Source organism: Mauremys reevesii, linkage group 6 (assembly GCF_016161935.1).
Source record: "Mauremys reevesii isolate NIE-2019 linkage group 6, ASM1616193v1, whole genome shotgun sequence".
In the NCBI taxonomy this organism is placed as follows: Eukaryota; Metazoa; Chordata; order Testudines; family Geoemydidae; genus Mauremys; species Mauremys reevesii.
The window spans coordinates 2,467,630-2,538,330 of NC_052628.1; the positions used below are offsets into that span (position 1 = coordinate 2,467,630).

Below are 70,701 nucleotides of genomic sequence, written 5' to 3' on the forward strand. Positions count from 1 at the left end.
GGGTGGTGGGACAGGTGCATGAAGAAAAGGGGGGGCGGGGGGGAGACTGTTTTAGCTTGGGGCAGTTTCCTGTGTCCAGGGGCAGTGGATGAGTGTCTGGGTCTGTCACATGACCACGGCAAGACCCGAGGATTGCCCAAATACCAGCACCCCCGATCCACCCTGCAAACCCGCTGGGCTAGCAGAAGTCTCTACGGTAGGTTAGTTTGTTACAAGACCTCCGACCCTACTCGGCTCAGCAGGGACAGGGGATGGTGCCTGTGAAATCTGGCTGCCCTGCTGGGTTTGGGATGGGGACAATCCTAGGGGAAGCCCCTGCTTTCACCCTTTGGACATCTGCACACACCAATCCGCCCCAAGTCTTTCCCCTCCCCCACAGGGCCAGTGGCGGATTTCCATGCTCCTGGACTCTGGCCTTTTCCAGAGACGAGACATCCGTGCAGGCAGAGTGATGTCACGGATTCCCAGGCCAGAGGGGACCATTGTGACTATCTAGTCCGACCATTTGACGGGGGCTCCGGAGGAACGGGGCGCCAGCGACAGCAGCGCTGCAGAGGCTGAAGAACTGGGCCTGTGTTTTGGCTCCAGTCAAGGCTGATATTCAGGGCGAAGGTTGAAAGTGGCGGGTTTTGGAACACTGGGTTGCAGGTCAGCGTGTTTTACAGGGCTGCACCCCTTCCTCTCCAATGCCTGGTGCACACACAGCCCTCGTGGGAAAGCCCCGCATCGCTAGCGGGTGAGGGGGATGGGGCAAACTTACTCCTGTGAAAAGGGCTGAGAGATCCCCACTGTCCACGCAGGAAACCAGCTTTTAGAGGTCTCTGAAAACTCCACTTCCCACTGCACTTGGAGCCAGGTGCTGTAGACGGGAGTCTAGCAAGCTGCCGAAAGCACCGGCAGAGCTTCAGAGAGAAGGGACCAGGACAAGGAGCAACGGCCTGAAGCGACGGAAGGACCAGACGAGAGACTGAGCCCGTGTCAGTCAGAGGAGAAAATCCCCCGTCGTAAGCAGAGCTCCAGGGGCTGGTTTACTGCCCTGGGAGGGGCAGTGCCGCAGGGAGCTGTCTCTGGCAGAACCCAGGGCTCAGCGGGGATGTGAGGCCGCAGAGAGCTTGTGTGTGTGTCGAGAGCGCCAGGCCGAGGGAACCCCTGCCCTGCCCCAGCACTGACAAGGCCAGCACACAACAAGCAGGTTTATTTTTAAAATACTTTATTTTTCTCAATACTGACATTACAAAAAAAAAAAAAAATTTACAAAAAAACAACCCCCACTATAAAACATTCAGGATCTCATTGAAACTGAGAAAAACAAAGCAGCTCCCAGCCTGGAGTGCTGCTCCAGGCTCCTCTCCCCCCGGCAGGGCTATCTGAACAGCGTTTCTGTTTTTATAACCGAACACGTAACACCGGAGGGACAAGGCATCATCGGAACCATTCGAACGGGTTTATAAATTAAGCGCTGCGTGACAGTTTCCCCCTCTCCAGAACGCCGTCTTTGCCCTGGATTCCCTTCCCCCTACACGTTACATACTGTACAGCTGTACATAGCGGACTGGGGTGTACATCCCACAGCAGAGTATCAATGGACACTCCAGAATACCTCAGTTAAAACCAAGTTAGCTTCAAGCCAGCTCCAACTTACCGATGCAAGATTCCAAAGGTGCTCTGACAAGGCCTGGCTCGTCAGAGGCCTAGACACAGGGAAGGAGCCCAGAGAAAACCTCTCATTTCAAGTCCAGAGGACTCCCAGGGCAATGGCCATCTGCTTGCACTGTGTCTGTTTGACTAGAAACCCTGTGCTTCTTTGGAGGATCAGCTTCTGAACCGTCCCAAAGGCAGGTTAAATATGCCTCATTGTACGAAGAACCCAGCCCCAGAGAGATTGGCAAGATAGGCTGACGTAAGAAATATAAAAATTCTCCCACTGGAAATCCAAGTTTAAAAAAATACAGCATTTAAAAACAAAGCCACCCAAGCAGATTCCCTCCTGCTCCTCCCCGAAACGCATCCTGAATTCCATCTGCTCTGCAGGAAAATATCTACATGCGCATTCTTCCTGCTGCTAAATCCCTACAGCGTAACTCAAACGCCAGCAAAACAAACCTCAGCTCCACTCACACTTGGCTCTGCTTTTACACCTAGACTCCTGCTACGCACGGATTACATTCTCACAGACACGATGTTCATATGGCTGAATTGATCCCCAAAAGAGCTGGGATGAACCACTCCAGAAAAAACCCTTATGGGGTTATAGATAAAAGCAGCAATGCAAACTCAACACACCTGAACAAGAAAGCTCGCATCCTGGGCCTCCTGCCCTTCCCTTCTACCACCGTACATTTTTGGCATGCCAGCATGCACAGCAACACCCCGATAGGACACTGGCCCAACTCCATCCCCACCTGTCTTACATGCTCTGAACCGATAAAGCCGGGACGCTTAAGTTTTAAGAAGGGTGCAGGAGGGGTGAAGGGTCTGAGACCAGGAGCCTTGCAGCTCAGTGTTTGCAATCAGCACGGAGGATAATCCGTTGTAATCCTGGCACAGCAGAATGGACCCCAGGTACCGTGGTTCCGCCTAAGAAACAGTTCCGCTACGGTGGCCCTGGTGTATACGAGCCGTGCCTTTGCCGTGCAGGCTCATGGAATTTGTTTAGATTCCTGGTACTAATGGAACCCAATAGCAGCGAGCTTCAGAAAGGTGAAGCTAACGCTAACCCTTCCAAGTCCTATGTACACGGAAATCTCTACGCTTTCCGGGAGACAAATTCATCCTCTAGCCAGGAAGTTGACTTCAAAGCGTGCGATGTGAAAACCATCAACTGATAAAACTCCCTGGGCCACAGCCCAGGCCCACCTGCTTGTGCCAGGCAGAAAAGCTAGACCTTTGGAAAGGCCCCAGCCCAGAGAGCCAGCAGAAGTTAGCCAGGAGTTTGAGTTGCTGAATCCCACACTGCTAGTGTATAGCAGAGGCCGACAAAGGGCAGGCTAGCAATAGGGCTGGGGCTAACAGGACCGTGTGGAAAGGAGCGTGGGGTTTTTTGCATTTGAGTGTGATCGGGCACCTCCGCTTTGTGCGGCTCAGATGCTGTGGCACGTGTGTTAGGAGTATTGCTGCTTGCAGAACGTCCCAGGGGCTCTAGGAGCACGGCAGGTGCTGTTTGAGGATCTGTCTCGTCTGCGGAGCTATTTTGTCTGGGAAGCGGACTTTGAACTCGACAATCAAGTCTCCCCGTTGGGTGGGGACCTTTGGGAAGGGCAGCCCTTCCCCTCGCAGTCTCTTCACGGTGCCAGGCTTGATGATGTCGTTGCAGGGCAGAGGGATCACCCTCCCGTCGAGAGTGGGAATGTTCACGGTACAGCCGCACAAGGCCTGCAAGGAAGAAGAGCAAACAGTGAGACCGGCTGCAACTTGGGGTCTCTAGAAAAAGCCCATGTGCGTAGAGCAGCCAAGGCGGGAACCCACTACTGGCCTCAGCACTTCTGCTCCCTCACCCAGCAGACATGACACCAGCCTCTGGTCTGTCACTGTTACCCAGGTCACGTCTATTAGCAATGCAGCAGCGACGCCATTATCATCTGGGGGACATACAGGAGTCTCCCCCATGTACACATCCTGGGTGCTCTACTGAGAACAACCCAGAAAAGCACATGGCATGTGGGCTCAACCCCGGTGGTGGTTTCATGGTGGCACCACTCTTCACTCCACTCGCCTTCAGAAGTGGGCAGGTTTCTCTAGAACTCTACCCAGTGTGCAGGGCACTCAGGACAGGCTGCATTTCTCCTCTTACCCCACATTTGTCTGAACCAAGAGAAGCAGAGACCCCGAAGAGGAGGAAGTCAGAGTCACTGTCTCCCCAGCAGGACAACAGACTGGTGAGGTGCCCTGCTGCTGCAGAGCGTGGCAGGGACTCTGGCTACACAGCCCTGACCACATTTTGTGCAGTACAAATCATAAGTTTGGAAGCGGCTCATTAATATATATAATCCCCCCCCCCCCCCCGACTCTTCCTAGTAATGGCGAATCAGTGCATGTTCGCAGTTCCCCATTTGTACAGCAACACAAGCTAGAATGCTGCCACCAGACCCGATCCCGACAGGACCAGACTACAAGTGTCGGGTTCAAGTCTGGTTGGAAAACGTCCCGACTGTCTCAGGCTTGGGTCGACTCTCCTCCTGCCCAGGGGGCTGACATGGCAGTGGCTGCATGCCACACTCCTGCCACTTGCTGCACCGTGAGCGTGCCGAGGAGCCGCAGCACACACGCAGCGCAGCAGGGGGCAGCGGCTGGCAGGACTGAGGCACTGCCTGGTTCCCAGGGGCACGAAGCATCAGTGCTGACGCGGGTTCGGGGGGAGGGGAACGTCTGGTCAGAAAACAACTCTTGGGCTCAGGTCCAGTTCAGGCATAAAAATCAGGCCCAAGCAGACCTGTAGGAAGAGCTCTGAGCAAGTGAGCTGTGGGGAGGTCTCCTCGACGCCTGCTACCCCAGCCCACGGCAGACAATGCCTGAGGCGCTGGCCATTCCCAAGGGGTGCTTTACAAAGCACTTCGCAGCTCACCGGGATCCAGTGAATTCCAGGCTTGGCCTCGCCGCCAGCCTGTGCATTGCCCACACCGTGATTCTCAAACCCGACAACTGAATCACCAACCGGGAGCTTTTAATTACTGCACAGGGGTAATTTAGTAAGCAGGACCCGGTACTGTTAGCCAGTATGTGGCTTGGTTTCAGCTAGTCCTGACTAAATCAGCCAAAACCTAGAGTGTTTCTAACAGCAGCCATCTGGCTTGGAGAATGGAAGAACATTGCAGATGGAAAAGCTCACAGAAAGTACATTCAGATCTATGCCTCACGTAACATAACCAAGGAGTCTGCATGCACCCAGCTCTCGCAGACAGGAAACTGGGCAGGGGATGTGCACGGTAACTGCAAACGCACAGAAACAGCCAGTCACTCATAAGCTGGGTTTTGATGAAATCAAGACCCCGTGTCTTTTTTTAGGAACCTCATTACATGCAGCCTGACATCCAACAAACTATAAAAGGCAACAGCCTTGGTGTGCAGGCACAGGTCCCACTGGGCAGACGCAGCCCTGACACTTGGCGCTGGAATGGCAGGGGTGCTGCAGGCCAGGATAAAGGCACATTGACAGAGCTGTGCATGCAAGGAGCTTGCCCTGAACCTGCCTACAATATTGCTGCCTACAGCCAGGTAGTGTCGGTCAGTCAGCCCAAGGAATGCTAAACTGCATCAATAAACCCCTACATGCTGGGCCTGGCAATCTCAAATCCATGATTCCATGTGGGTCCCAAGCAGACACCTCCAGCAGCAGAGTGCACCCCCGTGCAGGGCACGCCAGACTCCCAGCACAGATCACTCGCACCACAGGCGAGAAGAGCGCTGAGGAGCGTGTGGGGATCTGGACTGGAGTGGCCACCTCTGTACTTCCCTAGCTTTTAAGGCCAGGAGGGACCATTATCATTCACCTGGTCTGACCTCTTGCACAGCACCAGCCAGTAATCTCTAAATCAAGCTCTCCCCTGCTGGCTGAGATACAGCCTGTCTCATCCCGCCTCCAGCTAGCGATTCCGCCTGACGGAGAATCCACGAGGCGAGTTGTTCCAATGGGTATTTCCCCTCACTGTTAACAAACGGGGCCTTATTTCTCCTCTGAACTTGTCTAGCTGTAGGTCCTGTTCTGCTTTTGGCTGCGAGATTCAAGAGCCGTCTGCCACCAGAAATCTCATCCCACCTAAGTGCCTATAGACTGTGGTCAAGTCGCCTCTTAGCCTCCTCCCAGCTGAACTAAACAGATCCAGCTTCTTTAGTCTCTCACTAGGAGGCATGTTTTCCCGAATATCATTCTCTGGACAGGGCTCCAGTCCGACACCCCCCCACCCCACGCAGTCGGACGAGCGGCTGCTAAAGCGCTCTAGTGGGGTTGAACTGCAGCACCTCTTCCTTCTGAGAGTTCCCAACGGGACACCCTCTACCCTTCGCTGACTGCCCAGGAGCCTGGGGGAGGTAGGCCGCAAGCTAAATTTAGACTGTGGCCTTGTTGTTCAATCCCTGATGAAGTAACTGAACGTTTCTGCTGCTCGCCAGCTGTCGCCCTTCCCAGAGCTCAGCATCTCTGCCCAGCGCGCTGGATTTATCTATAGCACATGGGCCCTGGCACCTCTGCCAACAGCCTCCAAAAGGCCAAGAAAGCAAGAGCCAGGCATTCCTCAGCTGCCCACGTGGTGCTCGCAGCACAGACGCTTCCTGGAAGTTAAAGCTCTCGAAAGTTCTCCCTGCAGCAGGGAGATCCACTGACGGACGTGGGCAGGGAGCTTACTTAGAACTGCATCAACGCACCTCTGCCCTGGCTACTTGTACCCACTGCTTCCAACAGCCTGCGGCTGGAGCTCTACACACAGCTCCCCTGCTGGGCTTTGCGGGATGAGTCTCTAAAGGTTCCTCTCTGCTCCCCATAGAGCCCGCTCTCCTGTAGGCTACACGGGGCTGGCTCCCAGCATGGCTCAAGCGCCACAGAGGGGCTAAGGACAGACGTTGTGGTCAGAGAACCTAGAGGAAGTGCCCTGTCTGGAGCATTACAAGTTCCCCTGCCTGGCTTCTCCTTGTAGCAGGGTGGTAGTGGCTTTGCCACTTTCTATTTGGGTGCGAATCTTAACAAGTTTTGCCTCTTTAGTAAAGGGGACGCATGTAGCTGGACCTGGGCTTCATCTCCCCCAAGCTGGGGCCTCACCGACTCAAGAGGGCCTGTGCAAAGCTGACAGGCGCAGGGGCTGGGCTCTTCCGGGTTCAATTTCAGGGCTTTGCTCTCAGTGACTGTGGCACTGGGCTGCAGGCACCAGTGAGGAAACCGGCAGCCAGCCCCTGGGGAAGGGGGGTGCAGTGTGACAGGTTGTAGGAAACCCTTTGGCTGATGGTGCTTATTTTGGGGGTGTGGGGAGAGGATCCCCAGGATGCCACTCAAGTCTTGCATTCACTGGAAGAGGCTGGGATCCACACTGCTCCTGGCTGCTGGGATAGGCACTCGAGAGTCACACAGGACATTTTCTCTCTGCCCCACAAGCCCTTGAGCATCCGTCTCTGCAGCACTTGCAGCCAGGGCTGCTCAGAGGCCAAACTGTAGAGCCAGCCCAGCAATGACTAACCCCACCCCAGCTGTGCCCAGAGGAAGGAGCGCCCGCTTCCCTGCAGCTGAGCTGGCTAAGCTCCTCCCCCGGTCCCCTCCAGCCCAGCAATGACTAACCCCACCCCGGCTGTGCCCAGAGGAAGAGCGCCCGCCTCCCTGCAGCTGAGCTGGCTAAGCTCCTCCCCCAGTCCGCCCCAGCCCAGCAATGACTAACCCCACCCCAGCTGTGCCCAGAGGAAGAGCGCCCGCCTCCCTGCAGCTGAGCTGGCTAAGCTCCTCCCCAGTCCCCCAGCCCAGCAATGACTAAGCAGCTGAGCTGGCTAAGCTCCTCCCGGTCCCCAGCCCAGCAATGACTAACCCCACCCCGGCTGTGCCCAGAGGAAGAGCGCCCGCCTCCCTGCAGCTGAGCTGGCTAAGCTCCTCCCCCAGTCCCCCCCAGCCCAGCAATGACTAACCCCACCCCGGCTGTGCCCAGAGGAAGAGCGCCCGCCTCCCTGCAGCTGAGCTGGCTAAGCTCCTCCCCCGGTCCCCCCCAGCCCAGCAATGACTAACCCCACCCCAGCTGTGCCCAGAGGAAGAGCGCCCGCCTCCCTGCAGCTGAGCTGGCTAAGCTCCTCCCTCGGTCCCCCCCAGCCCAAACCATGTGTAAACCACACGCGGGGATGGACCGATCCTGCTCCCCGTGAACTAGCTTATTGCTACTCTGTAACCAACAACTCCTCTGCCCGCGGCCCAGCAGGTGCCCAGGGAGTCGAGGAGGGAAGGAAGCTGGCACACATTCCCAGGTTCAATCCGGGCAGCACTCCCCTTCGAGCTGCTGCACACGGGCGGCTTTGTATGGCCGAACATGGGAGCCACTAACGTGTGGGTACGCTGCAAGCCAAGCTGCCAGGGCTGGCATTTGCTGGCTGCGCGTCCCAGTCCCAGCCTCGGGTTGTGTGGCCTGAAAGCTGACCCTATTGGCTTTGAGCCGGTGGGGTCTGGCTCCCACAATGGCAGGGTGACAGGAAGGACTGCAGGTCAGTGCTGGGCCTCTGCTCCGACAGGCACTTCTCCATCTGCAGAACGAGCGCTGGGCTTGTGCAGCTTCCCTGGGATCAGGCAACTATGCAGAGGCTCCACCGAGGAACAAGCCACCCAGCAGTGCGACCAGTAAATGCCAGAGCACCGAGCTGTAGCCCTCCCGCTGCACGTCTGAGGAGGCAAGGAGAAAGCCCTCCTGGGATGTCAGCACTAAATCCAAGCCCTGCATCCTGCAGAATGGCCCGTGAGTGCGGGGGTGGCGCTGCATGGCAGCCTGCAGTAACAGGCCACAGAGCTTGGCAATGCAGCGTGAAACTCCTTGTGTCCTTAAATAACCCCGGCAGCTCCACTGCACACGTGGGGAGGGACTTTTATCGAGGGAAAAAAGTCACCGTTAGCAAATGGGACGTGAAGCGACGCTCCGAGAAGCGCCAACGCTGCTGGGGGATGAAGAACTTAATAAAGCTGGAGTACGTGTGTGGCTCACAGGGGAGGTTAAAAAAAAAAATTGGAGATATACCTATCTCCTAGAACTGGAAGGGACCTTGAAAGGTCATTGAGTCCAGCCCCCTGCCTTCACTAGCTGACCCAAGTACTGATTTTTGCCCCAGATCCCTAAGTGGCCCCCTCAAGGATTGAACTCACAACCCTGGGTTTAGCAGGCCAATGCTCAAACCACTGAGCTATCCCTCCCCCGCTCCTCTCCCTCCAGCCCCTGGGAGCAGGGCTCAGAGCAGACACCTATGCTGAACCCAGGCTCTAACAGGCGCAGTTGTGCGAGGCCTCCAAGATTTGCTGGCCCTGCCCGCTGGCTTTCAGGGCAGATAAGTGCCCACTCCTACCCTCCAGAGCAAAAGCAGCAAATAGATTTGCTGTGTCTAAGGCAGACAACATGGCCTCTCCTCCCTTACCCCTTTCTTCGGGAAAATCTCATGCCAATTTCAGACATCACAGTACAGGGCAAGGCAAAAGGAAGACTCTGTAGCCCCCATTCAGATGTCCTTTCCTGCTAGCCAAGGAGGCTGCAATCCCCCCCTCGTCATTAGCCAAGTGCCCTTTGCTTCTCCACCCAGGGGACTGCAGCTCCAGCCGCATGGCAAGGGCCCACTCTGGCTCCCTTTAGGGGACAGAAGAAAACAAGAGCTCTGATGCCAGAGGCAGCTCACATTCACTGGACCATTTTCGCTCCTTTGGAAGCGGGCCGAGAATGTGAGCAGTCAGGCTGCGGAGGGCGGGCTCTCCAGTGGCTGGAGATAGAATGGAAATGAGAGACGCTGGGCTCTATTCCTGGCTCTGCCCGACACCACAAACACGTCAATCAAACCACCCGTAAAATGGATACATCCACCCGAGACTAGGAGCGTCAGTGCTGACAAGGCAGCCAAAGGGTCTCCAGGTGCTTTGCCAAGCAGTGTTACTTGGAGACCTCTAAAGCGGCCCTAGCAGCCTTACTTTTCTGGTTTACACATGATAATCTGGGCCGCCTTTAGGCGGAGAAAGAACCAAACCAGCCCATGCTCTGAACCCAATCCTGCCCAGCCCCAGCGCTGCAGGCTCAGTCACCGAGAGCAATGAAAAGCAGACAGTCTGTAGTAAGGATGGGGAAGCCGGGCTGTGTCTAGAATCCCATTCCCAATGCTGCAGTTCAGCAGCTGTCAGCACTTGTGATGATGAACGGTGACCTTCCAGGGTTCAGAACTCGCTGCATTCCAGGTGGAGATTGGCTCCCTTCTCCAGGCTGAGGGGACCAGGTTAGTTTTGCTCACTCTTCCCCACCTTCTGCATGCAGCTGGTGCACTCTGGTCCCTTCCTGACAATCCCACCCCGAAGTCCTCACCACCTTGCCCCGAATTGCAGAGGTGCAGAGCACCTGGAGCTCCCGTTAGCTTCAGCAGGAGCTGGGTGCTCATCACCCTCTGAAAATCAGGCCATTGGGTGTTTTCAACAAATTGGTTATTAGCAGTTTCAACAAACTCCTCCTTCCTCACCTGAGCTCATGCATCAGCTTCACCAAGTGGAGCCTGCACAGATCTAACAGTTGTTTGCAAAGAGGTCAAGTGAAATTTTAAAAAGTTAAAGTTTGTCTAAAATTTCTGTTTCAAGTAACACTTAAGGGTCATATATATGGAAAGAAATATAAATAGAAGTGAAATGAAATATAAACTCTTTGCTTTTTAGAAGATACAGCAACAGGGGGCAGAGTCAGAAAACCATTACACGGAAAATGTGATGGATGGCAAAGCACACAAGTTGGCCGAGGATTCGAGGCCACGCAGAGAAACCCATACCACAATCAACTCATTTTAAGATTAGATTTTACGCAGACGGGAAAGCCAACAGAGGAAAACTGATGCACTGATTTCACTATGGCATCTATGAGACTGTTTAAAAAAACAATCCCTCCCCTCCTCAATATCTTAAACTGTTTCCTCATCAAGTTTGAAACTGACTGGAGAAATCACGTATCAAAATTAAAAAACTTTAGCGTCATCTGCCATTCACATCCAATGATTTCAAAGGACGGAGTTTGAATTTGGCCCCAAATTTACGTATTTTAGAATCAGCTTTCAGAGAGCTCAATGGGCCAGGAGAAGTGCTCCTGGAATATTTGTGTTTCATTCCAAGGGATGTGATTGAAAAGCAGGCAGCCAGCCAGCCTCTCCTGTGTTTGTAGCTCACACATGGCACTGCAGCACTGTGCTAGAGCATGAGACTCTGACAGTGTAAACCGACAGGCTTGTTACACTGCAAAGCATTCAAAAATGCAAGAAAGAAGGCAGCAGACACTACAGTGGATTTTTAACATTTCCTTAGTACAGATGGTTCCCACCCCTACTTAGCCCTTTAACACCAGTGAAACCAGACAAGAATTAGCGACACTAACTGTGGAAAATAATCCCCTCGACTGGATACGCTGTAGTGGAATGACCAATCCCCACGCTGCCTTCACTGAGATGATAGACAGACAACTGATATCATGCTCCATAATAACCAGTGCCCATCACTCTGAAAGGATAGGGACCGCACTGGCAACTTGCCAGGAGCACAGGGGACACCACATTTGCATATAATTCGATATATGAGAACAGTTTACTTTTATTATGTTTGTGCAGCCCACTAACGCGAGTCCCAGCATACAATGCTCCACCTTAATCCAAGCCCCCAGACTGCACTGCAACCTCCAGTCTACACCTCCACATTAAAGAGGGGGCCCCATGTGACATTTGGCCTCCTGGATTAAATCCGAGGAAGTTTTATGGCTGAATGCTGTGCCAAGCTGAAAATGTAGGGATTTACCTACTTTAACTATGGGCCTTATTCTGCTCCCAGTACAGCCAATGAGGAGTTTTGCCATTGACTTCAATGGGGACAGGACAAGGCCTCAAAACAAACAGGGAAGCCACTAACGTCTGTGAATGGCAGACGTCACTAAAACTAGGATCTAAGCTGAAGCATTCACAGGGAGGTTGCTTCCGAGTGTAAACGTTAAGTTTCTGGTGGGGCTGGTTTAACTCAGACTCGTGAAGTTAGCTTCATCCTCTCTCTGCCTCCCACTGAGCCGCTCATGTAATTTTAAGAACGGACAGTTTTCTGCCGCCCACGTCTCTGGGGAAGCCCTCTCAGATGTGTCTCCCGCTGGGCTGCTCCTGCTGGGCCGTGCCAGGTGGCAGCGAGCGCCCAGTGCTGGCTTGCGAGTGACTGGAACGATGAACACAGAGTTCAATGGTACCTGGACTCAGAGACCAGGGGAAGTGTCTCCCTTCTCCACCCCCCCCGGTTTGGCCACTGGTTTTATCACCTGATAGCTACAGAAGATAGTTGTCAAAATCTGATGGGCCAGCTGCTCATGTCTGACCTGAGGCCTGGGAGGGCCAGGGTACTGGGGAGGGGCGTATCTGATGAAGAATTGAGAACGTGGCTCTCTGCCAGTTTTAAACTAAAGGGCTTGAACCAGCCCTGTCACAAAGGGGAAGAATAGGGAGGTTTCCCGATGGGCTGCAGGAGCCCAGGGACGACAGGAGTCTGCCACAGTTGCTCCCAACACAGGATGGATCCCACCTCCCACGCAACCACCCAGGGCAACCCACAAGATACTGAGAAGCAACAATTAGTTACGGCTCCCTGATTCCCCGCCCCAGCTCTGATTAGAGCAGGTTAGAAACTAGGGATACCTGGAGATCATGATGCTCCAGCCTCACTCCACCTCCCCACCCCTCCTTCCTTCTGCAGCAGGGCGTCAAGGAGGGAGGCATAGCAACTAGCTACGCCCTCTCTACGCGCGAGGACTCTTGGGTGATTTTCAGCGCTCAGGTAAAGGGAGCGGAACAGGGGCAGATTCTCTGCCTTGAGTATTGATGGTTCCACCCCCCACATGCCCTCAGCAGGAAACACGAAGCTGACAGATGCTTGAGGAACAAGAAACTGATGTCAGAAGGACCCACTTAGGTCTGGTGCGACAGGCATAGCTGTGAGGAAGGCACTGAGGAAGCATCTGAGATATGGCAGGTATGACTCCATAAACAGGAGCTGCCTCTCCCAGGTATTGCTGGCTGCAGAAAACAGAGCCGCGCACTTCAAGAGTAAACTTCGGTTTCCAGTGTCAACGTAAGTCACCTTGACTCCAGTGTCTCCAACATGCCTTTAGAAGAGTGTCCCCTAAAACACCCAGCTCTGAATGGTCACAGTGGGCTGTGAAGTGGCACTTCATTCACATGCATGAGGGGAAGTCGCACCCTGGGAGTCCTATGCTTCCATCTGGTTACAGAGCCCATGGGGAAGTTCCCTCAAGCTGTTAGAGGAAGAGGAACCATCCTGATTAGTATCCTGATTCAAGGGCACACACTGAGACGTCTGTACCCACGATCTGATCCGCTGAGATTTCTTCTATAAAATGCATTTGCGTACATGGACTAAATCGGTCTTTAAAAAAATCCGCCCACCAAGATCTACATGAAAAGACAGACAATTTCTACAATCTGAAGTGAATGGTAAATTGCAGCTGCCAGCAATTTAAATTTTAAATGTACCTGCCAGCTGGGACTTATTAAAAAGAAGTTAGACAGCAGTACCATCAAACATGCATCTCATGAATGTGGGTGATCCTTGTCTTCCTTTCTACTCCTGCCGTACACTGCTTGTTGCTCTGACTCATCGAGCCCCCTCTAAAGTTCCTTGCAAACTCCATGGGCCAGAGACCATGACTGACTTGTTCTACAAAGCACAAAACTACCATCATGTGCCGCTCGAATAAATAAATAACGCGGCACACACAGCCCGGGAGGGAGAGGAGAGAAGAGTACGGCTAGCACAGGCTCAAGCAAGGCATAGTGAGGACTGCCCCCATGCAGCCACGCCAACAAACCTGCAACCTCACTGGGACCAACCCACCTCCCCAGCCGCAGTCAGCCTGGGCTTTAAGTGCAGAACACTGATGGCAAAGGCTGACAAGCTGTGGTGTTTGGGACAACACCAACAAATGGGGCTGGCCAGGCAAAAGCCACCGGACTAATTTCTCCTTTGCCCTATGGGGTTCGAGTCTGAGCTCTTTTCCAGACACCAACACCCCATACTAAAGGTCAAGCTTGGCACACAAGCCGGGGGGAAGGGTAATTAGAGCAGTTAAAACAGTATCAGTTGGGCCTGAAGTACTGAGGTTGTGTAATTCCTGCAAACAGGAACGGATGTTGGTCTATAAAGCAAAGGGAGAACACTCCACTCTAGATCTCTCTTGCTTTGGCGTATTACACCCTATGTGCCCTTCTAATCCCGTGCAAGTTAATCACCCTTCTCATCTGTTCTGTTCAAACTAGCAAACTCATCTCCGAGGACCACAGCGGCGGGGAGCTCCCACTGACCCACCTCTTTAAGACTGATCATAGCCGTGTAGACCACGTTTGTGCCGTCTCGCTTGAAATGCGTGTGAGGCTTGTCCTTGAGAATGAAGACGATGTCAGCAGGGATGTTGTCTGGCGTGGCATCTCCTTCTTTGGGAAAGGTGATTTTGGTTCCTTCTTTCCACCCCCTTTTAATGACAATGTTCAATATCTTATCCTCGGTCCTTGTGGTTCGCCCGTCAGGGTTCAGCCGCCGGCGGGTGATTTTCATCCTTTTGGTAGAGCCGTGGTAGATTTCTTCCAGGGAGACCCTGAGCTCGTGGATGATGGGTGGGTCCTGGACCTTCCTTCGTGTGTGGAGAGACTCCGGGTGCCGTCGATGGACTCCATTGATGCCGTTGAAGCCGAACCGTCCAAAGGCGTTGAAAGGGTCATCGTCGTCATCGATATCCATATCTTCCTGATCGAACCCATTGAACGCCCGGGAGCGACTGCTGGCAAAGAAGATGTCGAAGGGATTGGAGCCACCGAAGAAAGAAGCAAAGGTAGCGTGTGGGTCTCCGTGGAAGGTGTAGTGGAAAGTGTTGCCGGAGCCGCCAGAGGAACCGCCTCCAGTTTTGAGCCCTAGAACACAGCAAGGAAAAGACAATGTTAACATAATCCCCGGAAGAAGGCTGTTCCCTCCTGGTCCTGCCTGAAGCACAGGGAATGCAGACAGAGTGACGGCTGGGTCACCCTGACTAGACTTTTATTGTTTTTTTCTAATACGCAGCATGAGAACCAAAGGTGGAATTCAGTCTTGGTGTTGCAAGCTGCTTTCTACCTCTCTTTGGGCAGTAGGATCCCACACATCCCTCCTTCACTCCCAACCTGGCCACAATCTGCATCCCTTTTCCCCTGGAGAAACTAGCTAGCAGGAATACAACTGAGCAATCTTATCTTCCCTGGCTGGAAGGTGAGCACCACAACTAACCTACAGGGTCCGGAGAGTCGAGATGCAATTCTGTTCTCAACCCTTTGCTGGAGCTCAAGTTTGCAGTAGACACTTTGTAACTGGGGCTCATGTTAAATGGGCATGAAACAGGCAAGTTTATAGAAATCCTGTGTTACTAAGGAGAGTAAGAAGCCAGCCAGACTTCTATCACCACCTCCAAGCCGATGAGCATCCAAATTCTTAGCCTGTCTCCCACAAACACTTGATTGTATTTTCTTTTTTTCTAGTACTGGAACCAGTATTTGCCAGGGGATAACACAAGGGAAAAAGTCGTATTTATGACTGAGAGTTCTGGGAGGCTCCATTTCTAGAGACAGATGCAAGCAGGGGCGGGAGGTTTGTATAATTTTTGTTGGTGCCCAGAACAGGTCCAAGTCCCGCCTGCCCCCGCCCTGCACCTGCCTAAGGCTCTGGGAGGGAGTCTAGGTGCAGGAGGGGTTTTGGGGTGCAGACTCCGGGCTGGGGCAGGGGGCGAGGGCTCTGGGATGGGCTGGGGCAGGGGCGAGGGGCTGGGGGGGAGTCTGGGCGAGGGGCTTGGGGGTGCAGAGTCTCGGCTGGGGCTGGGGGCGAGGGCTCTGGGAGGGAGTCTGGGTGCAGGAGGGGTTTTGGGGTGCAGACTCCGGGCTGGGGCAGGGGGCGAGGGCTCTGGGAGGGAGTCTGGGTGCGGGAGGGGCTTTGGGGTGCAGACTCTAGGCTGGGGCAGGGGGCGAGGGCTCTGGGAGTCTGGGTGCGGGAGAGGGTTTGGGGTGCAGACTCTAGGCTGGGGCAGGGGGCGAGGGCTCTGGGAGTCTGGGTGCGGGAGAGGGTTTGGGGTGCAGACTCTGGGCTGGGGCAGGGGGCGAGGGCTCTGGGAGGGGGTTTGGGTGCGGGCTCTGCACTGGGGCAGGGGATTGGGGTGTGGGAGAGGGTGAGGGGTGCAGCGCTTACCTCAGGCGTCTCCTAAAAGTGACCCGCACAACCCTCTGGCAGCGCCTCCTAGGCGGGGGGTCTCCACGCACCGCTGCCCGCAGGCACCAGTTCCCAGCCAATGGGAGCTGTGGAATTGGTGCTTGGGGCAGGGGCAGCACGTGGAGGCAACCTTTTAAATCACCGGTGGCAGCAGGTGGGGCTGGGGGAGAGACACGGTCCCGAACATTGTTGGAGCCGGGTCCCTGGGCCCTGAATGTTCCTGGAACACAGGCACCATGGGCCCATATAACTCGCCGCCCCTGCGTGCCAGGCTCCTAAGCATAATCTTCCCGTGTTCCTTCCTGCTGTACTGCAGGAAGCAATTCAGTCTCTGTAATCTGTTAAATTTCACAGCATGGTAACAGTTGGAGTCCAAAGACCATATGGACTAGGCAGTTGATGGCTCTTTGAGACTAATTTAGTGACACAAATTAGAAGTCTAAGTTCCGCCAAAGGCAGTGCTGAGTCCTCTCTGTACGTCAGCAGTACATCACCTCCTGAACACCCTGTTCGTGCTGTGATCTACTGCATCTCCCAAGGCGGCTGAACTGCGCCAGGGACTCATGGCCCAGCAGGAGCACACTTAGCAATTTATGGAAGGCTTTGAACTCAGCCAGCAATTGTTTAGTCAGGGCTTTTCCACACGGACTGATGGGAGGTCAGCATTATACGCTGACGAGCCTCTCCACCACAAACGGGCGGGCGAGTGAGAGCCACGCTACGCTCTCAGATGAAAGGGCTAACATGAGGGCCACAAAGTACTTTGCAAAAGAAGTCAAGGCTCAACAACCAGAGATGTTAATGTCAGAGCTTGTTGGTGGGAGACAAGTGTGAGGAGAGATGATGGATTTTTGTTTTTAAAAAAGACTCACTTTCCCCTGCACTGTGAGCAGCCCAGGCTGGAATGGCGCTCAGGAGCAGAACCCAGAGATACAGCAAATAAGTTGGGTATTTATTTCTTTTGGTAACTAGCAAAAGATCTTCAACCATGGCTTGTCTCAGGCCCCACCCTCTCCAGCAGCCTGCTCCTACTTGATTCTGCACAGACACCCTACGTTTATATCGGTCCACAGCAAACCCCGGAAGTCCCTGCACAGCCAGGGTGTCAGGCAGACAGCCCCTCTCAAAAGTGTATCTGCAATAAAAATACAAAGAGGATCACTAAAGTGCCCAGCAGGTCACGCAAGGCTGGGGGTAGACTACTTCCAATGTCCCCTTCACATTGCCACATGCTTCAGGATGTTGTGTCAAATATTTCTGATTGGAGGGGTCAAGAAGGGGTCTAACCAAGCCCAGCTCAGTGTCTATTTTCAGCTCTCCACTTACAAAATAGTGCTATTTCTGAAAAGCTGACATCCTGTGCCAACCCCTCTAGTCAGAGCCAGCAGCAGGAGACGCAAGCCAGGAAAACGCAGGACGGACAAACTTCCTGTTCTTTTCTGTGGTCTTGACAGATGAGTTTGCCCTGGGATGCAGAGGTCTTTTGTTGGCTTGAATACAATACACATAAGCAAAGGCTCCCCATCTGCCAGCCACACACCTTAAGCCTCTGCAACACTGTGCAAAGGGGACTTAGGGTTGGAAGCACAGGTAAGACCAGTACATATACTGAAACCGACCTGCAGCAAATTTCATTTAGTCTTTTCTTTTGCCCAAGGCCTTGTGGGGGCAAGGGGTGGGGTGACGTCTGAGCCCCCTTGCCCAGTCCTGCAAAAGCGTCACAGCAGGTCTCCTTCTACCCGCGCTAGCCTGCTGGGGCTGCTCTAGTGTCCCAAACCTGGCAAAGAACGGAACTGGAGGTCCACCCCCAGTGCTTTCAAGTGGTTAGACAGACACCCCTCTCCTCCCCTCCTCTCCCTCTCCCCCCACCAGAACATCTGCGTGATCCTCTGGCAACAGCTAATGCTGCATTTGTGTCACAGCAACACTCAGACATCAGCAGTTTGATTCTGCTGTGGAACGGAGCAGAAGGCACGAGCTGGGCTCACGTGAGCAGAGAGGGGCTGTCTCTGCGCACGAGAAGGTACGGGCAACCCCCAGCGGGGCACACCGCGACTCAGGGCCTCTCTCTCGGTCTGCCTCCCTCCTGGGCACGCTACTGCAAAGGCGCCAAACTACCGCTAACCCTTCTCTCAAGGCTTCTGGAAAGGGAGGTGTCCAGTTACCAGCATGGGTGAGTTCCGCACAAGACCCATCTGTCTATAGAAGGCAGGTATCTAGCCCTCATCCCTGCCGTATGGGAGCACCTCACAACCCACTGAGGGGGGCAGGGCTGTCAGCCCTATTGCACAGAGAGGCTAAGAGACTTGCCCAAGGTCACACGGGATGCCTCCCTTTTCAGAAGCCTTGAGAGATGTGTTAGTGCGTTTGGTGCCGTTACAGGGACCCAGGTCTCCCAGTCCCAGGCTAGAACCCTCCCTCCTGAACCAACCTTCCTCTCATCCCACGTAAGCTCCCCAAACAGCATGTAGGGGGTATGCCGGGCGTGGCCTCGCCTCGGGACTGGGGCCCCCTTCCTCCTTCCAGTGTTTGAGTCCCACCCCAGGATGCAGCCCCCCGCAAGAGGGTTCCGAGTCCACATGTTGCTTTGTGAATGGTTTGGTTTGGTTCAGAAACAGCTGGTCAGTTTCTTCTGGATTCTTCCCTCCACGCTCAAAGAAACAAAGCCATTAATTTCCTCTTGCCTCCCCTTCTGGCCACACTTTGCCAGGATGCCACCCGCCGGTCTGAGGTGCTGGCAACGGAAGAACCCTTAACAACAGGCTCTTTTGGACTGAGGCTGCTTTGATTTTTGACATTGCCACAATTACTTAGTTGCTCCTGCAGGGCAAGCTGGCCCTTCCCAAGCCACTGAGAGGCGGCACGCTTCGGATGTCATGGTCCGCCACACAGGGAAGTCTGTGTTGGCACCCAGTAAAGGCTCCTAACAGAGGAGAGCAATGAGAGGCTTGTTTGCACAGCCCATGCTATGTGACAGTGGTGAAGCCCAGAACATTTCCATTGGCCCTAGTAGTATAAACTAGGAAGCAGATGGAAATCATGGGAAAATGCCTATCCCCGTTCCTACTTCCACCCCTTGTCCTAAAGGCTCGGGTGCAGAAGAGCTGAGGCCTTATCATTCCTAATCCTCAAAGGCCAGTTATTACCTGCTGTGTCATCACCCGCCAGAACTCAGCTGTGCATGTGCGGGAGCCACGTGGCGCCAGCGGAAGAATTCTATCCAGACCATAGTCAAAGAGATGAAACATTGATAAAGGGGAGGGGAGGGAAACTACAGCACAGATCTTAGCTCCCGAGCAGGGCCGTGGGGAGTCCTTTCTGTCCAGCTCAGCACCATGAAAGTTCATAGAGTAACGAGCCGCTGACACCAAGAATAAACTCAAGTTCTCAGTTACAGTTGGCGTTTGAGCCTCGCAGCTGCGGGGGCAGTGATCTCTGGAGGGTGATTCCACGGGATACGCTGGCAGCCTCAGCGTCCAATGGGAGAAAATGAAACCCGCTGCGGACCCCACTGAATAATGGCAAAATAAAGAATGTGGAACCCAAAAGGTGAGATGAAGGACCAGAGCTGCCCATACTGTTCCTCTCCTGACCCCACAGGGCCCATCACCTGCTGGCATGGCCACGGGCGAAGTCTCAGCCTTAGCACTGTGTATTTATTCTGACTGCTAACCCAGCACTGAAGCAGTCTGGCACGAGTAGGGCCCTGCTAAATACACGGTCTAGTTTGGTCAATTTCATGGTGAGAGGATTTTAAAAATAATAAATTTCATTATTTCAGCTATTTAAATCTAAAATGTCACGGGGTTGTAATTGTAGGGGTCCTGACCCAAAAAGGAGTTGTGGGGCGAGGGGTCACAAGGTTATTGTAGGGGTGGTTATGGTACTGCTACCCTTACTTCTGAGCTGCTGCTGGCGGCGGCGCTGCTTTCAGAGCTGGGCATCTGGAGAGCGGCGGCTGCTGGTTGGGAGCCCAGCTCTGAAGGCAGAGCCTCCGCCAGCAGCAGCACAAAAGTAAGGATGGCAGGTATGGTATTGCCACCCTTATTTCTGCGCTGCTGCGGGGAGACGCTGCCTTCAGAGCTGGGTGCCCAGCTAACAGCCGCTGCTCTCCGGCCACCCAGCTCTGAATTCAGCGCAGAAGTAAGGGTGGCAATACCCCAATCCCCCTAAAATAACCTTGTGACCCCCGTGCAACTCCCTTTTGGGTCAGGACCCCCATTTTGAGAAACGCTGGTTTCCCCCGTGAAATCTGCATAGCATAGGGTAAAAGCCCACAAAAGACAGTAATGTGTTTTTCATGGCCATGAATGTGGTAGCGCCCTAGGCACGAGGAACATGCCCTGGGATGGAGCACTAAGCAGGACTATGCTGACTGGCTGCCTTTGCACCCCGTTCCCTTCACAGCAGGGCACCTGCCAGCGGGAATGGGCTTGGAGAGGCTCGGAATGGAGACAGTGCAGACAGGGCGCATGCAGCGAACACATTTTTTCAGCGGCAGTTTAGATCCCCTGTTCAGGTTTACATCAGCCCCAGGTTTGCATGGAGCTGGGCTTCCTCAAGGACCAAGCAGCGTTTAAGAAAGCTCCACCATCTCCTGGCAGCAGGGGAGAAGATTGGGATATCCACAGACCTGGGGAAGCAGCAGGGTGCAGGGAGATGAAAGTTGAGGTCACAGAAAAGCCCTGAGGTGACCCACCTTCCTGGCCAGACTGAGCCATGTCAGCAGTTTCTGGCCTCATTTAGCATCCAACATGCTCTAGAGCGTCTATTAGAAAAAACAGCTGCTGCAGCTTTTACTTGCGAGTATAAACAGGGCAGCACAGAAGCAAGGGAGAGTCAGGACTATTAAACCTCAGCCAGTCCTTCCCTCGGGGCCCTGGGAGGTTCTTCTCCAGTGTCCTTTTTCTAGAGCTTTATACAGTGCTTAGTGATGGGACGCTCCCTTCTCCCGTGGGAGCCTCTCTCACCCTCAATTCAGCTGTGTTTGCCTTTCAATTTAAATCCCCCCACTCCTACTTACACCCCAACTGAAATAAAAGTCTTGTTCTGATGAATCCTCCCAGGTGGTTTGTTTTTTCACCAAAGGCAGGTGATTTTGATTTTAGACAGCAGAGGACTGCTGCAGTTCAGACAGTCCATCTCAGCAGTGTCATACTTAACTGGATGCATCCGATGAAGTGGGTATTCACCCATGAAAGCTCATGCTCCAATATGTCTGTTAGTCTATAAGGTGCCACAGGACTCTTTGCTGCTTTTACAGATCCAGACTAACACGGCGACCCCTCTGATACTTAACTGGCTCAGTCACGGGCAAGTGATTTTAAGAGCGAGAACTGCCAGGATGGAGATTTTCTAAAACTCATGCGGGTCTTTCTTACAGCCCCACCTTCTGTGCAGCACGTGGAGGCTGCAGTGAGAGCGCCTTCTTATCACCATTTCCCAAAGAGCGACAAAGAGTCCTGTGGCACCTTATAGACTAACAGACGTATTGGAGCAGGAGCTTTCATGGGTGAATACTCACTTCGTCAGACGCATGTGGTGGAAATTTCCAGAGGCAGGTATAAATATGCAGGCAAGAATCAGTCTAGAGATAACGAGGTTAGTTCAATCAGGGAGGATGAGGCCCTGTTCTAGCAGTTGAGGTGTGAACACCAAGGGAGGAGAAACTGGTTCTGTAGTTGGCAAGCCATTCACAGTCTGTTTAATCCTGAGCTGATGGTATCAAATTCTATAAGGTGCCACAGGACTGTCTCTCTTTACAGATCCAGACTAACACTGGGACCCCTCTGATACTTGATTTCCCAAAGAAGCTCTTCAGTTCTCTTCACACGTTGCTGATGCTCAAACCACGATTTGAGGACTTCAATAACTCAGACATAGGTTAGGGTTTTTTTACAGGAGGGGGTGGGTGAGATTCTGTGGCCTGCATTGTGCAGGAGGTCAGACTAGATGATCATAATGGTCCCTTCTGACCTTAAAGTCTATGAGTCTATGTGCCTAGCTCTCCCATGCCCACAGAGAGAGGATGCATAGACTCTTGCCACTAATCATTCAAACAGCATCACGCTAAGAACAGAGACTTTGGTCACTAACTGCAGAGAGATTCCTTTCTGCTCTCAAGGGCACAAAGGTATCTTTGACCCCTGCAAAATCATGGTGATGCCTCAGAAAAGCTGATGCACCTACTCATTAAGCCTGCCTGGGAGAATACATCTTGCTAGCTGAGCAGTCTGTTTACACCAGACCTTCTGCTCTTTTAAGTGCTAAACTCTTTTGCTGATTAATGCAAATGCTATTCTCTGCTCTCTTCATCCTCAGCAAATAGGGCTGCAGAAGCTTTCATATTCTACTAATAAGGCTGTGCGTGGTGAACAGCTCCCTACTCCATGCCAACAGGGAGACAACAGCAGCGACAGTTTCAAAACAAGAATCTATTACTTAAATTGGGAAAGGCTTTGAAACATGTAGGTCAGTACATACCAGCAAGAACAAAGAAAGGGGAGGGAAAAAAAAAAAAAAAGGTGGGACTAGTGCACAAGTAACACCACTGCACAGACATGCTAAGCCCCAGTGAAAGGAAAAAGGGGGAAAAAGAGAGAGTGTCTGTAGCTAGAGAATCTGTGCGAAAGGAAGAGTTAGCAGCAAGAGTTACTCTGCAGCCCATATTTGATCGAGGATATAAACCCCTTTCATTTCTGTGCTCTCAAGAAGCCTTCAGAATAACCGGCTGAAAAGCGAAGAAGTGAAGCTATCAGAGTGAGTGGCAATGACTGCCTTGACTTAGCTCCCCGAACATCCTTCTTCCTTATCTAACTGGCATCTTTGTGTGATGAGGGCAAGCAGTTGGGATCACATGCTGAAAACTGGCTTTGACTGGTCACAGAATAATTAGTCGAGAACTGGGTCAAGTGATTATCTTTGGCTCTTAGGAGAGACGGCATCGTCTGGGTGTTTGTTCTCCCCAGTTTTGGTAGTAGTAACCTTGTTTCAGAGGCAGGAATGAGTCATGGGGATAATTCCGGACACGCTACCCACGCTTGTGAACATTCGCTACTTGTTTTACACAGAAACGCTTTTTTGCTTCGAGCAGCACATTTAACCCACCCGGCTAACTGGGTACTCACACGCCTCCAGGCCATTCACCATCCCAGTTCCTTACCTTCTTCACCATACTGATCGTAGACAGCTCTTTTCTTGGGATCACTCAGGACATCGTAGGCCTCTGCGATCTCCTTGAACTTCTCCTCCGCACTGGGGTCTTTGTTTTTATCAGGGTGATACTTCAGGGCCATTTTCCGATAAGCTTTCTTGATCTCATCTTCGTTGGCTCCAGACTGGAGCCCCAAGGTCTTATAATAATCCTTTCCCATGACTGCGACGTTGCCTCCGGTCGAGTCTTTATTCCTGAAAGGAGATAGACAGTGCTCTGTAATGCATGTATTGCCTGACAACTTTAGGGGAACTGGCAATTCTCCTGCTCCCCCTCACCAGACTTACCCCAGACCAAACTCATGTTCCCATCACAGCCATAGTCAGCTCTCCATAACCTTTGCCCAATTTACATCTTACACATTTTCTGTTAAGGGACCAATTCAAGACCCTGCAACACATTTCACCATATCTAGTGGTCAGAGCAGGGCATCGGGAAACAGGCCCCTGGGGCCTATTTCGCCTTTCTGTGCCTCAATTTCCCACCCTGTAAAATGGGAATCGTGATGCTCCCCCATTGTGACGTGCGTTGAAGTTTATGGATACAAAGTGCTAAGCTAGTGCACAGTAGTGTTATATGGCTGATCTGACTAATAATGCCACATGAGGCTGTAACCTGAGGGTACGTCCAGACTACCCGCCGTATCGGTGGGTAGCGATCGATTTTTTGGGGATCGATATATCGCGTTTCATCTAGACGCAATATATCGATCCCCGAACGTGCTCCCATCGACTCCGGAACTCCACCGGAGCGAGCGGCGGTAGCAGAGTCGACACGGGGAGCCACGGACGTTGATCCCACGCCATGAGGACCCGAGGTAAATCGATCTAAGATACTTCGACTTCAGCTACGCTATTCATGTAGCTGAAGTTGCGTATCTTAGATCGATACCCCCCTAGTATAGACCAGCCCTCTGTGGCGGCTCTGCCCACCTACAAATGGGTGTGGGTACATGGGGGAGGAAAGCCTGGGGTGATCAGATAGCACGTGTGAAAAATCGGGACGGGTGTGGGGGTAATAGGCGCCTATAGAAGAAAAAGCCCCAAATACTAGGACTGTCCTTATAAAAAAGGGACATCTGTTCACCCTAGGAAAGTCTAAACTCAGCAGCCCCTCTCCCAAGAGCAGCAGCCTCACATGACTTCACTAGCAAGGTCCTCCGCATGCCTGGGTCCTCCAGGGAAGGAAGAAACCAAATTTCGAATGCAAAAAACAAGCAGAACTTTAACCAAAAACCCAAACCAGTTTGAGGCGCCCCTTTTGCCTCAGCGCTAGGGAAGGGTGAGAACTCAAGGAGCTTGCGTGCTGTGTAGTTCACCTTAAAGGAACTTGAAACATTTTGTTCTGCACAGTGATTGGCGTTCATCTGGGGCTAAGTGCTTCTCACCACGCAAGAGCTGTAATTTGTATGTAAAGAAGACAAAGGATGATGCTGTTAGACAGAAATATCTTGTGATGATGGGAAGATATTTATAAAGTGTTTTCTAGCCTAGCTTGGACTATGTTAGAGAGTCTGCAACTAACGAATTACGTAGCAATAAGTTAGAACTATCAGTAGCCCTAGGCATGGCTATGTCTCATATCCTGACACAGTGCAATGAAGTCAGCCACACACTGGGATTCACTTTCTCCATGGCATGGGACAGCCCGAAAGGCAGGGAGATGGCATAGGACACCTGACTGGTACGGAACCCAGGAACGGGACCGGGGCAGACAATGGCATTCCACAGGCACCATGCTGAAGACCGAAAGCTGTCAGAGGCATGGAGAATCGGGAGAGCAGCTGGAGATGTCCACATGCTCAGAGATCTAGGGCAGGAGTTATGGCAAAGGCTCAGCACAGTTTACATTTCTCAGATGTCTCTTCCCAATGTCCTGCTTCCTAAAGAGGCGCATTGAGCGCCTGAGTGAGGAAGGTGAGCGAGAAGGATGTTTGCGCAGAATCGATTTCCTGTTAATCAGTTACACTGGTAACTGAAAATAATTACCCCGTATGCGGCAGTAGCGATTGCTGGAAGCACACCCAGAATGGCAGGCCTGCACACAAGTAGCGTAGGAGTTCTATTGTTAGAGACATAAGAAGGCCTCTGGGGGCGTAAAGAGCATCCCACAGCATTCTCCCAGCCTAGCTTTAAATGCCAGCACGTTTCCGAACCCATACGCCCTCAAAGCATTCCAGCTTCTGCTCTAGCAGCACCTGCATTTCAAAAACCCACACAGACATTACCAGATTCTCTCTCCCTTGCCCACAATACCGGTCTGCTGGCTCCCAATACTTTGCTCACTACATACAATGGGACTGGAATGCCAGTGAGTGATGATATGGAGCTGAAAGCTGTTTTCCTAGGTAGCCAGGTGCTAACGCCTCTGATACACTGCCTTTCCGCTCCATGCACACACACAAACGCTTGTCCGGACTCTCAGCATCTTGCGATTAGACTACCATAACATCCTCTTTGCTGGCTTTGACAGACTCCATCTTCTCCTGCTCACATCAATTTAAAACGTGCCGCCACAATAATTTTCATAGCTCCTCGCTTTGACCATGTCACTTCTCTCTTTGCATCCCTCTGGTGGCTCCCCTTTCTCTATCCTGCCAACAGAAAGTACTTGCCCACACTTTCAAGGCCCTTCATGGCCTATCCCCATTGTCTCTTATTCGCTAGTGAGATATTGAGTCCTGCCTCCTATTGGCCAGTGCTGCCGGCCTTCATCACTCACTTCCTAAGTCTTCAAACAAGCACCTCCGTGCTTTCTCCCACGCTGCCCCTCACACTGGTAGGCACTCCCCATACAGATCCCCACAGCTATCTCATGGTCCTCCTTCACACTCTGCTTTGTCATGATGCCTATGACAAACCTGACAAGGATTAGGCAGCTGGTGTGCTAAGACCACGCCTGTCCTGCTGACCAACATTGGGTATATCTACACTTCCAGGTGGAGATGTAAATCCCAGCTTGAGGAGACATACCTGTGCTAGCTCTGATCGAGTTAGTGGGCTAAAAAATAGCAGTGTAGCAGTGATGGCATGAGCACCGGGAAGGGTTAGCCACCCCGAGTGCATACCGCCCAAGATGGTAGGTCTGTACTTGGGGTGGCTAGCCCTCCTGCCGCGGCAGCTACCCTTCTGTTTCTAGGGTGACGATGTTTCCTCAAACTGGAACGTACGCCTCCAGCTCGCAGTGCAGACAGACATCCCCTTGTCTTATTGTTTCCTTGTGCTTCTTCACCCATCTGTTCATATCCACCTGCTGTCTCCCACCGTACACGTATGTTGTAAGTGACTAGAGCCAAGGATCATCCTTTTGTTGTGTCTGTACTAAGCTTAGTGCAATGGGGTCTCAGTCTGTGACCGAGGCTTCCAGGCACTACTGCAATACAAATAAATAAAACAAACAGACAGGCCAATGGTCATCTAGCTCAATATTCTGTCTGAGAGAGGGCCATGTCAGATGCTTCAGAGGAAGACAAACCTCCCATCATGCACCTAACCAAGCAAGGGCAAGCCACATAGAAAGAGGCAAATTTCTTCCTGACCCCTGAAGCATGAGCAACCTATGCCCTGAAGCATGAAGACTGAAAGCTTTGAATGTTATCCCAGTTGCTGTAACTGCAGATGCTATTAGCTTCTAACTAATCTCTTTTAGTACTCTCACCTCTGGATTAGTGGAACACAAAAGTGCAGGACTTTGGCTCCTACCCAATGCAGACAGTCCAACCCTGGGGAGGGAATTATCCTGCCAAAAAAGACTGATTCTTTCTGCCGGTCTCTGGCAGAAGTTAAAGATCCTAGACACACTTTTACAAGAGAAAAGGACAGTTCCAGTGTCCAGTCCCAGAGGCCTGACCAATATTCTCTCTCTCAAAGACTCCTGTTTCCACAAACGTGTGTTTGTCCACTCAGTTACTGCACCACCAGTACTGGGCTGTCTAACAGTTAAGACAGGCTGTCTAACAGTTAAGACAGGCTGTCTAATAAAGCCGGCTTCTATTCTGCTCCTACAACGCTGCCACTGTATGCTCCTGGGAGGGGTAGGAAGCATAGGGGAAAGGACTTGCAGGTCATGCAAGAACCTCATTTGATAGGTAATCACCATGTTCTAGTCACATTGTGGCTGCCTTCCTTAATGTCCTTCATCAGATTGGGGGAAGAGAAAAAAGGAAATGTGCAGTAGCTTTTGAAGCTGTAAAGTCTTTTGTCTGACTACTGCCCACGCTCAGAGGCTTTTTCAAGCAGGGCATCTGAGAAAAAGCAGCATGCAGAGATTTCCCCAGAAAGGGGCCCAGAGTAGGGGCGGTTATATGACCAGTCTCAGGGAACATCATAAAATCTTGCCGGTCATTCAGTGGGTTAGCCACATTTCTGACTCAATACTGCATGTGTGCATTGATAAAACACGACTCTGACCCCGTAACAGCTCCCCTCCCACCCTCCCAGAATCAGCTGTCTATTTCCACAACTCTTCTGCCAGATTCTGCTGGATCAGACTTTCTAGATTCTCATTTAACTCTGAATCAGCCGGGAGGCATTCTGGGCCACGATTTTAAAAAATGGACTAGTGATTTCGCTGCCTGATATTTCAGGTCCCAGCTGAGACACTGTGGAGTGGATTGAATTCCAGAAATTACTGAACACCCATCCTTGAACATCAGGGACTTCTCAGGAATTTCAAGCTGGTGACCCAAAAACTGAGGTGCCTCAAATCACTAGCCACTTTTGGGAACCTTGGTCCTAGCCTCTAGCATGGCATCAGACAGTGCTACTTCTGGGGTTAGTGAGACAGCTGGATATTAATCCTACTATGTTCATGTAAAGCAGCAATCCTACATGGATGGATAATGTCAAAAGATTTTCCATCTCTAACTTCTGATTCTGTGGTCATGACATGATAACAAATGAAGTCAGAAGACCATTCACAAGACAAAGATGGGTGCTGATGGAGAGCTCTTTGGTTTGTAACACATTTGTCTTCAATGAGCATTTATGGAGAATACACAAGCATAAGACAAGTAAACTGACTTACCGAAACTTTAGAAACATATTCAGTGTCCAAGCACTCATTTTTAAAGGCTCTAACTTTATTTTAAACATCAAACTGGAAACAAATTCTTCAATGCTGACAGTTACCAAGAATTCTTCTTGTCTGGAATGGGTGGTGGTACGGGATGGAGAGAAGAGAATGACTCACTCAGAGCATAAGCAACCGCAAAGGCACTCAACTCTACAATTGCTATTCTGACAGCATGGAAGAGATTCCTCGATAAAGAATGAGGCATTTCCTATTCAGTGGAATGGCTCTGGACCTACGCTGAACTCCGCTCTGAGACCAGCCAACACAGTTCTAAAATGGGAAGGATGGAAGGGTTGACTGCTGGAAACAGGACTTCCAAGTGAGCTGAGCAGTTCAGAAAGCAGCCTCCATGCTTGATGAAAAAAAGCTTTCCTTTGTGTGCTTTCTAGCAGCACTAAGCAATCCCCTCCCCGTTACAGAACGGGGAAGAAACCATTCAATGAAGTCACTTGACAAGCAGTAATTCTTCCTAATTGGTTTCTTGCTGCTTGCTTGGACTGAAAGAGCACTGGTCCTTATAATTCAGGCTGCAATTCATTATGCACAATTCCCAGAGTAAGACCCTTCTATTAGTCGGCTTGGACGTCCGTCCTTGTCATTTATAAACGTGGTGTCAGAAAGGATGAGGTGGCTCTGGAACTGTAGCAATGCCCCAGAGCGGGTTAGTTACCTTTATCTTCTCTAATACAGCCACCCACTGCAGTTAAGCGGGTAAGAGGATGGATGTAGTTAGAGTGGGGAATACACCGTCCCCTGGCTTCACCAGAAATTAATTGTTTGACGTCTCAATTGTGTCAGTGGCACTTTACCCCACGGACAAACCAGAGAGAGAAAACTAGGACAGAGACACTTTCTAAGTCAGAAAAAAGGAACATTAACCATTTTGGACTTTCCTGTCCTCCCCTTTAAGACCCCAGGCTCAGTGTATGCCTGTTTCCTACCCGCACACTGTATTCACTGCTCTGCCCCTTCTCCACCGAGCAGAAAGGGGCTTGTGAACACTGCATTTTCAAACAGAGGGACTCTCCCGAATGCAGATGCATTTCTAATGCTCCCGTCACTGCAGCATCTGAAGGATGCTTCTTTCAGAATGGATATCACAGAACTTCTTAAAAGTCACCTTCATGCATATGTTTATTGCTCTCACTGCAGGCCACCAGTAACACTGAGTTTCTTCACTGTCATTCAGGATCTCTGATAAAAGACCAACTGCAGGATAATAACCAATGGGTATCCTCTCAACAAAATAGCAAAGGTAGTTCTGATTGTACAGCATATCGCTCATTTAACAGAGACAGTTCGGGCTGCCTGCACAGTAACACAGCACTAGCAGAGCGCTCCTTCATGCCTCACCTGAGAAAATACTGCTTCTGAAATTAAGTCATTGCCATAAGCAAGTCCGTACTTTCTTCTGTTGTTAACTCCACACTAACACAGGACTAACACGCACTCAAGTATTGGAGGTCACAGATGGAGTACATTTAGATACAAAATGCCCAGAGAGATTTGCAAGTTAGCAAAACAAAAAAACAAAAACACAACCACCACCAACCCCCCTCAAACAATGTGCGATGTTCTGTCCCCTTCAAACAATCTAACACAAATTGCTGAATTCTAGAGAAACCCAGACCAGCCAGCTCTTTTGAACTAGGGACAATTTCACGCTCACTGAACGATTGTTATTTCATAAAAACAAAAAGGACACCGATTACACACTGATCAGCGAGGCAGGACAGGGAAAGACCCAGATGCACCTAAGGAATCCAAGACAGACAACAGAAAGGCAGACCCAAACTGACACAAGGGTTTGAAACTAAACAAAAGTTTCTTCATCTTACATCTCAGAAATAAATGAGAGCCTCTAAATCAGAGAAGTATTAAATCAGAAGATACCTCTCCATGCGACTCCAGAAGAGCAGAATTGCTGGCATGTCCGCAACGGAGTCACCTGCAGCTCGATACCAGCAGCCAAGCCCAAGTTTGGTAAGGCTGACAAGACAGCCTTAGTGAGGAGACTTCACCAGGGCAGGGAGAGCCACCAGTGCCCAGGCTGCCTGCCAGCCTGGAGTAACCATCCCGAAATGTCATGACTACACCAAGTGAATCATCGCTAGTTCCCACACAGCGCAGCCCCCAAAGCCCCCCTCCTCCCCCCCCCGCTAGTTAATTCCCCCGCATGGAACCGGCTGGAACACAGGGTCCAGGGATGTGAGAGCAGTAATGAGTTAACCCTTCCCCTGCCAGAGCCTCCCACACAACCAGAGGCAGCATGTCACCAGCAGCGGCCACTTCCCCTGGGGAAGGGGGAGAAAGAGAGACAGGGCAACACTCTGCCACCACTGTAATGGATACATGGAAGGAACAGGATGTTGCAGCAAGAGGGAACCTGACAGCCCCATGGTCCCCCCTTCCCAGGTGTGCATGTGGGGGGGGGGGCCCTGACTCAAACGTGTGCCCTTCCCTGGTGTACACATGTGGGGCCCTGACACTCAGCCCTGGGCCACCCCCCCTTCCTGGGTGGGCTCGTGAGGGGCCCTGACACTCACCTCCGGGCCACCCCCCCTTACTGGTGTGTCACCCCTCCTGAGTGTGCACATGGGGGGTCCTGACACAGCCCCGTGGGCTCCCTCCTTCCCGGGTGGGCATGTGGGGGGACCCCCGACACTCAGCCCCATGGGGCCCCCCTCCCGGGAGGGCGCTTGGGGGGCTCTGACACACAGCCCCGTGCCCCCCCCTTCCCAGGTGTGCACGTGGGGAGCCCTGACACTCAGCCCCGTGCCCCCCCTCCCCGGTGGGCGCGTGGGGGGGCCCTGACACTCAGCCCCGGGCCCCCCCCCTCCCGGGAGGGCACGTGGGGGGGCCCCGACACTCAGCCCCGTGGGGGGCCCCCCCTCCCGGGTGTGCGCGGGGGGGGCCCTGACACTCAGCCCCGTGGGGGGCCCCCCCTCCCGGGTGTGCGCGGGGGGGGCCCTGACACTCAGCCCCGTGGGGGTCCCCCCCGTCCCGGGAGGGCGCGTGGGGGGGCCCTGACACTCAGCCCCGTGTCCCCCCCCTCCCGGGAGGGCGCGTGGGGGGGCCCTGACACTCAGCCCCGTGGGGGGTCCTGACACTCAGCCCCGTGGGGGGTCCTGACACTCAGCCCCGTGGCCCCCCCCTCCCGGGGGGGCGCGTGGGGGGCCCTGACACTCAGCCCCGTGGGGCCCCCTCCCGGGAGGGCGCGTGGGGGGAGACACACGGGGGGGGGGCCGGCTCCCCCCGCGGTCTCGCGGCGGCCCCCCCGCACTCACCGCTCTCGCCGTCCCGGGACGCCGCGGACACTGAGCTCCGGCAGCCGCCTCCCCCCGAGCCAGCCGGGCCGTGACGTGGGGGGAACCCGCCCCCACATAGCAACTCGCCCGCCCACCCACAGGCGCGCGGCCGGCCCTCGCAACTCCACTGGCCACTGAGGCTGCCAATCCCGACATCGCTCTACTCTCATTGGTCTGCACGGGGGGGGCGGCTCCCAGGCGGCACGCCTGGGAAACGGCCCGGATCGCCTGCCTCTTCCCAGGTGCGATTGGATTACTTCCCTGGCAATCACACTCTAGTGCCCGCCTACCACCCCCTCTCATTGGTCGGAGAAACCTTGCACCGCCCATAGCGTCTTCTTATTGGTCAATCTGGCGGCTTCACAACCCGCCCTGCGCTTTCTCATTGGCTCCCCTAGCATGCGTCCAAGTGGAAGCCCTGGGGAATCTTCTGGAAGTCCTGTGACATCACTAGAGAGGGATCCTGTGACGTCATTGGGGGAGCCTGTGACATCACTAGAGAGGGAGCGGCCCCTGGGTGTTATCACTGTGGGGGGTGCAGCCATGTGGGGGTTGGGGGGCAGGGAGAAGGAGGTGGCAGCTGCAGAGGGGCTGGGCACCAGGAGCCTCCCCCTGCGGCAGGGCCCCTACAACCTCTGCACCCCAGAAAGCCCCACTCAGGGCCCCCAGTCACCAGCTTTAAAAAACTAATAAATCTGTGGGTGTTGATTGGCCGCCTGGTTTCTGAGCCGTTTCCACGTTTTGCTCCACCACCGGCAGGGCCAGCATACGACTCTTCTAACGATGAAAGCTGTGCTTGTCGCATGGTAACGGGCGTCCAGGAGCAGGGACTTTAAAGAAAATACCAGTTATCTGGAGACTCGTTAAGATCATGAGTGTTGGCAACACTGCCATGGCCCTGTGAGGGACTGGGTTGCTGAGATCATTTACTGGCCCAGTCACCTTCCTCGTTGCTGCTTCAAACCCACGCTTGGCCTTTAACACCTCCGCCCTTCTCTGCTTATCCACTCTCGTTCTTTGCTGCTTTGCCACCTCCCTTCCGTCTCCCGCCACAGCTGGACACTGTGCTGGCTTTCTCCACATCGCCGGCTCTCACCGTTTTATTTGCATCAGACAGTCATTTGATTTGGAGCCTCACAATATTTGATATTTTACATAAAGCTGCAGGTCCTGGAGATGTGATTAAATGAGAACCTCAGCTAATATTTAAAACCAAAGTAAGTTTCTAGCCCTCCTGGTTGTTGGGTAAAGCTTGAAAATGTGACCCAAGTGCAAACTAACATTTGGGGTTGGCACTGCTGCCCTCTGCACAGGGCAAATTTCACCTGTATAGGCTGACTTTGGCCATGCATGGCATGATAAGCTTTTTAAAAATAGCAAATTCTTCTCTCTTTTTTTTTGTCTGAAGAAGCACAAAGGATTCTGGGGTGTGGGATCAAAGTCAAAGTCAAGTAGTTCCGGAGTTGCAGGTGAAACGAGATTGAGGAAGATCGCTAAAGCACTGGGATGAGGACAACTTTGCTCCTCAGGCCAGAGGTGAAAGTAAGCTGGTCTGGTCCGGTACGGCGTACCGCCAAGAGCCAGTACACCGTGCCAGACCGCACCGGCTTCCGCGGCCGGGATTTAAAGGGCTCTGGGCTCTCCACAGCCGCGGGAGCCCAGAGCCCTTTAAATCCCGCCCGCAGCTTCGGCGGCCGGGCTTGGGCCGGGATTTAAAGGGCTCGGAGCTCTCCGCAGCTGCGGGAGCTCCGCCCCCTTTAAATCCTGGCCCCAACCCGGCAAGGCTCGGGGCTCCCCGCAGCCGCGGCAACCCCGAGCCCTTTAAATCCCAGCTGGAGCTGCGGCAGGGATGTAAAGGGCCCAAAGCTGCGCAGCGTCCAGAGCCCCGGGCCCTTTAATTTGCCCGTGAGCCCTGGGGGCTCCCAGCCACCTCTACAGCTGGGAGCCCTGGGTTGATTTAAAGGCCCTGGGGCTCCCAGACACAGCCGGTGCCCCAGGGCCTTTAAATCTTGAGAGGCCCCACCTCTTCCGGTTAGGCCACGCCTTTTCCAGATGAGGCCACACACCCCTCAGGACTCCGGCAGTACTGGTAAGTCCCGTAAGTTACTTTCACCCCTGCCTCAGGCACAGTGGAATTTTCTCCCACAAGGATAAGACTTGTGTGTGCAGGATACAGAGCATCCTTGGGGGCTGGGCTGAGCCTGGAACAAACACCCACAGGTACTAAGGACCCTCACAAACTGTTTTCTGCTCCCAGTGCAAGGTGACCTTCAACCTGCCTTAACTGGCTTAATCGCAGAACAGTACGTTCCTATTAAAAACCCAGCGGCCTATGAAACCAAATTGCTCACTACACACACAATCTCTCCCTGGGGAGAGGATGAGAGAGTGAACCAGGTTAGTTAGTCACATTGCTTAATGCCCCAGGGGAAGGCACTCAAATACTGTGGTACTGAAGGTGAGATACGAACCTGTACAGAACAAAATGTAGGAGTAAATGTGTGAGCCTCAGAGATCTCTTGGGCCATTGTCATAATCCACTCTCTGACTCCGTGTGTCAGGGAGCAAGTAAATCACTTAAGTCACACTTTTCAAAAATAGCCAGTGACATTGTATTTGGGCATCCAACATGAGACAGAGATTCTGAGCCTCTGCAGTTCCCACTGCCTTCGGCTGCAGCATCTCTGAAATTCAAGTCCTAGGTGTCTTGACTTGGACACTCAAGATCAGAGACCACATCTGAAAATATTGGCCCTGACTTTTGTGAACCTTGGTGGACCTAACTGTAAAACAAGATTAATAGCTAGAGCTTTGGTGAGTTACAAATGCAGCTAAATAAAATCACTGAGTTCTCCCCTGGCGAAACTTCGTAATCATTTTATTCAAGCAAAGATAATCTGTGCTTTCCTGAGGTGATTCCAGCGACCTGGTTTTTTGCATTATGGCAGCCCCTAGAGTGCTCATCCTGTTTGGAGCCCCACTGTGTTCAATGTTCTACAGACCTCTAGTGAAGGAAAGTTCCTGCCCCAAAGAACTTACAGCCTTTGGCCCCAGTCCTCGAACTGCCTGCACATGGGCAGAACCCCTACGCCTCCATGGTACCCCACTAACGTCAGTCTGTAGTCTGCCCATGCAGTGCTCATTGCAGGATCGGGCCTTAGTGGAAGGCAAGACAAGACCTAACAGATGGGTGAATCATAGAATCAAAGGGTTCGAAGGGACCTCAAGGGTCATCTAGTCTAACCCCCTGCCAAGGTACAGGATTTGTTGTGTCTAAACCATCCAAGACAGATGGCCATGCAGCCTCTTTATAAAAACCTCCAGTGAAGGAGGTTCCATGACTTCCCTGGGCAGTTTGTTCCATTGTCCTACTGTTCTTACAGGTAGGAAGTGTATCCTGAGATTTAATATAAATCTGCTGTGCTGTAGTTTGAACCCATTGCCTCTTGTCCTGCCCCCTATGGCAAGAGAGAACAACTTTTCTCCATCTTTCTTATGGCAGCCTTTCAAGTATCTGAAGACAGATCTCATGTCTCCCCTTAATCCCCTCTTTTCCAAACTAAACATACCCAGTTCCTTCAGCCTTTGCTCGTATGGCTTGAATTCCATCCCTCTGATCATCCTTGTCACTCGCCTCTGGATTCTTTCCAGTTTCTCTACGTCCTTTGTATACAGCAGGAACCAAAACTGGCCACAGCACTCCAGCTGAGGCCTAACCAGCCCAAGTAGAGAGGTACTATCACCTCCTGTGACTTTCATGCTTTGCCTCTGTTAATGCAACCTAAAAGTGCATTTGCTTTGTTTTGCAACAGTATTGCATTGTTGACCCATGCTGAGGTTGTAAAGATCCACCACAACTCCCAGATCCTTCTCAGCAGTGCTGCTGCCAAGCCAGTTAACCCCCTCTGTGTTTGTGCATTTGCTTTCTCTTCCCTAAGTGCAGCACCTCACATTTGTCTTTGTTGAATTTCATTGTATCTATAGCCCAGTTCTCCATTTTATCAAGATCCCTTTGAAATTTCGCTTTGTTCTCCAAAGTGTTGGCAGCCCCCGCAGCTTTGTGTCATTTGCAAATTGGATCAGTGCGCTCTGTGTACCTACATCTAGGGCATTTACAAAGATGTTAAACAACACCGGACCCAGAACAGATCCCTGGGGAACCCCACTTGAGACCTCCCACCCGCCAATCCGACATCATTCCATTACTCTTTGGATCCTTGATGATCCCCTGTTCTGTTCATTCCCTCTGGGGCACTTGGCATTGGCCACTGTTGGTAGACAGGATACTGGGCTGGATGGACCTTTGGTCTGACCCAGTGTGGCCGTTCTTAGGTTCTTAGTTTGCAGTTGTTTAACCAATTATGTATCCACTTAATGTAGCTCTCCTGAGCCCATGTTTCTTCAGAAACAAACAAACGGGGAGCAGCAGGATGCAGGTCAGAGTAACAGCCAAACAAACGTGTGTTTCACGGACTAGCTGTGTGCACAGATCCGTAGGTGTAATAAGCAGTTCAGTAACAGTAAACACTGTTTGCCACCCTGCTTGGTCATTCATTCCCTACCCCAGCCCTCCGAGACATTTACATTCTTTCCCTGAGGAGGTGGGAGGGCCTCCTGGGGACTTGTACAAGTCCCATGGGAATGGTACCGCCTCTGGGTCCCGGGGAAAGCCAGATCTCAGCTTTCATTACAAAAGCACAGTACGTTTCTAGGCATCTGCCTTGCAAAGTGCTTTAAAAATGTGAAAGTGACGCAAACTGATTGGAGCCATTGGGAGTCGGGCTGGGAGGGTTGGGGGGAGCTAGATAAAATTGTGATTAGTTTTCTTTAATTCTGTTCCAGCAGTGCCTAAAGGCTCCAGCTGAGATCAGGGCCCGTGGGGATCAGTGCTTCACAAACAGTGTGAGCCAGTCTCTGTCCTAGAAAGTGTAAATCTAAACAGCCAAGATGCAGCAGGGGAGGGGAAGTGTCTTGTCCAGGGTCCCCCAGCAGGTCGGTAGCAGGGCAGGGGAGAGAACCCAGGACTCTTCACTCCCAGCCCAGTGCCCTAGATGTAATGATCTCTCTCCCCACTTGAGCTCCTTGTGTGTGTAATGAGTCCCCAGGATGCTGTGCAGAGCAGGGATCATCGTGGGCAGGAAGCAACGTTTGTTGGAGACCCTCCTCCAGATGCTAAGGTTGGCTCTGCGGGCAGGTCTGCACTTAAAAACGCTGCAGGGGCACGGCCATAGTGCTTCAGTGAAGATGCTCCTATGCTGGGAGAGCTTCTCCCGTCGGCACAGTTAATCCATCTCTGTGAGAAGCAGGAGCTGTGTCGACAGGAGAAATCCCCCCACCAACATAGCGCTGTCTACACGGGTGGGTCTAACTGTATTGCTCAGGGGGGTGGATTTTTCACCTCCCCCGAGTGACATAGTTAGACCAATGTAAGTTTATAGTGTAGACCTGGCCTGAGTGTTAACCTGTTCATCCTCTTGTAAAGCTGCAGCAAGGGAAACTCCCTCCCTGAGTTGTCCAGCAGGCTTCTGGGTGCACAATGTAATCGCTGCAACCTTCCCTGCCAGCCTCTCCAGAATTGCAAGGGGAGAGGAAACGGGCCCAGATGCTGTTGCACTAGGTGGGAATCTTCTAGTCAGTGCAGCTGTCTCTTCCTGCAGGTGCCTACCTTCCCAGCCTGGAGTCTGGAGAGCTGTACTGGCAGGCAGCCTAGAGCCCTGTTCTCCCTGCATTAGAGGAGACCACCAACATTTCTGGGAGAACTGCCCATCTCAAGAACCAAAGGCTACCTAGTTCTGGACCAGAAGGCATCTGCTTCCCGCCTACCAACCACCCCCTTTCTGGAGACTGCGGGATGACTTACCTGCGACTGCTACTGCTTCTATGAGGAGCAGCTCCCAGGCAGAGCTTCCTAGCGGAACCTCACTGATACACTGAGGAGGGAAGTAGAACATGCTTATACAGTGTATGTTATCTCTCCTTTGAGGGGGCTAATCTGTAGAGGATGACAGCCTACTACTGTGGCTAGCTGATGGAGTTACTTCCTTAACTCAAGTCTGTATTCTGGCACTGAAGCTCCAGGATTCAATCCCTGCTGGAGTCCTGTCACATGAACTGATTATAAGTCACACTTGGCTAGTGGACATGGAAGGACCGATGGATTTGGGAGAGGGACGTGATGGGATGTTTTGGAGGAAAGGGAACATAGCATATGTCACTGACCAAGGTGGATAGTTTCTGGGGAAGACCCTTGTTAAAATCTTGGTAGAACCTCACTGCATTCCCCAAATGGATCTAAGTCAGGTCGTCTCCCTGCAAAATTGAGCCTAGGGTTAGTTGTTGCAAGGATGGATCCGATGCCAGGAAATATATCTTAATGAACTCAAGAAACAAGACAAACCTGCCAGTCCCGTTCTTCACTGGCACTGCTTAACAACAGAGTCTTGTCCTGGGCAGGTGGTGTTAAAATGGGAAAGGAGGCAGCTTCTCATATGCCTTGAGTTTGGCAAGATGCTGAGATAGGTCAAAGAGATGATTCTGCAACACCATAAAGCATTGAAAACCTGGCACAAACATAGTCAGTCCAGCTCAATCAATGAGACACTTTCCATTGGCTTCAGCAGGATTTCGACCAGGCCTTCAAACTGAGAACAAGGAACAATCGGTAGAGGAAGCCCTGAGAACAAACCCTTCCCTCTGTCAATGCCCAGGTACAAATCCTAGGCTGCTGCCGAGGAAGGTCTTGATCACTTGGGATGAAATCCAGCCCTGTGCAGAGGGCTAACACAGTGACTAGACAGCATGTAAACCCCACTCCCCTTACCCCCTTAGGCCTTGTGCTGGCCCTCTGCACTGGGATGTATTTCATACATTAGTGAGCAGATCTGGGCCTGGAACAAACTGGAGCCAGGGGTCACTACATTCCGCTGTTATTTCTTGCTCTGTTCGGCTTTCCCTTAGTGCCTGCAAGAACTGCCTTGTGGTGGGAGGGCTGCTGCCGGCGCTCATCATTATATTGCAACTCTTGTGCTATTTGGTGTTTGTTTTCAACCTGAGCATCAAGGGATTACAGGGGGAACTCAGTTAAAAAAATAGCTATCTAGCCCTCAGCATTGCTGAGAAACACTTCAAAAAATGGCCAGAGTGAACTGTCAAGGCTCAAAAACCGGAAGATAAAAACAACCCAGTGTTTATTTAAAAAACAACCAAACCTGCATGGGTTTTAAGCCCATCTCATGATTTTTGGGTGTTTGGGGTTGGCAACACTGAATGTATTCAAGTTAATACAGTGCACTTTATAGCAGCAGTGTCGTGATTATAAACAGGTCCCCGTGTTTGTTTATTCCTGTAGAACCAGCTTATAAGAAAGAGGTTTACCTTTGGATGTTGCATTTAGGGTGCCACGTCTTAATTCCTAGCTGGTTATTTTTTCCCTGTGACAATCTCAAAGGGAGTTTAAAATGTCCTTATAACAGTCTCGTGAGGTGGGTACGATCCCCAATTTATAGATGGGGAAACTGAGGCAGTGAAGTGATTTGCCTAAGGTCACACAAGGAGCCGATAGCAAAGTCAAGAATAAAACCCAGATCTCCTGATTTCCAGCCCCCTACTTTAGCCATAACACCGTCCTTCCCCTCCTTTGTCAGAAGGGCTGGGGCAGGTGTGACAGACATGACACAAGAACAGAAGAATGGCCACACTGAGTCGGACCAATAGTCGATCCAGCCCAGTACCCTGTCTTCCGACAGTGGCCAGTGCCAGGTGTTTCAAAGGGAATGAACAGAACAGGCAATCGTCGAGTGATCTGTCCCGTATCCTCTAATACCCTGGGCAAACCTTACTGAATTAAATTAAACCGTATTGAATTGGGTTTACTATTTTTGGAATCCGCTGTATTAAAATCCAGAGGTTATGTGTTATTGAGGGCTTGTATGTATGTCCATGGAGAGAGTAAATAGGGGAGCAGCAGGGGGGTGATCAGTGAAATGTACGCAGTGTGACATTGCAGTCCATATTCCTTATGAAAATATACTTTTGATATGAATATGACATAACTGAGATAGACTTTATGCCAGCTGGGTCATGTGAGATATCATTGGACAGGGTGTGATTTACTGAATGTGATTATCCTATTTGTATGCATGTGTCATTTCTGTATCTGAAGTTAGGGATATTGACTATGTATCTGTATTTCAACTATGCTACTTCGGGTGACTCCCACTGCTAACGCTTCAGGTACAACAGTGGAAAAGCCAGACAGGGAGGATGGCCCATCAGGGAGGACAATGAATTGTGAAAAGCTTGGCCAAACTGTGGACACTCCATATTGCCACTGGCTCATGGACACTGTGATCCTACAGCGTCAGGTGGTCTTGTCACCTGATACTAAAACATTATCTGGGACTTATCCCACAGTATTCTTGCCAGCAAGTTATAGAAGTATGGGCTGGATGAATGGACTATAAGGTGGACAGAAATCTGGCTAGATCATTGGGCTCAATGGGTAGTTATCAATGTTTCCATGTCTAGTTGGCAGCCGATATGAAGTGGAGTGCCCCAAGGGTCCTGGGGCTGGTTTTGTTCAATATCTTCATTAATGATCTGGAGGATGGCATGGACTGCACCCTCAGCAAGTTTGCAGATGACACTAAACTGGGAGGAATGGTAGATACGCTAGAGGGTAGGGATAGGATACCGAGTGACCTAGACAAATTAGAGGATTGGGCCAAAAGAAATTTGAGGAGATTCAACCAGGACAAGTGCAGAGTCCTGCACTTAGGATGGAAGAATCCCATTCACTGCTACAGACTAGGGACCGAGTGGCTAGGCAGCAGTTCTGCAGAAAAGGACCTTGGGGTTACAGTGGATGAGAAGCTGGTTATGAGTCAGCAGTGTGCCCTTGTTGCCCAGAAGGCTAACAGCATTTTGGGCTGTATAAGTAGGGGCATTGCCAGCAGATCAAGGGAAGTGATTATTCCCCTCTATTCAGCACCGGTGAGGCCACACTTGGAGTACTGTGTCCAGTTTTGGGCCCCACACTACAAGAAGGATGTGGAAAAATTGGAAAGAGTCCAGCGAAGGGCAACAAAAATGATTAGGGGTCTGGAGCACATGACTTGTGAGGAGAGGCTGAGGGAACTGGGATTGTTTAGTCTGCAGAAGAGAAGAGTGAGGGGAGATTTGATAGTTGCTTTCAACTACCTGAAAGGGGGTTCCAAAGAGGATGGATCTAGACTGTTCTCAGTGGTAGCAGATGACAGAACAAGGAGTAATGGTCTCAAGTTGGAGTGGGGGAGGTTTAGGTTGGATATTAGGAAAAACTTTTTGACTCGGAGGGTGGTGAAGCACTTGAATGGGTTCCCTAGGGAGGTGGTGGAATCTCCTTCCTTAGAGGTTTTTAAGGCCTGGCTTGACAAAGTCCTGGCTGGGATGATTTAGTTGGGGTTGGTCCTGCTTTGAGCAGGGGGTGGGACTAGATTCCTCCTGAGGTCCCTTCCAACCCTGATATTCTATGATTCTATGACTTCTTGTAACTTTCCACTGGAACAATGAGGAGTCCAGTATCAGAGGGGTAGCCGTGTTAGTCTGGAGTCCAGTGGTACCTTAAAGACTAACAAATTTATTTGGGCATAAGCTTTCGTAGGTAAAAAACCCCACTTCTTCAGATGAATGGAGTGAAAATTACAGATACAGGTATAGATATATTGGCACATGAAGAGAAGGGAGTAACCTTACAAGAACACAATGCTGTACAGAACTCAATGCCATCCACAGCCTCAGAAACAACTCTGACATTATTATCAAAGGAGCTGACAAAGGAGGTACTGTCGTCATCATGAATAGGTCAGATTATGAACAGGAGGCTACCAGGCAACTCTCCAACACCACATTCTACAGGCCACTATCCTCCGATCCCACTGAGGAGTACCAAAAGAAACTGCACCATCTGCTCAAGAAACTCCCTGCTACAGCACAGGAACAAATCTACACAGACACACCCCTAGAGCCCCGACCAGGGGTATTCTATCTGCTACCCAAGATCCATAAACCTGGGAATCCTGGACGCCCCATCATCTCAGGCATTGGCACTCTTACAGCAGGATTACCTGGCTATGTGGACTCTCTCCTCAGGCCCTACGCTATCAGCACTCCCAGCCATCTTCGAGACACCACTGACTTCCTGAGGAAACTACAATCCATTGGTGAGCTTCCTGAAAACACCATCCTGGCCACCATGGATGTAGAAGCTCTTTACACCAACATCCCACACACTGATGGAATACAAGCTGTCAGGAGCAGTATCCCTGATGAGGCCACGGCACACCTGGTGGCTGAGCTTTGTGACTTTGTCCTCACCCAGAACCATTTCAGAACTGGGGGCAACTTATACCTTCAAGTCAGTGGCACGGCTATGGGTACCTGCATGGCCCCACAGTATGCCAACATCTTTATGGCTGACTTAGAACAACACTTCCTCAGCTCTTGTCCTCTACTTTCGCTACATTGATGACATCTTCATCATCTGGACCCACGGGAAGGAGGCCCTTGAAGAATTCCACCTGGATTTCAACAATTTCTACCCCACCATCAACCTCCGCCTGGACCAGTCCACACAAGAGATCCACTTCCTGGACACTATAGTGCAAATAAGTGATGGTCACATAAACACTACCCTATGCTGGAAACCTACTGACCACTATATTTACCTACATTCCTCCAGCTTCCATCCAGGACACATCACACGATCCATTGTCTACAGCCAAGCCCTAAGATACAACCGCATTTGCTCCAATCCCTCAAACAGAGATAAACACCTACAAGATCTCTATCAAGCGTTCTTGAAACTACAATTCCCACCTGGGGAAGTGAGGAAACAGATTGACAGAGCGAGACGGGTACCCAGAAATCACCTACTACAGGACAGGCCCAACAAGGAAAATAACAGAACAGCACTGGCCATCACATACAGCCCCCAGCTAAAACCTCTCCAACACATCATCAGCTATCTACAACCTGTCCTGTAAAATGATCCCTGACTCTCACAGATCTTGGGAGACAGGCCAGTCCTCGCTTACAGACAGCCCCCCAACCTGAAGCAAATACTCATCAGCAACTACACACCACACCACAGAAACATTAACCCAGGAACCAATTCCTGTAACAAACCCTGATGCCTACTCTGTCCCCATACCTACTCTAGCGACACCATCATAGGACCTAACCACATCAGCCACACCATCAGGGGCTCATTCATCTGCGCATCTACTCATGTGATGTGTGCCAGCAATGCCCCTCTGCCATGTACATTGGCCAAACCGGACAGTCTCTACGTAAAAGAATAAATGGACACAAATTAGACATCAGGAATGGTAACATACAAAAGCCAGTAGGTGAACACTTCAGTCTCCCTGGACATTCTATAACAGATTTAAAAGTAGCCATCCTTCAACAAAAAACCTTCAGAAACAGACTTCAAAGAGAAACTGCAGAGCTACAATTCATTTGCAAACTTAACACCATTAATTTGGGCTTGAACAGGGACTGGGAGTGGCTGGCTCACTACAAAAGCAATTTTATATCTCTTGGTATTGACACCTCCTCATCAATTATTGGGAGTGGACCACATCCACCCTGAATGAATTGGCCTTGTCAACACTGGTTCTCCACTTGTAAGGTAACTCCCTTCTCTTCATGTCTGTATCTGTAATTTTCACTCCATGCATCTGAAGAAGTGGGGTTTTTACCCACGAAAGCTTATGTCCAAATAAATCTGTTAGTCTTTAAGGTGCCACAGGACTCTCGTTTTTGTGGATACAGACTAACGCGGCTGCCCCTTTGAAACTTTCCACTGTGAGGGAAAGGGGTGTGTGTGTCAAGTTTGGGAAACAAAGGAATCCCGCCTTATGTAAATCTTATTTAAGGGCGGGGAGGAAGGCACACAGGCCTCCTCCTCCTCTCCATGGCCTGTCTGCCCAAGAAGAAAGACTGCAAAAGGGAAGGCAAGGGGGGAGTCCAGACTGAGACAGGTCCAGTCTGAAAAGGAACAGAACTGGAACAGAAGCTTTGCAAACTGCCTGCAACACTATCTAGGGTGGGAAATACTATTGGTAACCAATTTCTATAGTGAAACCAGCTTAGTTTGCGTGTTTGAGTTCATTTGCTTAGTAATGTGATTTGTTCTGCTTGTTACCCCTTTTACCCCTTAAAATCTGCCTTTTATAGTTAATAAAATTTGTTTTGTTTATTATTAAACCGAGTTTCTGTCATTTCTAACTGGGGACGGGGGGAGAAGTGTGCACACCTCTCTCCCCATTGAGGGAGGGGGCGAATTTCAGAGTATATCTTTGGGTCTGCACTCCAAGGGAGAGGGATGTCTGAGTGCTGGAGCAAGTCCCTGACGCTGAGTCTTCCCAGAGCTGACCTGCAGCTGGGGGTGGCCCTGCCTGTGGGTGTGTTAGAGGAGGTTTGAAGTGCCTGGCTCGGCAAGACAGGTTAAAGGGGGCCCAGGCTGGCAGAACAGGTAGACTCAGTGGTATCTCAGCACATCAGGTGGTTTCCCAAGGAGTCCAACCTGTCACACTCAGGCTGTAGCATCTCCAGAGAAATACCGCCCCGGAGAGGTCCATATATACCACTTCATACCAGATTTGCCAGGGACCAACAGACCAAGAAAGGAGTTTTGGACAAATAGCCTGGGGTTAACCTGGCTCAGGGCCTCCTTTCTGATCCAGCAAAAGGACAGGCCTTGTGGGCCAAGGAAGGACTTTGACCTACCGAGGCCCCGTAAGACACAGTGCCTGTTCTGAGCTGAAGCTGTGATGAACGTGTGGCTGCAGGGAACGCACCTTGGTGAGGGGCTGAAGGCCTAATCATCAGCCAGAGCCTTTGTTGAAGAGAGGGGATGATCTCTGGTAAGCTTATTAGCAAACCAGGAAGAATTAGTAGGGAAAGCAAAAGTGGATGGGAACCTGGGAGGCAGTGACCATGAGATGGTCGAGTTCAGGATCCTGACACAAGGAAGAAAGGAGAGCAGCAGAATACGGACCCTGGACTTCAGAAAAGCAGACTTTGACTCCCTCAGGGAGCTGATGGGCAGATCCCCGGGGAGAATAACATGAGGGGGAAAGGAGTCCAGGAGAGCTGGCTGTATTTTAAAGAATCCTTATTGAGGTTGCAGGAAAAAAACATCCTGATGTGTAGAAATAATAGTAAATACAGCAGGCGACCTGCTTGGCTTAACAGTGAAATCCTTGCTGATCTTAAGCGCAAAAAAGAAGCTTACAAGAAGTGGAAGATTGGACAAATGACCAGGGAGGAGTATAAAAATATTGCTCAGGCATGCAGGAGTGAAATCAGGAAGGCGAAATCGTACTTAGAGTTGCAGCTAGCAAGGGATGTTAAGAGTAACAAGAAGGGTTTCTACAGGTATGTTAGCAACAAGAAGAAAGTCAAGGAGAGTGTGGGCCACTTACTGAATGGGGGAGGCAACCTAGTGACAGAGGATGTGGAAAAAGCTAATGTACCCAATGCTTTTTTTGCCTCTGTCTTCACAAACAAGGTCAGCTCCCAGACTGCTGCACTGGGCAGCACAGTATGGGGAGGAGGTGACCAGCCCTCTGTGGGGAAAGAAGTAGTTCGGGGCTATTTAGAAAAGCTGGACGAGCACAAGTCCATGGGGCCGGATGCGCTGCATCCGAGGGTGCTAAAGGAGTTGGCGGATGTGATTGCAGAGCCATTGGCCATTATCTTTGAAAACTCATGGCGATCGGGGTGGTCCCGGATGACTGGAAAATGGCTAATGTAGCGCCCATCTTTAAAAAAGGGAAGAAGGAGGATCCTGGGAACTACAGGCCAGTCAGTCTCACCTCAGTCCCTGGAAAAGTCATGGAGCAGGTCCTCAAGGAATCCATTTTGAAGCACTTGGAGGAGAGGAAGGTGATCAGGAACAGTCAGCCTGGATTCACCAAGGGCAAGTCATGCCTGACTAACCTAATTGCCTTCTCTGAGGAGATAACTGGGTCTGTATATAAGGGGACTGTTGCCCCCTTACTAACATTCAGTGGGGGGGTTTGGTTGCTATCTCCCAGCACTAAAAAGGGAGCGGTCGATGGGAAATCAGGAGCCTGAGACTGACAGTCTCCAGGAACAATGTGGAGAGGCCAGTGCTCCAGGTCAGCCTGATTGACAGGGCGGGCAGGCTAATCAAGGAGTCAGGAGGCCAGGGGGGTCCCGTCCTCCGTGTGAGCTGGAATTGTCTGAGTCAGATGGAGTGGGGCTGAGCTAAGGAGAGAGCAGGGCCCCAAGCTAAGCTGATGGGAGCAGAGCTGCAGCCCAAAAAGCCAGAGCACAGCCCAGAGAGAGCAGCCCTGCCCTGGGAGCAGAGCGGTAGCAACTGGAGCCAAAGAGGCCAGAGAAGCAGCCCAGGGAGCTGAAGTCAGAGCAGCAGCAGCAGCCGTGCTGAGGCAGAGTGGAGCTGGAGCTGGAGCTGGAGCAGTCTCGGAGCCGGGTGCGGTGAGCAGCTGGGGAGAGCGAGGGGGACCCCAGGCAGTGGGCCCAGCGCAGGGAGATACCTCAGCCAAGAGGCCGGGCAGGCCAGACTGGGAGGGGGATCGTAACCCTGACAGGCCGGGGGTGACGCTGGGGAGAAGGGTCCTGCCACCCAGAGCCTGAGAGCGTGTGGCCACCGCCAGAGCAAGTGTCCGACCCGCAGCGTCCCTGCAGCACAGCCAGGACCTGAGAAGGAGGCCTGGGACCTACAAGGAACAGACTGTGAACTGCCCTGACGTTCCAGAGACACTGTTTGTGATGTTCCCTGCCCCAGAGCAGGGTGATGTGTTTTCCTGTAACCTTTCCCATTTTTCCTTATTCTTTTTTTAAATTAAGTGTTAATTAAATAACTTGTATTTGCTTTAAATGGTATGATGTGATCAGTGGGTCAGGGAGGTGCCCAGTGCAGAGAGAGCACCCCGGAGTGGAGACACCCTAGCCCCTGTCCTAGGTGACCACAGCAGGGTTGGGGTTCGAGCCCCTAGGAATCCTGGGCCCAGCCTTGTTGGGGTTACGAGGACTCTGCCAGACAGGAGAGTGGAAGGGGAGCCCTCAAGGGCAGGGAGGCTTCTGGGTAAAGGAAGTGGGAGCTAGGACTCAGATCCTTTCGCTAGCCCACTTCACCGGGGTAGTGCAGAAGCCAGGAAAATTCCCCACAATAGCAGGACCATTCCCCCGCTTACATGTAGATGAGGGGAAAGCAGCGGATGTGTTATTCCTTGACTTTAGCAAAGCTTTTGATACGGTCTCCCACAGTATTCTTGGCAGCAGGTTACAGAAGTCTGGGCTGGATGAATGGACTATAAGGTGGACAGAAAACTGGCTAGATCGTCGGGCTCAACGGGTAGTGATCAATGGCTCCATGTCTAGTTGGCAGCCGGTATCAAGCGGAGTGCCCCAGGGGTCAGTTCTGGGGCTGGTTTTGTTCAATATCTTCATTAATGATCTGGAGGATGGCGTGGACTGCACCCTCAGCAAGTTTGCAGATGACACTAAACTGGGAGGAGTGGTAGATATGCTGGAGGGCAGGGATAGGATACAGAGGGACCTAGACAAATTAGAGGATTGGGCCAAAAGAAACCTGATGAGGTTCAACAAGGACAAGTGCAGAGTCCTGCACTTAGGATGGAAGAATCCCATGCACTGCTACAGACTAGGGACCGAATGGCTAAACAGCAGTTTTGCAGAAAAGGACCTTGGGGTTACAGTGGACGAGAAGCTGGATATGAGTCGCCAGTGTGCCCTTGTTGCCAAGAAGGCTAACGGCATTTTGGGCTGTATAAGTAGGGGCATTGCCAGCAGATCGAGGGACGTGATCATTCCCCTCTATTCGACATTGGTGAGGCCTCATCTGGAGTACTGTGTCCAGTTTTGGGCCCCACACTACAAGAAGGATGTGGGCAAATTGGAAAGCATCCTGCGAAGGGCAACAAAAATGATTAGGGGGCTGGAGCACATGTCTTATGAGGAGAGGCTGAGGGAACTGGGATTGTTTAGTCTGCAGAAGAGAAGAATGAGGTGGGATTTGATAGTTGCTTTCAACTACCTGAAAGAGGGTTCCAAAGAGGATGGATCTAGACTGTTCTCAGTGGTGGCAGATGACAGAACAAGGAGCAATGGTCTCAAGTTGCAGTGTGGGAGGTTTAGGTTGGATATTAGAAAAAACTTTTTCAGTAGTAGGGTGGTGAAGCACTGGTATGGGTTGAAGGGGGTTGGACTAGATGACCTCCTGAGGTCCCTTCCAACCCTCATATTCTATGATTCTATGATTCTATGTATGTAGGTTCCTTTATTGTTTGTAATAGGTTTTCTCTGTAATGCTTTCTACCTTAAGAATAAATCTGATTGCTTAGAAACAGCTGTGTGTTCACTTAGAACTGTGGCGATCACACTATGTACTGTCTCTGAGGCGAGAAGTGAAGCAGAACTGTTTAGACAGACTGTCTTCAGCTGGGAAAATCACAGTATAGCCAGGGAACAGTGCAGCCTGAAATACCCCAGTCAGATGGGAGAGAGAGTCAGGTGTCCACTCAAGAGAGGCATTGGCTGGGGATCCGGCAGCCTAGAGTGGGTGCCCTTGCTGAGGGGAAATACAGGTGCAGTTGCTATTCCAAAACTCTGATTTTCCACCTGCAGAATGTGAGTAACTTCCATAATTCCCTAATGCCCTTCTTCTGTGCACTGGTTATAGAGCATCTCACAGAGCTGGAAGAATCAATATTTTCCATGTATTATCAGCACGGCTTCTGAGTCATTGTGGATTAAACCACCTCTTATTATTGTAAATTATCCGTCTGTCTATTTGTCTAGTACACAAATCATTATGGTATCTAGGCAACAGAAGAGGAATTCTTCTCCCTATCTCTAGAACATACTGTCATGGTCTTACCCTCACTTGAAACTGGGGGGTCATTTGAGAGGACCACAATATCCCCCCCCCTAAAATCTAGGGTAGTCCCCTTGCTGGATTGGTGTCCAGGTCAGGTGCCCACCAGGTACTATGTTTTAACCCTTTACTAACTATTTATGATACATACGAAGGGCCATATTGGGTCAGTCCATCTAGCCCAGTAGGGCAATGCCAGGTGCTTCAGAGGGAATGAACAGAACAGGGCAGTTATCGAGTGATAATGTCGTCCACTCCCAGCTTCTGGCACTCAGAGGCTAGGGACACCCAGAGCATGGGGTCGCATCCATGCCCAGCCTGCCTAATTGCCATTGATGGACCTGTCCTCCAGGAACTTATCTAGTTCTTTTTTTGGAACCCTGTTATGGTCCTGGCCTTCACAGCGTCCTCTGGAAAGGAGTTCCACAGGTTGGCTGTGTGTTGTGTTAAGAAGTATTTCCTTCCGTTTGTTTCAAACCTGCTGCCTATTCATTCATTGGGTGTCCCCAGTTCTTGTGTTATGTGAAGGGGTAATTAACACTTCCTTATTCACTTGCTTCACATCAGTCAGGTTGCTATAGACCTCTGTCACATCCGCTCTTAGTTGTCCCTTTTCCAAGCAGAAAAGTCCCAGTCTTATTAATCTCTCCTCATACAAAAGCTGTTCCATGCCCCTGATCATTTTTGTTGCCCTTCTCTTTACCTTTTCCAATTCCAATAGATCTTTATTGAGATGGGGCGATCAGAACTGCACACTGTGTTCAAGGTGTGGGCGTACCCTGGATTTATATAGTGGCAACATGATATTTTCTGTCGTGTTTTCTATCCCTTTTCTAATGATTCCCTACAGTCTGTTCCCTTCTTTGGCTGCTGCTGCACACTGAGTGGATGTTTTCAGAGAACTCTCCACAAGGACTCCAAGATCTTTCTTGAGTGGTAATGGCTCATTGAGACCCCATCATTTTATATGTAGAGCTGGGATTATGTTTCCAATGTGCATCACTTTGCATTTATCAACATGGAATTTCATCTGCTATTTTGTTGCCCAGTCACCCAGTTTTGTGAGATCCTTTTGTAGCTCTTCAGTGTCTGCCTGGGACTTAACTATCTTGAGTGATTTTGTATCATCTGCAAATTTTGCCACCTGTTTATCCCATTTCCCAGCTCATTGATGAATATGTTGCACAGCAGGGGTCCTAGTACAGATCCTTGGGGCACCTCACTATTTACCGCTCTCCATTCTGAAAACTGACCATTTTTTCCTACCCTTTGTTTCCTACCTTTTAACCAGTCACTGATCTCTAGGGGAGTTGCTTGTGTGCCGTGCAATGTTCATTCAGTGCAATGTTCCAGGGTCATGGACAGTGTGTACATTTCTTCCTGGACTTTCCTTCCTTTATAGTCTGTTGCCTTTCAGTCAGTGAAAGGGAGGCAGCCTGCCCGCTCGGAGGGAGAACACAGCGCGGAATGACAATGGAGCTGCAGCCACACACAATGCCTATAGTTCTTGCTGGCTTTTGATTCTGAAACAATGCAAACAAGGATCTCCACCCTGGGAGCGGAGTCTTTATCTGGCTCAGCATTCTCCAGTCGGAGCGGTGGGAGGGAATTCTAGTGAGGTTCCAGGGGACTCCTGAGAACAGACAAACGCATGGGAGGGATGCATTGGAACAGGACAGGCCTGGGCACTAGGGCAGCTGAGAGGTCTGGTTATTGAAGCGCATGCTTCCAAACATGCAGGTGCAAGCTACCGCCCTTCTGGCTCCGCTCCGCCACCCCTTACTCTCAGCTTCAGAAACTCCTAGTCTTTTCCAGATCAGACTATGGAAACACGCCCTCTCTGTGGTAAAGGCACAATGAAATTTCCACCGTCAGCAGTTCTGATCCCATAAAGACGAGAGGCCACAGATTAAGCCTTCCATTTCCTTTGCTTTTGCTGAGACTTTAAAAGTACGTCTACACTGCAAATCCCCCCCTACCTGGGTGGCAGCGAGTGGCAGAGCCTAGGTAAACTGAGTCAGGCTCGCAGGGCTCTCCTTGGGGGCTAAAAATAGCAGCATAGGTGATCAGGCTCAGGCTGGAGCCTGGGAGCTGAGACCTCTCCCCACTCGCTGCATTTCAGAACCCAGCTCCCGCCTCAATGTCAACGTCTACACTGCTCCTTTTAGCCCCGGGAACCTGAGACAGGTGACCTGGACTCTGCAGAGTTTTTTCTGCAGTGTAGATGTCCGCCTAAGAGATGAAATTCTGGCTCTTAGCCTGAAACGTGGTAGGAATTCGGCTCCCCCCTACCCTTCATAGCTTTCAATTTTCCCTGGTGAATTGCTTCTCCTTGCAAAGAGTTAGCTGGTGCATAGCTCAAGGCTACCTCCTACCCAGGAAGCATCAACAAGGTGTCTTCTCAAGTCATTCTTTGTTACCAAGCGAGGGCTTTCCCCTTTCCCTTGTCTTATGTATAGAAGCCAAGGGATTAATGAGCAAAAGCACTGATCCAAATTCATCTTTGCTTTAATTCCCCAGAACTCAATGAGGATGCACCAGGGATGGATTTGGCCCATTAACTTTTAGCACTTGGGCAAGTAGCCTCCATATGTTTCCATCAGAGCATTCATACCAGCACAGAAGCATAGATCATAGGGCTGGAAGGGACCTCGAGAGGTTGTCTAATCCAGCACAACTCTTCTCATTGACTTCTTGGCAGCTGAATTGTCACACTTCATCTCCTGGCCCGAGAGACAATTCCCTTTGGAAGCGATGCCAACACCATCGCACCCATCATGCCAGGAGGGGCTGCGTGGAGTCACTCACTTGAGGATCTCACCGCTGCGCTGTGCCTAGTTCTCAGCCAGCCTGGGGAGCCAGGAGTCCAAACTAGGTCTGCCACCCAGCTTTCTGCCGATGAATCTGGGGCAGGCTGCAGGGTTAGTAACCTGGCCTGGGGCTCTGCACGCCAGAGGAGGAGAGTTCATTTGTTGTCATTAGTACTCACTAGGTCACGGTGCTGCACACACACAGAGGGAGAGAATTCCTGCCCCGAGAGTTCACAACGGACACGGACAAAGGCACTCCACAGTCTGCAGCTGGGGAGTCCAGGCCCAGAGAGTTTAAGGGCGTGTCCACATGAGCACTCGCTGTGCGGCAAGCCGGGGTGTAGATCTGCTGGACTGCAGTGCCTTGTGCTCTGACAGTCTGGCTGGACCCTGCTGATTCCAACGGCAGCACATGCTCGCACACTAGGGAACTGTGCGTCAGCAGGGTCCACCTGGACCGTTAGTGCCCGGGACGCTGGAGCGCCGGGCGTCTGCCCCCCACCCCGGCTCACGGATCCGTAGGGAGCGCCGGGCATCTGCCCCCCCCGGCTCGCGGAGCTGTAGGGGTAGATGTCTCTAGCTCCAAGACACAGAGAACAGTGGAGGGGTTGGAAAATATTAGCTGCAGAGGAGGAGAGATGGAGAGTTTCCCTCTGATGAACTCATCACACCGCACCCGCTGTGAGATCTACATGCATTGCAAGTCTGATGAACAGGGCGTGATTGTTAGTTTGGTGCCAGATCAACAGCGCTAGACGTCGGCACCCTCTATTTATCCCTGTGGCGGGGTGATGACTCACTGGCGCAGCGCCTCCTGCTGGTCGTCCTCGGAATTAGCTCTTCCAGCCCGGAGCGCCCTCTGCAGGGCGGTGTCTTGCCTGCTGCTGGCCCCCGTGTCCCTCCCAAACCCCGGTGCCCTTTACATCAGGGTTCTGCCCACCACAGTACCCCACAATCTCCCCTCCCAGGGGAACCCCCAACCCTCTAAACCCACCTTGTCTCAGTGGCTACTGCCAGTCACCATCCAGCCCCTGCTCCCTGGGGCTCGACTGCAGTCTGTAATGGCCACTCATCACCAGCAAGGGGGTTGGACCAGCTGCCTCTGCCTATCTCTGGGCTGCCCTTCTGCAACCCCAGTGCCATTTGTGGGCCCTTAACTCGGCCTGCAGCCTGGGGCTTAGCTAGGCTGGAGCTCCCCAGCTCCCTCTGCCCTTCCCCAGCCCTGCTCCACCTCAGGTACCCTCCTCAGCTCCAGGCAGCCGGGTCCTTCTCTCTCTGAAGCTGGAGAGAGAGTCTCTTCTTCTGGCCCACAGCCCTCTGATAAGGGCCAGCTGGGCCCTGATTGAGCTGGCCACAGCTGTGGCTACTTCCCCCAATCAGCCCAGCCTTTCACAGCTGCAGCTCTCTGCAGGGCTGCTTTGACCCCTGTTCTGCAGGAGTGGGGCAGCCGCCCCATTACAATCCCCTACCCAGCTCCTGTACATTAGCCCCACAAATGTGTCCCAGCTGCAGCCCCCTTCCGTGCACAAGGGCTGTGTTCATTCTTCACGGCCCATGCAGACCAGGCCCCTCTGGCTGGGTACTGGGACTGCAGATGGGGAGTCCATGTAGGGGGCGTGTGGGGGGCTCATATCCGTGCAAGAGCCAGGTGCTGTCTGGCCTAGAGCTCAAGGCACTTGTTCTCAGGGGTGGTTGCCCTCTCTGGGGAGAGCGTCTGTCCCCCACAAGTGTGCAGCTTCTCCCCGTGTGGAGGTGGCTGTGGTTCAGTAGTGCTGTGCAGACGCTCTGTAGAGCTCACTGGGTCCTTTCGGGTGACCGGCATGGTGGGCTGGAAGCTGCTATCTGCACTAATGATGGTGATTAGTTTGTACTGAGAAAGCCGGACGATCAGCTTTGTGGCTGAGGCGAGGACAGCACACTGCCGCTCTGCTCCGGCTTGGTACGGTACACCTGCGGGGGCGGAATTAATGAGCCAGATCCTCATTTCAACCCGAACGCTTCCTTCCCTGGCAGTGTCTGTGCTGCCAGCTGGTCTGTTTTTTTCTTTCTGCCTCTATTATACAACAGCTCCCAGACACTGGCAGCCACACAAGCCTTTCTGCACTCCTCCCCAACTGGCCTTTTCAGCTCACTTTGATGAGCCGGTTGTGGCCTTTGCTTCTTTATCCTCATCTCATCAGGTGGGCGGAGAGGATGCAACCTGCTCTGGGTGGCAGCAAGTAAAGTGTGGTGTGTTCTGCTTCAGTACCAGCGCTGCAGCTTTCAATAGACCCTTCAGCCAGTCATGCCTTGACACCGCTTAATCTGGACTGGACAAATCACTAGGGATTAATCTATGGGAGAGTCCTGCCCTGGGGCGGGAGGTTAAATGGGTCCTGACAGGGCTTCACCGGCTCTCACTTCTAGGCGTGGCCACGCGCCCTGGGAGACGGGTGGATGAGGAATGAGAAGACTGTATTATTGTTTAGCTAAAATGCAAGACCTAGATGGCTTCAAAAGAAAATCCTGGTTCTGAGCCTGGCCCCCTGATTTTGGGAAAGCTCTGATCCAGATCTGGATTTCTTATTACTTCTTTGCATTCCAGCAGCACTTAGACACCCCAGCTTGGGTCAGGGTCTCATAGGCACCCAGAGTGAGAGGTGGGCCTCTCAAATCTGCAATCTCAGCAGACAAGACATCCAAAGGGGGGGAGCCGAGGAAGTTAGTAACCCCATTCACAGATGTCAACACGTGGAGATTAAGAGACATGGGGAATTGGCAGCAGATGCAGAATTAAACCCAAAGCGCCGAGATTCTAGTCCAGAGCCTGACCCACACGCCTATGCCCCCTTGGCCCCATTTCCACCCATGGCGAGAGGAGATGGAGTCTGGTCAGTTTTGGGGTTTGGCAGTAGGGTGACCAGACAGCAAGTGTGAAAAATCAGGACGGGGATGGGGGGAGGGAGGGGGTAGTAGGCGCCTATATAAGACAAAGCCCCAAATATTGGGACTGTCCCTATAAAATCGGGACATCTGGTCACCCTAGGGTCAGAGGTGGTTACCATGGAGGCAGCACAGTGCGATGCCGAGCACAGCCATGGACCACCCCACACGCGAGGGTGAAGTTCACCTTGGGGCGCGGAGGCCAGCACAGGATTCTCTCTTGTCACAGGCTTCTCTAGTCCGTGAATAACACAGAGTTCTCCCAGGGCTCCGAAGAGCATCAGGAGTTCGGATTGAGGCTTAAAGTGGGCTGGGCGGGCTGCCTGGGATTGCAGCCAGGGCTGGGAAAGAGCACTCTGAGATGAGTCGCTGATGCATTATTCATAGGCCGTTCGAAGGGGCTCCTTCTCGTAGTGTTTCGATGCTCTGCAAAATCCAGATGCCCAGAGCTGCTTGCAGGGCTGCCGAAGTGAGAGCGAGGTGAAGAGTTCGCCCTGCGCTAGCTGACTGCAGTGCAGGTGCCAGGTGCATGGGAAGGAAGGGCCTCACAGGAGACTGAGGGGCATGAGCATCTTGGGCTGCACATCAATTGCCTGGTTCATTTCACTTTGAATCCTGGGGCTCGAGCTCTTGGGTTTGGGCCCGGGGCCCCGTGCCAGTCTGGGATCAGTGGCTCATTCCCTGTGACTCGGTGGCTGCTCTGGGTCCATCCCAGGCTGCTTTCTCAGGAGCCAATGCCAACACCCATCTCCCCCTGGCTGGCACAGCCTGAAGGCGACGTCACAGCTCAGGGAAGGCACCAGCCGGCAGCGAGAGAACTGAAATCGCCTGCTGGTGCGTTGAACAATTATCCCAAGGGACCACACAGCGAGGTTTCCAGCTCCCCCCCGCCCCCGCTGCGGGGGAGAACGGATGAGTTCTGCTCCCCACCCGTGGAAGTGAGTCACCCACCCACGCAGGATCCTTTCTTCGCCTGCTGCCTGAGGGGCCCCGTGGCGCTGGGGTTTCGTTGCCTCCCGCGTCACACAGCCTCAGCGGCTCGGAAGGGGTATCATTAAGGAGGATCTTATTTAGTTCTAGCACAAACTCCCCTGAACCTCGTTTGGGCCCCTGCCTGTCAGCACGGCCACTGCCAGAGAGAGCAGCTGGGTGTCTCTCTGTGCTGCTCTCTTCAGAGACCCCTTTGTCCAGAGGCAGTGGCCAGCTCCTCAGCATGCGCTTTGAGGGCTGTCCTCCAGCGTCAGGATCAAACCAGAGTCACCCTGTGGAGGAGGCAGAAGGAGGAGATGCAACAAGAAAACGGATACTGACTTGGCGCTAAATCTTGGGAGCCTCTGGGATACGGGACTTGATTAATCAAGAATTAAAAAAGGGTAATATAATCGTAACGAAGCAGGGGGGCTTCTTGTTGTTTTCAGTGGTTTGCATGCGCAGGGGGTGGGACTCAGTTTCCCTGGGTGTTACTGGTTTAACAAGGGGTGGGAGAGGGCGGTTGTTGTTACAGAGGGCCAGTGAACGGCCTGGAGAATGGACACCCCAGTGACTGGGAGGCCCCAGCCGGTTCTGGCCAGTGGGAGGACAATGGGCTGCGGGGAGAGGGCCCCGGTGACCTGACCAGCCGGTTCCGGCCAAACAAAGGACGGATGAGAGGAGAGGCTGGGAGGAGAGGAGGCCAGGTGACCTGTTTACCTGGGACAGAAGACAAAGGACAGAGGTGGGACGTGGGGGAGGTGATATTAGATGCCCAGCTGGAAGGGGGAGGTTCTGGGCTGGCAGGGGAGGGCAGCTAGAGCCCACCTGGAGGCTGGACAGACCTAGCTGTACTCAGTGGCGTAGCCAGGTTCTAAGAGCGGGGGGGGCAAACATAAAAAAGGTGCCCCCTTGGCTCCTCCTCTGGCCACGCCCCCATTGGCTCCTCCTCCGACCACGCCCCCTTGGCTCCTCCTCTGACCACGCCCCCATTGGCTCCTCCTCTGACCACGCCCCTTGGTTCCTCCTCTGGCCACGCCCACCCTTGGCTCCTCCTCCGGCCGCTCCACGCCCCCCCCGCCCTCATGGGGTCCACTCTGCGCTGCTATGGTGCCAAGCACACCCCTCGATGGGCCTCCCAGGCAGGGGGTGAGGTGACACCCCCACGTGCCCCGGGCCGAGCCGAGCCGCGGCGGGGTCTGTGTCCCTTTAAGAGCGGGGCTGAGCTGAGCCGAGCTGGTGGGGGGGTGGCTCCACACCTGCAGGCTGAGGGGCCCCGCTGCAGGCTGATGCTGGAGCCAGGCTCGTCTCCTGCACCAGCTCCGGGTGGGGCTTTGCTGTGGCTCCCCCAGTGCCCCCGGGCCGGGCCGCCCCCCGCACCTGCACGGTAGGGGCGGGTTGCATGAGGCGGGCAGGACCCGGTGGGGCCGAGGGCTGAACAGGCCCGGCAGGGCGGTGCGGGGGCTGCTGGAGGGGGAAGCTGGGGAAGGGGCGGCACGGCCTCAACCTCCTGGGGCTGCCTGCCCTGCGGAGGAGGCACAGGGGCGCAAGCTGCAGCAGGACCCCAGCCCCCTGGGGGAGTGGATCTGGGGCCAGCCTGGGGAGGCAGGAGCAGCCCCGGGGTGCTGGGCGCATGCAGGGCAGAGCCCTGGGAGAGCCCCATCCCCATGGCGGGCAGTGCTGCAGAGGAGGAGCCTGCGCCCCGTGGCGGGCGAGGGGAGCCCCAGGCAGGGGGAGCCGGGCTGCCTGCACCCACCTCTCATGGCCGCTCTATGCTGCTCCCGGCGCCGCCCCGCCCCACCATAGGGACCAGCCCCTGCCCCCCATTGCCTGGAGGAGTTCAGCGCTGGCTGGCAGGCCAAGCTTCAGAGCGGAGCGTGGGCCCCGCCCGCTGGTGCCAATGTAACCCCTAAGGGCCCTAACTAAGGCGCCGCTTTTGGAAAATGTGCTGAGGGGAAGCAGCTGCTTCCCCTGCACCCCGCTAGCTACGCTCCTGGCTGTACTATGCTGAGGGAGGCCAGGCCTGAGGCCCGGAGAGTTTCCTGTGCTGGGTTCAGACGCTCAATAAACCCTCCTGTTTTACACTGGCTGAGAGAGTTGCTCCAGTCTAGAGATCAGAGTTGCATTATTCCCTCTGGGGGTGGAGGCCCCAGGGGTCCAGAGCGAGGGGACTCCCTGAGGGGGCCCACGGCGAGAGACAGACATGCTAAGGCTCAGAGAGGTGCGGTTCCAGGAGGCGGAGGGGCTTAACCCCTGAGAGAGAGTGGACCCCTGAGAAGGGCTGTTGCACTGAAGGGGGTTCCCCCCAGGGACCGTACAGAGCCGAGAGAGAGCACGAGTCCTGTGAGTCCGTGACAATAATTAATGTCAATCAACATGAGTTTATGGAAAATAGATCCTGTCAAACTAATGTGATACATTTTTTTGATGCAATTACAAGTTTTGGTTAACAAAGGTAGTAGTGCTGACATAATGTACTTCAATTTCTGTAAGTGCTTTGACTTGGTACCACAGGGCATTTTGATTAAAAAACTAGAATGATACAAAGTTAACATGCCACTCATTACATGGATTAAAAACTGGCTAACTGATAGGTCTCAAAATGTAACTCTCACTGGGGAATCATTACTGAGCAGAGGTGGTTCTAATAAGGTCTCACAGGGAACAGTTCTTGGCCCTTCACTATTTAAAATTTTTATCAATGACCTGGAAGAGAACATAAAATCATCACTGATCAAGTTTGCAGACAACCCAGAAATTGGGGGAGAGGAAATCATTAAGAGGACAGATACGGAGCGGATTACTTCAGAAAAGCAGACTTTGACTCCCTCAGGGAACTGATGGGCAGGATCCCCTGGGAAGCTAATAGGAGGGGGCAAGGACAGCTGGCTGTATTTTAAAGAAGCCTTATTGAGGGCCAGGAACAAAGCATCCCGATGTGCAGAAAGAATAGCAAATATGGCAGGCGACCAGCTTGGCTTAACAGTGAAATCCCTGGTGAGCTTAAACACAAAAAGGAAGCCTAGAAGAAGTGGAAACTTGGATGGATGACTAGGGAGGAGTATAAAAATATTGCTCGAGCATGCAGGGGTGTAATCAGGAATGCCAAAACACAGCTGGAGTTGCAGCTAGCAAGGGATGTGAAGGGTAACAAGAAGGGTTTCTACAGGTATGTTAGCAACAAGAAAAAGGTCAGGGAAAGTGTGGGACCCTTAATGAAGGGAGGCAACTTAGTGACAGAAGAGGTGGAAAAAGCTGAAGTACTCAATGCTTTTTTTGCCTCAGTCTTCACAGACAAGGTCAGCTCCCAGACTGCTGCACTGGGCAACACAGCATGGGGAGGAGGTGATCAGCCCTCAGTGATGAAAGAGCAGGTCAAGGACTATTTAGAAAAGCTGGACGTGCACAAGTCCATGGGTTGAGATCTAATGCTTTTAAGGGTGCAGAGGGAATTAGCTGATGTGATTGCAGAGCCATTGGCCATTATCTCTGAAAACTTGTGGTGATTGGGGAAGGTCCTGGACCACTGGATAAAGGCAAATATAGTGCCCATCTTTAAAAAAGGGAAGAAGGAGAACCTGAAGAGCTACAGACTGGTCAGCCTCACCTCAGTCCCTGGAAAAATCCTGGAGCTGGTCCTCAAGGAATCCATTTTGAAGCACTTGGAGCAGAGGAAAGTGATCAGGAACAGTCAGCCTGGATTCACCAAAGGCAAGTCATGCCTGGCCAATCTGATGGCCGTCTCTGAGGAGATAACTGGCTCTGTGGTTATGGGAAAAGCGGTGGATGTGATATATCTTGACTTCAGCAAAGCTTTTGATACAGTCTCCCACAGTATTCTTGCCAGCAAGTTAAAGAATTCTGGATTATATGAATGGACTATAACACAGGTGTAAGGGAGTGGACTCACCCCTGCGGCGTCTCCTGCTGGTCGTCCATGGGAATTAGCTCTTCCAGCATCCTGGAGTGCCCCCTGCAGGCTGGTGATCCACCTTACGGCTGTCCCTCCCAGGACCCCCGTGCCTCTTTCTCCGGGTTGCTGCCCTACTGGCAGTACCCCCACACTCTGGGTCTCCCCGTCCTGGGGAACCCCCACCCACTTACCCCACCTCGCCTCAGTGTAAGGCTACTGCCAGTCACCATCTAGCCCCCCTCCCTGGGGCAGACTGCAGTGTCAGCCACTCATCACAGGCAAGGGTGGGTTGGACCTGCTGCCTCTCTCTATAGCTGGGCTGCCCCTCTGCAGCCTCGGTACTGGTCTTAGGGCTTCAGCTAGGCCCACAGCCTGGGGCTTTCCTAGGCCAGAGCTCCCCAGCTCCTCTAGCCTTCCCCCAGCCCTGCCCCACTCCCAGTACCCTGCTCAGCTCCCTAGCAGCCAGGCCCTTCTCTCTCTACCAGCAGAAAGAGAGTCTTGAGCTTCTGCCTGCCCTGGCCTTCTTGTAAGGCCCGGTTAGTCTGTGTGAGGCGTGGCCTCAGCTGCAGCCACTTCCCCCAATCAGTTGGGGCTTTGCTCCCTTCCCCAGCCCCAGCCCTCTCCTGGGCTATTTCCAGCCCCGCAGGGCAGGAGCGGGTAACCACCCCACTACAGGTGGATAGAAAGCTGGTTAGATCGTCGGGCTCAACGGGGAGTAATCAACGGCTCCATGTCTAGTTGGCAGCCGGTATCAAGCAGGTCGGTCCTGGGGCCGGTTTAGTTCATCATCTTCATTAATGATCTGTATGATGGGATGAATTGCACCCTCAGCAAGTTTGTGGGTGACACTAAGCTGTGGGGAGAGGTAGATATGCAGGAGGGTAGGGATAGGGTCCAGAGTGACCTAGGCAAATTGGAGGATTGGGCCAAAAGAAATTTGAGGAGGTTCAACAAGAACAAGTGCAGAGTCCTGTACTTAGGACAGAAGAATCCCATGCACCTCTACAGGCTGGGGACTGACTGGCTAAGCAGCAGTTTTGCAGAAAAGGACCTGGGGATTACAGTGGATGAGAAGCTGGATATGAGTCAGCAGTGTGCCCTTGTTGCAAATAAGGCTAATGACATATTGGACTGCATTAGTAGGAGCATTGCCAGCAGATCAAGGGAAGTGATTATTCCCCTCTATTCGGCACTGGTGAGGCCACACCTGGAGTATTGTGACCAGTTTGGGGCCCCCCACTACAGAAGGGATGTGGACAAATTGGAGAGAGTCCAGCGGAGGGCAACAAAAATGATCAGGGGCCTGGAGCACATGATTTCTGAGGAGAGGCTGAGGGAACTGGGGTTATTTAGTCTGCAGAAGAGAAGAGTGAGGGGAGATTTGATAGCAGCCTTCAGCTATCTGAAAGGGGGTTCCAAAGAGAATGGAGCTCGGCTGTTCTCAGTGGTACCAAATGACAGAACAAGGAGCAATGGTCTCAGGTTGCAGTGGGGGAGGTTTAGGTTGGATATTAGGAAACACTATTTCACTAGGAGGGTGGTGAAGCACTGGAATGGGTTCCCTAGGGAGGTGGTGGAATCTCCATCGTTAGAGGTTTTGAAGGCCTGGCTTGACAAAGCCCTGGCTGGGATGATTTAGTTGGGATTGGTCCTGCTTTGAGCAGGGGATTGGACTAGATACCTCCTGAGGTCTCTTCCGATCCTAATCTTTCATGATTCTATGATTTGGTAGGCTGGGTGCTAGCAAACAATATACGTTTTAATATAGCTACATGTAAATGTATACATCTAGGAAGCCGGGGGACTCTCTCCTGGGAAGCTGTGATTCTGAAAAATAGTTGAGACTCTTGGCAGATAATCAGCTGAACATGAGCTCCCAGTGTGACACTGGCCAGCAGGGCTGGTGCAGTTCTTTGATGCATGAAGAGGGGAATCTCCAGTAGGAGTAGAGAGGCTGGTATGTGGCACTGCTGGAATCCTGTGTCCAGCTCTGGTGCCCACCATTCAGGAGGCTGATAAATTGCAGAGGGTTCAGAGAAGAGCCACGAGAATGATTACAGGGTGGAAAACCTGCCTTGCAGTGATAGACTCAAGGAGCTCAATCTATTTAGCTTAACAAAGAGAAGGTTATGGGGTGACTTGATGACAGTCTATAGGTACCTACGTGGGGAACAGAAATTTGATAAAGGCTCTTCAGTCCAGCAGAGGAAGGTCTAACACCATCCAGTGACGGGAAGATGAAGCCAGACGAATCCAGGCTGGAAATAAGGCACATGTTTAACAGTGAGGGTAATTAACCAATGGAACAACTGACCAAGGGGTGTGGTGGATTCTCCATCACAGGGAATTTTGATATCAGGATTCGATTTTTTTTTTTAAAGATCTTAAATTCCTTTAATTCAAAAGGAATTAGCAGGTCTCACCTTCTGTGACCAAGTGGGGGATTTTCTTGTTTTTTCCTTATTTTTCCAGTGGGTTGCATGCAGAGGGGGTGGGACTCAGTTTCCCTGGGTGTTACTGGTTTAATGAGGGGAGGGGACAGGGAGTTTGTTGGTACACAGGACCGGAGAGGGAACTTGGGACCCCAACCAATGGCCTAGAGGATGGACACCCCAGCGACTGGTGTCCTGGCGACCTGGTGACCCGAAGGCCCAGCTCAGGAGTCGCAGCCAGTTCTGGCCAGTGGGAGGACAATGGGCTGTAAAGAGAGGACCCCGGTGACCTAACCAGCTGCTTCCAGCCAGAGGGGGCCAGAGGACAGAAGCCAGGAGAGGAGGTCCCGCAACTGGGTTACGACCCTGTTTACCTGGAGAGAAGACAATGGACTGAGGCGGGGCTTGGGGCTGGTGATCTCAGATGCTCAGCTGGGAAGCAGGGGGGCTTGGGGCTGGAGAGGGGGAGCAGGCAGAGCCCACCTGGATGCAGGAGAGACTGGGATGTGCTGGGCTGAGGGAGGCCAGGCCTGAGAATTTCCTGTGCTGTGTTCAATGCTCAATAACCTCTCCTGTTTTATGCTGGCTGAGAGTTGCTCCAGGCTAGAGAACAGGGGGCATCAACCCCTTCAGGGGGTGCAGGCCCTGGGGGTCCAGAGCGAGTGGGCTCCCTGAGGGGGCCCATGGTGAGAGACAGGCATGCTAAGGCTCGGAGAGGTGCGGCTTCAGGATGTCGAGGGGCCTGACCCCGAGAAGGGCTGTCTCACTGAAAGGGGCACCCCCCCCAGACCGCACGGGGCCACGAGTGGGCACGATCTGTGAGTCAGTGACACCTTCAAAGCACTTACTGGGAAACTGAGGCACGGAGCGAGCAAGTGGCTAGGTCAGGGCTGCAAAGCAAGTCACTGGCAGAGCCAGAAATGGCTCAGGAGTTCCTAGACCCTGTCCCACACTAGTCCACTAGGCCAAACTGCCTCCTGTATAACTGTAGAGGATTTTGGGGAGGCAGTTAGCAAGTGAGAAGGCTCTGGATCCACAGGAGGAGAGGTGAATGACCGAGACTGGCACAGAAAGGTTGCTGAGGACAGAGAAGCCTATTAGCATGAACAAAAGGCTAATGGCTGAGTTTGGAACAGTAGCTGCTGCTGCTATGAGCTGAATAGAGAATTCTGCCTGAATTATTCTTGAACAAAAGGCCAACACCATTCCCCAACTCAATCATGCTCATTACAGAAGCATTCACTTGCTTTGGGGGCGAAAATGCAGCTATAAGCCTTGTTCTGTTTGCCAGCTGCGGGGTCACATCTGCAGCAGCTCCAGAAGCTAATCACCGTAATCAGACTCCATCACATGGGGAATCTAACTGGGAATGTTCAGAGCTGAACTCTTCCCAGGCCAACAGAAAGGGAGGGTTGAGCCACTGTCACTCAGAAGCCAGTTTTCCTAAGAAGTGAAATAAGGGCTCAGGTTTGACCCTGGATGAGATCAGAGTCCCAACTTTTTGCTGGTCTCTGTCCAGATAAGACACCAGCAAGGTGGTGTCAGCTGGCGGATGGTCCAGTGGCTTCCCAGCCTGGATGGACAGCAGCAGGCTGGCCACGGTGTCTGAGCAGGACTTTGCTCAGTGCTGAGTCTGCCTTCGTGTCTGCTGCGCAGCTGGGAGATGCAAGCACAGTGCTAAAGAGGGCCATTGAGTAGTGAGGACACAGATAGGCGAGGGCCGTGAGAGCGGCTAGTGACAACTGAGGGTGGAGACAATTCTGAGGGCTTTCAGCGAGAGAAGCTCAAGCCGCTTCCCCCGAACAGGACACTCTCTCAGTGGACGTGCCCTGGCACAGCCAGACCCCAAGCTCCGTGATGCCATCAGCATCTGGGCTGAGATTGGGCAGGGGTGGGACACAAAGGGTTTGCCAGAACGCCGATGTCTCTCCTATGGAGCCTGTGGGGCTCTACAGCATGGTGTGTGGAAGAGAGCAGGTCACGGCAGCTGCACAGACCTACAGGCCCCTGGTGCTCCAGAGGAAGATGGAAAAACTCCCTAATGCAGCTGTCCAATGGTGCAGTGCTGCCCATGGGGGAAGAGGGATCCCTTCCTAACCCCCGCGCTGCGCCCGCTAGCGGATGCCTGAAAACCGCTTCAGAACTTTTCTGCTGCTGCAGCACTAGAGATCACAGATTTGTGTCCCCACCCGCCACATGCCTGCGGGGGCGACCATCTAGGATAGGAAAGAGCAGTTTCTTCAGCATGGCAGGGTAGGAATCCACAGCCATCTTCCCCCATCAGCCACCCATCCAGGGAGCAGTCAGGCAGTAGACTCTGCCGGTTTAGTACGTGTGATCCCGCCTCCCTCCAGTGGCTTGCTGCAGTGGGGATAAAAGCCTGCTACTGAGAATGGAAGAAGTTACTCTTGTAGCTCAAGTGGTAGAGGCCTGTGCTTTTGTGCGGAAGAGCTCGTGTTGGCAATGCTGGTGTTTGCATCTCGGAGAGCCTCACTGCCCGTGGAGGGGCTGGGGCTGTCCAGACAGCAGCTGGATAAAGTCGTGGCTGCAGGATGAGCTCCGTTCCTCTGCTTTGCTTGGCTCTCGCCCAGGCAGGAGGGCTGAGGGCCAACTGCAAAAGCTCCCACTGGGGCCGGACAGCAGCAGTTGCAGCAGTGAGATGAAAGTGCACTTTGTCGCCAGGGAGGTTTGTCTGCAGAGTAGCTTTGTCAGGTGACCCCTCAGTGACCCCACATTTGTACCTGTCTTTCTGGACAAGGGAGGGTGCCCTTGGCCTCCGGTGGAGCTATCCTGGCTCAGGGTACTGCTAACAGAGGGGCACCTTCCTCTGCCTGTCTGCTCAGCAAGGGGAAGGGGAAAGGAGCAGCCAGTATCACTCGGATGCGTGTGCGCGAGAGTGCTATGCACATGGCATTCCAGCTGTCATGCCTGTAACGTGACTCCATGCGGCGGGGAGGCTGCCAGCTGAGGGGGTGGTGGGAGGAGATGGGATGTTTTCACAGGCACATCATGGCGGCTTAAAAAAAGAAATTGTTCTAGGAAAAGAAATTAGCTGAATCTGCTTGTTCCCCCAGCCTCTCCTGAACCCAAACAGAGTTATTTAAGGGCACTCTAACATGGCCTCGATGCTTCAAAGAGTGTGAAAGCCACTCTGACGAAGGGGATTGTGTGTAGGGCTTTTTTTTCTGGCTTTCTTTTGTCCATTCATATGTTTGTTCGTTCATTCCTTCATTCACTTGTTCTTTTGTTTGTTTGTTCTTTGCTTCAGTGTTAAGTGTGGACTGTGATTGTGTATTGTGTATATGTGTGTCGGCCTAGAGTTGATGTGTGTGCACTGTATGCATGTGTGTCTCAAGGCCGTGTGTGCATTCAGTTCTCAAGTATATCACTTGTGGGTGTGTTTTTGTTCTCTGTCTCGCCAGTGGGTGGGAAGGGAGAAGAAGGTAGCAGCAGGCCAGATCTTACTCATATAAAATGCAGGTGTCTGTTTTCAGGCCACAATCTTCTGAGCAGCTGCACTGGGTGGAACCAATATCTACATGAGCCGATCTAATTCTATCCAGTAGCAGGCAGCAGTGCACACACGTATTCACCCCCTCGACATACACACCTGCATGAACTTCCCCCGCACACCTATACTGTACAACTACATACATACATGTGTGCACACATGCCGGAGAGGGAAAGGAACTGATGCATGTGAGATTGTGACTGATTCATTCTGGCTAGCGAAGGACAGTGGGCCACATACTTACAATTCCAAGGGCAGCCTCCTCTTTTGACTGCAAGACCAGGGAAGGGGCCAGTCTATCCCCAGCCCAGATCTTCCTTCCGGTAGCTGGACCAGCGAGGAAGGCAGCCTGTAGCCCATTTCATCCTTCTCTGGCTTGAGGTCCTAAACTAATGTAACCCACACACCTCCTGGGTATGGTGCTCTGTCTTATCTAGTGGTGCCTCCCAGGGTGGGTGGGGAGAGAGAGACACACACACACACACACACATACATGCTCTACAGCCTTAGGTAAGGGCCACTTGACTTTTGGCTCATGCACTAAGCTCCCAAGGCCCCAGGTTCAATCCCGCCCACCGATGACCAGGGTCTGTCAGTGTTACACTAATAAAGCCGATCCCAGGAGGCTGTCAGCGACAGGTATAAGAGTCCAATCCTCTGCAGCATCTTCATGAGGGCTAAGGTGTACGAGGGAGCCAGAGCCAGTGCCTGTGAATCTGTGTCCTGCTATCTGGCCCCAGGCTGCCCTTGTTTTTGGCCAGGACAGACACCACCACATCACCCTGTAGGGGCTGCAAACACCCTCCGCTCATCGCTGAAGGCTGTTCTAAGTGGGCATCCAGCCAGCAACCTACCCCGGCTAGATTCCTGCAGCCAGTTCTGACCCCAGCTCCAGGACCCTGATCACCACCTCAGACGCCACTGAGGGGAGGTGGAGGTATGCCGGGGGGAGGGGGAATTCACTGAGGGGAGGTGGAGGGATACCTGGGGGGATTCACTGAGGGGGTGGAGGGACACCTTGGGGCGATTCACTACGGGGCAGTGGAGGGATACCTTGGGAGGAGGATACACTGAGTGGAGGTGGAGGAACACCTGGCGGGAGGGGATTCACTGAGGGGGTGGAGGGACACCTGGCGGGGGATTCACTGAGGGAGGTGGAGGGACACCTGGCGGGGGATTCACTGAGGGGAGGTGGAGGGACACCTGGCAGGGAGGGTGATACACTGAGGGGAGGTGGAGGGACACCTTGGGGCGATTCACTACGGGGCAGTGGAGGGATACCTTGGGAGGAGGATACACTGAGGGGCGGGGGAGGGACCCCTGGCGGGAGGGGATTCACTGAGGGGGTGGAGGGACACCTGGCGGGGGATTCACTGAGGGGAGGTGGAGGACACCTGGCGGGGGATTCACTGAGAGGAGGTGGAGGAACACCTGGCGGGGAGGGGGATTCACTGAGGGGGGGTGGAGGGACACCTGGCGGGGGGGATTCACTGAGGGGAGGTGGAGGGACACCTGGCGGGGGGGATTCACTGAGGGGAGGTGGAGGGACACCTGGCGGGGAGGGGGATTCACTGAGGGGAGGTGGAGGGACACCTGGCGGGGAGGGGGATTCACTGAGGGGAGGTGGCGGGGAGGGGGATTCACTGAGGGGAGGTGGAGGGACACCTGGCGGGGAGGGGGATTCACTGAGGGGAGGTGGAGGGACACCTGGCGGGGAGGGGAATTCACTGAGGGGAGGTGGAGGGACACCTGGCGGGGAGGGGGATTCACTGAGGGGAGGTGGCGGGGAGGGGGATTCACTGAGGGGAGGTGGAGGGACAACTGGCGGGGGGGATTCACTGAGGGGAGGTGGCGGGACCACTGGCGGGGGGGATTCACTGCGGGGAGGGGGCGGGAGGGGATTCACTGAGGAGAGGTGGAGGACACCTGGCGGGAGGGGATTCACTGAGGGGAGGTGGAGGGACACCTGGCGGGGAGGGGGATTCACTGAGGGGAGGTGGAGGGACACTTGGCAGAAATCACTGAGGGGAGGGAGACGTGGTGGGATTCCCCGAGGGCCGGAGCTGTGGGAATGATCACTTGCCGTCTGTGCTGAGGGCATGTTGATGGTGCAGAGGCTGCGGTGGGCCCGTGACCCCTGCTGGAGATGCTGGACTCGGCCTCAGGGCTGGCAGCCCCTCCTGCCCAGGCACGCTGCCCTGTGGCTAGTACCTGCTAGTGTGGGGAAGTCACAGCCACACCCCACTTGTACAGCCGACATCCGCACAGACAGAGTGATGCCCTGGCTGGGCCAGCCCCCCGGACTGTGCTCCCCATGAGAGCTGGTGCCAGTTCTGGTGCTCAGTTCCCTTCCTCCTACTAGGGCTGATGGGGCCTGGGAGCTCTGGGGAGGCGGCTGCACCCAGAGGCTAAGGAGTAGCACTGGTAGGGTCCACGCGGCACCCCTCCATTCTTTAGGTGAGGAAGCACAGTGTGATACAGGAGCGTGGGGCAGGAAACTGGTTGGTGAGCTGGGGAGACACAAGCTGCTGAGCAGCGACACGGAAATATCAGGCCAGGGCTAGTGCTTTTCAGGCCGGCTTCCACCTTGTACTTCAGGGCAACTCGCTTATGGGTCTGTTTGCCCCAGCCCCAAACAACCCCCTCAGCAAGCAAAGGAGCAGAAAGACAGGTCCCTGGACAGCCATGGCCCTTCTCTTCCAGGGACCCCATTCATTCATTCATTCATGCCCGTCACCCCAACCGGGGTATGGGCCGCCAACAACAGATCTCCATAGTCTTCTATCCTGGGCCATTCGCTCTAGCTGGTTCCAGGTATAGCCCATTTTTTTGCTATCAACCTGAAGGTGGTATTTCTTTTGGGGGTTCCACTGCAGTGCCTGTCTGGTGATGTTGGTTGGCTGCGTATGTCCTATCCAGCCCCACCTTCTCCTTCTAATTTCTTCCTCTGCTGGGAGTTGATGGGTCCTCTCCAAGAGGTGGATGTTACTGATGGTGTCTGGCCAGCGGATCTGGAGAATCCTTCTGAGGCAGCTATTAATGAAGGTCTGGATCTTCCTGGTGGTTGTTTTGGTTGTCCTCCAGGTTTCAGCTCCATACAGTAAGACTGATTTCACGTTGGAGTTGAACAGTCGAATCTTTATTGCCAAAGACAGCTCTCTGGAGCTCCAGATGTTCTTGAGCTGTAAGAAGGCTACTCTTGCCTTACCAATCCTTACTTTGATGTCTGCGTCTGTGCCACCCTGCTGGTCGATGATGCTACCTAGGTAGGTGAAGGACTGCACTTCTTCCAGGAGCTTCCATTCAGTGTGACTGGGTCGTTGCTGATTGTATTGATCCTAAGGATCTTGGTCTTGTCCTTGTGGTTTTTGAGTCCAACCTTTGATGACGTGGCTTCTTCTCGTGCATCGGCTGTGTACTGTGCGAAAGGAGTGCCAGGTCGTCGGCCAAGTCCAGGTCATCAAGCGGGGTCCACAATGACCAGTGGATTCCATTCCTACGCTTGTAAGTGGAGGTCTTCATAATCCAATCGATGGAAGAAAGAGAAGTGGTGACAACAAGCATCCTTGTCTGACTCGGTTCGCACCTGGAAGCTGTTTGTGAGCTGCCCTCCATGGATCACTCTACAGTGTATGCCGTCGTATGAATTCTTGATCAGGTTGACCACCTTTGCTGGGATGCCATAGTGCGAAGGAGCTTCCAGAGGGTCTCTCGATCCACGCTATCGAATGCTTTCTCATAGTCAACAAAGTTGATGTACAACGAGGAGTTCCACTCCATAGACTGCTCGACTATGATGCGGAGCGTTGCTATCTGGTCCGTGCATGATCTGTTCTGCCGGAAACCTGCCTGTTCATCTCGTAGCTGTGGATCGCATCCTTCATTCTCTCTAAGAGGACTCGGTTGAAGACCTTCCCTGGCACCGACAGGAGTGTGATTCCTCTATAGTTGGCACAGTTGCTGAGGTCTCCTTTCTTGGGGATTTTGATGAGATATCCCTCTTTCCAGTCAGCCGGAATCACTTCTTCTTCCCATATTTTCTCAAAGAGGGGTACAGCATTTCCACTGAGGCATCCAGGTCTGCTTTCAGGGCCTCTGCTGGGATATCGTCAGGTCCAGCCGCCTTCCTGTTCTTCATCATGGTGATGGCTTTTCTGATCTCGTCTCTGGTTGGTTTATCGCAATTGATTGGGAGGTCCTCGTTGGCTGGGTCAATGTCTGGTGGATTTGGTGGTGCTGGTCTGTTCAGGAGTTCCTCAAAGTGCTCCGCCCATCTGTTCATCTGTAGTTCTATTCCTGTTATAGACTTTCCCTGCTTGTCTTTAACGGGACGTTCTGGCTTGCTGAACTTTCCAGACAGTCGCTTGGTAGTATCGTACAGCTGTTTCATGTTACCGCTGTATGCTGCCTGCTCTGCTTCTGCTGCCAGTCCATCCACATAATCTCTCTTGTCCTTCCTAATATTCCTCTTCACTGCTCTGTGGGCTTCAGCATACTCTTTTGAGCTTTGGCCTTTGCTGCTCTAGTCCTGCTGTTGTTGACTGCTGCCTTCTTCTTCTTTCTGTCTTCTATCTTTGTCAAGGACTCTGCTGTGATCCACTCTTTCTGCTGGTGTTTCTTAATTCCAAGCACTTCCTGGCATGCTGACCTAAGTGTGTCTCTCACTTTCTGCCATCTGTTGAGTACACTGTCTTCCTCAGACCGATCCTGTAGTACTGAAAACTTATTCTTCAGCGTCAATCCAAAATCTTCCTTGGTCTTATGGTCCTTCAGAAGGTTGACGTTGTATCTTCTGTCTGACGCGTCTATCCAGTTCTTCTTCAGCTTCAGCTTCAATCTGGCCACCACTAAGTGATGGTCGGATGCCACGCCTGCTCCTCTTCTAACTCTAACGTCCTGCAAGGATCTTCTGAACTTCTTGCTAATGCAGACATGGTCGATCTGGTTTTCTGTCATGCCTGCTGGTGATACCCAGGTACTCTTGTGGATCCGCTTGTGAGGAAAGATGCTGCCTCCTATGACCAGATTGTTAAGTGCACACAGATCCACAAATCTCTCTCCATTCTCACTCATCTCTCCCAGAGCATGGGTCCCCATGACTTGTTCGTATCCTGTGTTATCAGGTCCAATTTTGGCATTAAAGTCTCCCATAAGGATGGTAATGTCTTTGTCTGGGAGAGTCTCTAATATTTTCTGGAGTCTGTTGTAAAAGTAGTCTTTGTCCTCCTCTTCACTGTCATTGGTTGGAGCGTAGCACTGAACAACATTCATCTTAATCCTCTTCATTTTAGTTCTGAAGGATGCTGTGATGATCCTGGGACCATGTGCCTCCCAACCAATCAGTGCTCTCTGTGCCTGCTTGGACAACATGAAGCCTACTCCTGTGTGTGGTGTCTCATGTCCTGAATACAGCAACAGCTCTCCTGTCAACAGTCGTCTCTGTCCAGCTTGCGTGCGTCCATCTTGTCTCGCTAATGCCTAGTAGGGTCAGGTTGTTGCTCCTCATCTCTGCTGCAACCTGCGTTGTCTTTCCTGACTCGTACATGGTCCTCACGTTCCATGTGCCGATGGTAATCCTCCTGGCTGCAAGAAGGGTGATCGGCTTAGTGGCTTTCACCACCCAGTGTCATGCATCTTCGAGTTGAAGACCCTTCTTTTCCAGGCTAAAAGTCTGTGTTAA

General features: G+C 52.6%; 1 protein-coding gene across 4 annotated transcripts; it reads right to left on the bottom strand.

Moving 5' to 3' along the window:
* Positions 1–1,193: 1,193 nt before the first annotated feature.
* DNAJB5 (DnaJ heat shock protein family (Hsp40) member B5) lies at positions 1,194–31,622 on the bottom strand. 4 transcript variants are annotated; one of them, XM_039544945.1, is made up of 4 exons: positions 31,514–31,622; positions 23,103–23,347; positions 14,024–14,622; positions 1,194–3,372 (listed from the first exon to the last, which is right to left on the bottom strand). In XM_039544945.1, exons 1-4 carry the CDS (start codon positions 31,609–31,611, stop codon positions 3,139–3,141), a joined length of 1,176 nt encoding a protein of 391 aa, XP_039400879.1. In that variant the 5' UTR covers positions 31,612–31,622; the 3' UTR covers positions 1,194–3,138. The 4 variants fall into 4 exon arrangements, with proteins under 4 accessions (XP_039400879.1, XP_039400880.1, XP_039400881.1 ...); XM_039544946.1 differs by lacking the exon at positions 31,514–31,622 and adding an exon at positions 30,120–30,328; XM_039544947.1 differs by lacking the exon at positions 31,514–31,622 and adding an exon at positions 24,472–24,491.
* Between the last annotated feature and the right edge of the window lie 39,079 nt (positions 31,623–70,701).

Coding starts and splice junctions, on each gene's coding strand:
- DNAJB5 (XM_039544945.1), bottom strand. CDS start 31,611: ATGTGGGGGCGGGTTCCCCCCACGTCACGGCCCGGCTGGCTCGGGGGG. Junction 23,348..31,513: donor GTCCCGGGACGGCGAGAGCG/GTGAGTGCGGGG, acceptor ATCTCCTTTCAG/GAATAAAGACTCGACCGGAG. Junction 3,373..14,023: donor CTATGATCAGTCTTAAAGAG/GTGGGTCAGTGG, acceptor TCTTCCTTGCAG/GCCTTGTGCGGCTGTACCGT.